Source organism: Coregonus clupeaformis, chromosome 24 (assembly GCF_020615455.1).
Source record: "Coregonus clupeaformis isolate EN_2021a chromosome 24, ASM2061545v1, whole genome shotgun sequence".
Lineage (NCBI taxonomy): Eukaryota > Metazoa > Chordata > Actinopteri > Salmoniformes > Salmonidae > Coregonus > Coregonus clupeaformis.
This window is the reverse complement of record NC_059215.1, coordinates 7,978,536-8,050,624: the sequence shown is the minus strand read 5'-3', so window position 1 is coordinate 8,050,624 and position 72,089 is coordinate 7,978,536. Positions and strand designations below refer to the sequence as shown.

General features: G+C 43.6%; 1 protein-coding gene across 1 annotated transcript; it reads left to right on the top strand.

Annotated features, from left to right (window-relative positions):
* The first annotated feature begins 14,007 nt into the window (after positions 1-14,007).
* On the top strand, positions 14,008-53,160 carry LOC123481790 (metabotropic glutamate receptor 4-like). Its single transcript, XM_045206800.1, has 5 exons — positions 14,008-14,053; positions 14,423-14,559; positions 15,800-16,735; positions 49,806-50,052; positions 52,187-53,160. The coding sequence occupies exons 1-5, from the start codon at positions 14,008-14,010 to the stop codon at positions 53,158-53,160; spliced, it is 2,340 nt and encodes a 779-aa protein (XP_045062735.1).
* Positions 53,161-72,089: the final 18,929 nt, after the last annotated feature.

Genomic DNA, 72,089 nt, shown 5'->3' with positions numbered 1-72,089 from the left:
ACTATATGATGCCAGTTTTCTTTACACGTTCGATAAGTGCAGGCTTTGACAGTGACAAAACTACAGTAGAGAAATAACCTCTGAGATAATGGAGATGGACTCTTCCTTCCTACAATAGCTGCAGGCAAGAAGCCCAGTCCACAGGCCTAGAATGCCACTAAATCTTTTCAAAATACAAAATGATATAGAGAGTTGACACTCTAAAAGACTTCTTTGATTTATCAAATGCCCATGGGAGCCTCTTGAAGAGGTAAAGTGTGCTAATGCCAGTCTATTTTCCATCAGATTCTTTAATTAATGACTTCTAAAGGTTACCGTTTTTTATCTGGCACTGGATAAACCTTTTTAATTCAAGCTCATATCTTTTAAATTACTCACACAGTACTTCATCAAAATTATATGAAAAGTGACTCGTATATGAATACAATTGGACTAGTTTTCTTTTCATGAGAAATGTATACAGTGGAGGCTGCAAGACATTCTCATGTCTCACCACAGATAACTTAAGTTTGCAAGCTGAGAATATTGGCTTTTGATCTGCTCTTCAGTGCTGACATCCTTTCACTTGTGGACATTGTCCCCTTGGAACGTATTCTCACTAGATATAGACACAGTGACCCTTTTACCACATGAAACGCCTTGTATTTCGAATCTCCTTTCAATATCTTAGCTTTCTCACCCACTAACCTTCACAGCTGAGATCTGAGACCTGACTTGCAAGCACACCTATGTGTATTGCTTTGAAGTCTTGGCATGTGTGATGTCAAGTGCCACCAAAGTGAGCTGCAACCATATTTCAAAGAGCTTGGGGGAATGTGCAATGGAGGGGAGGAGAGAGAGAAGGAAAGAGAAAGAGAGAGAGTTACTCTCTATGGCCTTCTCCATTTAGCCACAGCCACAATAATATGGGGCGGCTGTGGTTCTCTACTCTCGGCTCCCAACAGAAAATCACAGGATCCCCAGACCCCTCATTTGACACAGTGAGGAGTTTGAGAGGGGTTTGTGGGATGGCTCAGATCCAGGACCAAGCAGGCACACACAGAGAGGGAGAGGCAAGGAGAGGCAGGGAGAGGAAGGGGGAGGGAGGGAATGGAGGGAGAGGCAGGGAGAGGCAGGGGAGGCAGGAAGAGTGAAGGAGAGGCAGGGGGAGGGAGGCAGAGGCTGGGGGAGGGAGGCAGGGGAGGGAGGCAGAGGGAGGGAGAGGGAAGGAGAGGCAGGGGGAGGGAGGCAGAGGCTGGGGAGGGAGGCAGGGGAGGGAGGCAGAGGAAGGCAGAGGGAGGGAGAGGCAGGGAGAGGCAGTGGGAGGCAGGGAGAGGCAGGGAGAAGCAGGGAGAGGCAGGGAGAAGCAGGGAGAGGGAGGGAGAGGCAGGGGAGGGAGGGAGAGGCAGGGAGAAGCAGGGAGAGGGAGGGATTGGGGAGGCAGGGGGAGGGAGGGGCCTTACTGTGGTAATCAGGCTCCATGCTGTCATTAGCCAGCGCTCAGAGAGGGGACTTTGGGGGCAACGTCTAACAGAGCAACAAGCAGAACAAAAGAGTGTGAAATGACATGAGAATGGGCACAGACATGGCTGTCAGCCTCCATTTTACTCCAGTCATTAATAACAGTATGGTAGAAGACTCATGCCCCAGCAGCTACACCACAGTAAGCCCTTATGTACAGCAGTGTTCTTAATACACAGTATATGATGAAAAAAAATGAAAAAAACTGCTTTAATGAATAAACAGACTACTTCATTACAATGTCTCAGGTAATAAAAATAACAATAAAAAGACCATCATCGAATTACACACAATACCCCATAATGTATGTAAATCAAATCTAATTTATTTGTCACATGCTTCGTAAACAACAGATGTAGACTAACAGTGAAATGCTTACTTTAGTGTAGGCTTCAGTGCAGCCTTTGATATTATTGACCATAATCTGTTATTGGAAAAACATATGGTATGGCTTTACATCCTCTACCATAACATGGGTTGAGCGCTATCTATCCAATAGAACACTGTCTGTGTGTCTGTGATAAAGAGATGCTCAGCATTTTTAACACCAGTCGACCAAACAAGTCCTGTAGGCTCTAGTTTTATCTAATCTTGACTATTGCCCGGTGATATGGTCAAGTGCTGCAAAGAAAGACCAAGAACAGAGCGACACGTCTTGCCCTTCAGTGTACACAGAGGACTAATGTCAACAGTATGCATATCGGTCTCTCTTTGCTCAAAGTAGAGGAGGGATTGACTGCATCAATTCTTGTTTCTGTGAGAAATATTGTATTGGAAATTCCAAATTGTCTGTATAATCAACTTACTGTAGACTGAGTATACAAAGCGTTAAGTACACCTGCTCTTTCCATGACATAGACTGACCAGGGGTATCCAGGTGAAAGCTATGATCCCTTATTGATGTCACTTGTTAAATCAACTTCAATCAGTGTAGATGAAGGAGAGGAGACAGGTTAAATAATAATTTTTAAGCCTTGAGACAATTGAGACATGGATTGTGTGTGTGTGCCATTCAGAGGGTGAATGGGCAAGACAATAAATGTAAGTGCCTTTGAACGGGGTATTGTTCTAGGTGCCAGGTGCACCGGTTTGTGTCAAGAACTGCAACGCAGCTGGGTTTTTCATGCTCAACAGTTTCCTGTGTGTTTCAAGAATGGTCCAACCACCCAAAGGACATCCAGCCAACTTGATACAACTGTGGGAAGCATTGGAGTCAACATGGGCCAGCATCCCTGTGGAACGCTTTCGACACCTTCTAGAGTCCATGCCCAGATGAATTGAGGCTGTTCTGAGGGGGGGGGTGGAGTGCAACTCAATATTAGGGAGGTGTTCCTAATGTTTTGTATACTCAGTGTATACAAAAGTATGTGGACACCCCTTCAAAATAGTGGATTCGGCTATTTCATTCACACCGTTGCTGACAGATGTATAAAACCGAGCACACAGCCATGAAATCTCCATATTCAAACATTGGCAGTAGAATGGCCTTACTGAAGAGCTCAGTGACTTTCAACATGGCACAGACAGTTCGTCAGATTTCTTCCCTACTAGAGCTGCCCCGGTTAACTGTAAGTGCTGTTATTGTGAAGTGGAAACGTCTAGGAGCAACAACGGCACAGCCGCGAAGTGGTAGGCCACACAATCTCACAGAAAGCGTAGCACGCTAAAATTGTTTGTCCTCGGTTGTAACACTCACTAACAAGTTCCACTGAGATGCAGTGCCTTAGACCGCTGCGCCACTCAGGAGCGCCATCATAAAGCAAGGTCCATACAGAAATGGTTTCTAGAGATCGGTGTGGAAGACCTTGACTGGCCTGCACAGAGCCCTGATCTCAACCCAATCGAACACCTTTGGGATGAATTTGAACGCTGAACGCGAGCAAGACCTAATCACCCAACATCAGTGCCCTACCTCATTAATGCACTTGTGGCTGAATGGAAGCAAGTCCCTGCAGCAATGTTGAAACATTTAGTGGAAAGCCTTCCCAGAAGAGTGGTGGCAGATGTAGCAGAAAAGGGGGGGACCAACACTATATTAATGACCATGATTTTGGAATGAGATGTTTGACGAGCACTACATAACCTTTTGGTAATGTAGTGTACATACAGTGCCTTCGGAAAGTATTCAGACCCCTTGACTTTTTCCACATTTTGTTAGGTTACAGCCTTATTCTAAAATTGATTAAATCGTTTTTTCCCCCTCATCAATCTACACACAATACCCCATAATGACAAAGCAAAAACAGGATTTTTGAAATGTCTGCTAATTTATTAAAAATACAGAAATGAAATACCACATTTACATAAGTATTCAGACCCTTTACTCAGTACTTTGTTGAAGCACCTTTGGCAGCAATTACAGCCTCGAGTCTACTTGGGTATGACGCTACATGCTTGGCACACCTGTATTTGGGGAGTTTCTCCCATTCTTCTCTACAGATCATCTCAAGCTCTGTCAGTTTGGATGGGGAGCGTTGCTGCACAGCTATTTTCAGGTCTCTCCAGAGATGTTCGATCGGGTTCAAGTCCGGGATCTGGCTGGGCCACTCAAGGACATTCAAAGACTTGTCCCGATGCCACTCCTGCGTTGTCTTGGCTGTCTGCTTAGGGTCATTGTTCTGTTGGAAGGTGTACCTTCACCCCAGTCTGAGGTCCTTAGTGCTCTGGAGCAGGTTTTCATCAAGGATCTCTCTGTACTTTGCTCCGTTTATCTTTGCCTCGATCCTGACTAGTCACCCAGTCCCTGCCGCTGAAAAACATCCTTACAGCATGATGCTACCACCACCATGCTTCACCATGGGGATGGTGCCAGGTTTCCACTAGAAGTGACAATTGGCATTCAGGCCAAAGAGTTCAACCTTGGTTTCATCAGACCAAAGAATCTTGTTTCTCATGGTCTGAGAGTCTTTAGGTGCCTTTTGGCAAACTCCAAGCAGGCTGTCATGTGCCTTTTATTGAGGAGTGTTTGCCGTCTCGTCACTCTACCATAAAGGCCTGATTGGGGGAGTGCTGCAGAGATGGTTGTCCTTCTGGAAGGTTCTCCCATCTCCACAGAGGATCTCTAGAGCTCTGTCAGACTGACCATCGGGTTCCATTTGTGTTTAATACCTCCTTGACCAAGGACCTTCTCCATCGATTGCTCAGTTTGGCTGGGCGGACAGCTCTAGGAAGAGTCTTGGTTGTTCCAAAGTTCTTCCATTTAAGAATGATGGAGGCCACTGTTTTCTTGGGGACCTTCAAAGCTGCAGAAATGTTTTGGTACCCTTCCCCAGATCTGTGCCTCGACACAATCCTGTCTCTGAGCTCTATGGACAATTCCTTCGACCTCTTGGCTTGGTTTTTGCTCTGACATGCACTGTCAACTGTGGGACTTTATATAGACAGGTGTGTGCCATTCAAAATCATGTCCAATCAATTGAATTTACCACAGGTGGACTCCAATCATGTTGTAGAAACATCTCAAGGATGATCAATGGAAACATGATGCACCTGAGCTCAATTTTGAGTCTCATAGCAAAGGGTCTGAATACTTATGTAAATACTGTTTTTCAGTTTTATTTTTAATACATTTGCAAACCTTTATAAAAACCTGTTTTCACTTTGTCATTGTGGGGTATTGTGTGTAGATTGCTGAGGATTTTTATTTATTTAATCCATTTTAGAATAAGGCTGTAACGTAACAAAATGTGGAAAAGTCAAAGAGTCTGAATACTTACCGAAGGTACTGATATATATATATACACTACCAGTCAAAGGTTTGGACACACCTACTCATTCAAGGGTTTATCTTTATTTTTACTATTTTTTACATTGTGGAATAATAGTGAAGACATCAAAACATAGAATGACACATGGAATCATGTAGTAACCAAAAAAAGAATCTCAAATATAATTTATATTTGAGATTCTTCAAATAGCCACCCTTTGCCTTGATGACTGTCAAGTCCTCCTCTTGTTCACCATCCAAAGGACACAGGGACAACTCAAATTTCCGACTCAATCTTTTTTATTTTTAGTTTGCTTTCAGTTGATTGGTCTGTCCAGTAAAATAGCCAGTAAATTAGGTTGTAAACCTTTAAAGACAGAACAAAAAGTTACCATTTTAATTAAACATTTTAATGAACTTAAATTAGTTTGAACATTTAAATAAACATTCTAAATAACTTAAATGAATTAACCATTTAAGCCTTTTACCATTGGCATCTTTGGACTGAACCTGTGAGTCTTCTCTCTGAAGTTTGTTCTTCTGAATGACTGAGCCCCTCCATGCCTTCACAGGTACTCCAAATCAGTGAAAATGATTGATCAGGTGACAAGCAGCCGGTTTGCTGCTGCTGGTGCACTCTGGGAAGTGTAGTTCTTTGACTCACTCCTGAGATTCAGCTCAACACCTCCCACTTGAGCTCCTGTTTTTTTCAAATACAGAGAGGTCACACAAGCCCTTCACACCTCTGTTTGTTCTTCAATGGGAAGTAGAATGACAAGGCGTCTGACATCTCTATGAAGAATTGTGGCTGGGATTTTGGTTTGAAGCCTCTTCGTTCTTTTACCGTTTGCTCTTGTGGGCCCTTTTTTGCTGTTTGACTTTGTGATGTGAACAGGATAGCTGGGAAAAGTCTTCACAAGCACATCTCTTACGATGCCTTTGCTGTCAGCATTGACACCGACCACTCTATCCAGCTTGTAATGTCCTCTTAGGGCGTTTTGGTCAGCCAACCAGACCACATCTCCAACAGCAACATTTCGCTCTTTGGTGTGCCATTTGTTCCTTATGAACAGATTAGGTCCAGCCAATTGGCTCCACTTCTTCCAGAAATGGCTTAACTCTGCTTGAATATGTTTACGTCTTTTGTAAGGGTAGCCATCAAACTGGAAATCTCCAGGGTCTCCCTTTGGATTGGTACGTTCTAAAAGCAGAGAATTCGGGGTGATGTACTCTACACAGTCTTCTCTGCTTTGAGTTCTTGCATCGATGGGTCTCTCATTAGCAAGGTTGGCTGCCATGAAGAGAAAAGTTTGGAATTCTCCCCACGTGAAAACATCATCTCCACCAAGGTTGCTCAATGCCCGCTTCACTACTTTGACAGCTGCCTCTGCGGCACCATTCCTATGGGGAGAGTCTGCAGGGTGGATCTTCCATGACCATTCTGTACCATGCTTGGCAGCTGTGTCTTCAAGTTCAGACTTGTTTAGTTGGTTAAGGAATTTTTGAAGTGCGGGTTTGGCTCCCACAAAGTTAGTGCCAGGGTCTGACCAGAGTTTCCTGGGGTGTCCTCTCAGTGAAGTGAACCTTAGATAGGCTAGCAGGAATCCTTCAGATGACATGCCACTCACCACTTCAGTGTGTATGGCTCGGGAAGCCATGCAGCAGAAGACTATTCCCCATACTTTGAGTCTAGTTCTCTTCTTGACCTCATCTTTCACTTCATAAGGGCCGAACAGGTCCATGGTGGTGACTTCAAAAGGTGCAGCTGGGCCTGTTCGCTCTAGAGGCAGGTCAGCCATGATTTGTTGACACTGTTTTGCCTTGTTTTTCCTGCAGACCACACAGCTGTCAACCATTTTCTTGGCAAGTCTACGGCCTTTTATTACCCAGGCTTTCTTCCTCATCCGGAGAAGGGTTCCCGCCACTCCCTCGTGGTTTGCTTTGTGGGATTCTTGTGCCAGCAGTGTAGACACCCATGCTTCAAAGGGTAAAACTGGCACTGCTGTCTTATCTTCATTGAATGTCTGAATTCTGCCTCCACAAACTAGCAGCCCAGAGTTCACATCTTTGTACACTGTCAGTCTGCTTAGAGTTGTGTCTGAAAAATCTGTACCTTCTTGAGCTGCGAGGAAAATGTATTTGAATGCATCTTCATGTTCTTTGACAGTCAGCACAGCTTGCTTGGGTGATCTTACCTCCCTCTTTGCCTGTTTAGGGGCCCGGTCCTTCCTCTTCAGCCACTGCTTGGCTGCTAGACAAACCCAGGCAACGACTCTCACCAGTTTGGACAGGCTACTGAATCTTCTTACTTCCACAAGATCTGTTCATAAGGAATGAATGGCACACCAAAGAGCGAAATGTTGCTGTTGGAGATGTGGTCTGGTTGGCTGACCAAAACGCCCTAAGAGGACAGTACAAGCTGGATAGAGTGGTCGGTGTCAATGCTGACAGCAAAGGCATCGTAAGAGATGTGCTTGTGAAGACTTTTCCCAGCTATCCTGTTCACATCACAAAGTCAAACAGCAAAAAAGGGCCCACAAGAGCAAACGGTGATCTTTAACCCAGCCAGTGGGCTTCCTTCTAAGAAGAGTTGGGTTTACCACAGGTATTCCCTCTTGAGTTTCACTCTTTGGACTTTCCTGAGTGCCTTGTAGGTCTTCTTTCTGCTGACTACTTATTGCTTGAGCTCTTGTTAATGCACCTGAGAATGCCTTCCTCTGGAGCTTGTTTACACTCTCCCTGGCATGAGCTGCAACCTCTCCAGCTGATTTCATAGGCCATTGCTTCACTGGCCACTTTAGGAACTCTGGTCCATTTTGCCATGTAGAATTCTCCTTCAAATCTTCAGGAGCACCCCCTCTTGTTATGATGTCAGCTATGTTTAGATCCCCACGGATCCACCACCAGTCTTGCACTTGTCCAGCCTTCTGGATTTCACCCACTCTATTTGCAAAGAAGGTTTTGTACCCATAACTGACTCTTTGAATGGCTCCCAAGACCGTTTGACTGTCAAGCCGATGGAACCATCTCTCATTCTTCATTCAAGCATGCTTTTCCACATACTTCCTGATCCTGGCTGCGAAGACAGCACCACAGATCTCAGCTTTTACAGCTTCTCCCTTCTGATCCAGGAGTGTCAGCTTGGCTTTTGATTCAATTAATCAAACTTTAGTGCCTCGACTTGTCTCCCATCTTAAGTACATCACAGTTCCATAGGTTTTGTCACTTCCATCAGAGAATGTGATGCCCCAAGGTTTCCCTTCCCAGCCAGCTGGTGTGAGGCTCCTGTGGAATTTCACCTCTCCAAGCTGCACATATTCTTCAAAAAGCTGGATGGCTTCTTCTCTGAGGCTTTCTGAGAGAGGTTGGTCCCATGTTTCTTGGGTTAGTTTCCCACCCCTCCCTCTTGGAATGCTTTTCGAACAAGAATTGCTCCCTTCTGTTTGGCAGGTGTAACTAAGCCAATTGGGTCATACAGTCCAGCCACTTGGCTTAAGAGAGCCCTCCTAGTCAGTGGGTTAGGTGTCTCAGTTCTCACCTCCTCCTTGAGAAGATTTTATCCAACTCTCATCTTTTTTTCCTTTTGGAAAAGTTAACTGACGTTAACATGTAGAGCTTGTCTTCATCCATTTGGTAGCCGATACCCAAGGCTTTGTTGTCTTCGTCCCTCATTTGATTTGGAAGAATTAAGGTTTTACTTTGTGTCTTTGTTAGAACCTCCATCTCCATTCCTTGCCTCCCACTTTGCCCTGACCGGACTCATGGTTTGAGGAAGAACCAGCTTTCAAGATCTCTTCGACATTTGCTGTGATTTTGTCAAGTTTATTCAGGTCATTTTGGGAGGTTAAGAGGTCATCCACATAACTGTCCTCTTCAATGACTCTGCGCTCATCCTCCAAGTGAAGAAAGTTGGGCAGGCGTGCTGTTTCCCTCATAGCCAACTGAGCAATGCAACCAGCAGGTCTGTCCCCAATGTTGACTCTGGTTATTTGCATATTCACTTATCTCTTCATCTGGGCTGTCCCTCCAGAGGAACATGTGATGATGCATCTCACGCTCCTCCAGCCATACAGAGTTGTACATCTTTTTGATGTCTCCTAGAGATACATACGTCCCTTCTCTGAACCTCAGCAAGACAGCTCTTATAGGGTTGAGAACGTCTGGTCCCTTCAGAAGAAGATCATTCATACCCACGCCTTTGTATGTCTGGCTACTATTCCATACAATACGAACCGGTGTTGTCACCGAATGAGGGTTTGGTGCCACCAGGTGGCTTACGTACCACACTGGTCCGTTCCACTCGTCCATGATTTTGTTGGTGAGTTTTATGGCTGCGCCTCGCTTGACCATTTCATGGATCTGGGTAGCATATACGACTTTCCAGTCTGGCTCTCTGCTTAGTTGCTTTTCCATCCTTAAGAAACAAGCCTGGACTGCACTTTTGTTGTTCGGGAGAGAGGCTGGATCTACCATCCAAGGATACTTTGCATCCCAATGTGGAGCCGGTGTGTGAGCATCCCCCTTCTTGTAGGTGAGGCCTCCTTTAATGATCTCCAGTTCCCTCTCCTCTGCCAGGGTCATTTCTTTTCCTCCTGGTGGACAGTTTCCACATCGGCATCCTCCACATCTTGGCTCACATGCAGCTCCGATGCTGTCCCAGTGCCACCACTCAAGGAACTCACGGTCACTGGCAGCTGTAAATTTGGTCTGAGTCACATCCTCCTGCTGTAGCTGGGCTGTGTCAATTGTTGGACTTGTGATTTCTTGATATTTGACAGCTGCTGTCCTCATGGAGCGAGCAAAGTGTGTTTTGGACTCATATGCTGCAACCTCTACTTCTTCAAATAAGTCAGGATGTGCTCCACCCGCTGTTTTCCCCAATGGACCCTCCCACAAGACGAGGTCTCCCATGATTTTTACCCTCTGGGGAGCGAGTCTTCCCTCTCGGTGGCTAATGAGAAGTTCAACCTCTTCTGGCCTTTCCAATTCTGTAAGTTTGACTTCTGGGAAGAATTTTTCAACTTCTCAGGTTCAATTACTTGATGCACTCTGGCGATTTCATCCAAGCCGTAGCAGACCATTTCATTAGCTCTCTCTGTCCCTTTAGGTGTCTTGACTCTGACTTTGAGGAGATACCTTTGTGTGTTCACCTCCATGGTCATACCACCAACCCCATGCACAACTAAAGTTATCTTCTCATGTCTTAACCTCAGTCTTTCAGCAGCCTTATGGGTAATGTAGTTTGTGTCTGAAGCAAGGTCAATTAAAGTCCCAATCTTCTGCCCTGCGTTTGCCGTGACTTGCATCAACATCATGATGACAGGAAGTTCAGAGAGCCCATTTTTCTGCAGTAGCTCAGACTGGCCTGAAGCATCGAGTGTCACTGCGGTTTTGTTGGTGTTGGTGAAAGCCTTTCTGCATCGATCTGCCATTTCCTGGGAAAGTTCAGACAAGATCTCCTCTTGTTCCTCCGTTAGCTTGCTTTCACCTTTGCCGTCTTTTCCACTCTTTCTCTCTTCCCCTCTTTTGACTTCTCCTTTTGGGCAGAGGAAAAAATTGTGGTCTGGGGCACCACCTTGTTGCCATACCTGTTCTCCAGGACTCTGAACATGTCATCGGCAGTGGTGTAGGTTGAAAGTCTGAGGTCTTTTGAGATTTTGTCATCCACACTCTCCAGGAGTTGAATTTTCTTAACTTCAGTTGATCCAGATGGCTCTCCCTGCTTTTGCAGCCTGTCCCAGTCTTACCTCCATCTGTGATATTCTCTCTTGCTTCGCTTGAAGATAGGTAGAGAGATTGGCTTGATTCTCACTATTGGTGTGGATGTTGCCGGTTGGAGTAGTAGTTTCACTCCTGTGCCTTGCTCATTGATCATCCGTGCAGTGGCAAATTCAGGTCTCCTTAACTCAAGCCTGTAGTAGAATGCTCTTACGTCCTTGACTCTTCCATCTAATTCGTCCTTTAATTCTACAGGGATCCATCGCTCCCATGTTGACATTGCAGAGATGGCCTCTTTTATTCTCTTGTCCAAGAGAGCGAGGTGCACTTCATAGCCCTCTAAATTGGCACTTTCCACAGGTACATCAGCTGCTTTATCATTGGCTTTTTCTGCTTCCAGGATTGCCACAAGAAGTTCACTCCTTCCATACCTCGACCACAGGCTTGTTTGAACAATGTCTCTTATTTCCGCCAACTTTGTTTCACCTTAATTTACAGATCTATCAATGTCAGCCTCTTGCTGTTCATTAAGACCTGGTTCCTTATCCTCAGTCATGTCAACCTCCAGTCCAATCCTGTAGTCATCGTTGGCATCGAGCATCTTTCTGAAACAATCTGAAAGCTTAGCGAATTCCTCCTTTAACTCCACTTGAAGCATGCTGCTTGCTCCTCTTGAAATGAAGTTGGCTTGTCTGGTGAAGCTGCTTTTTGCAGTGGTCCTCTCCTTTTTGAGCTGCTGGACCGACTTCCCCAGGACATCTTCCGCCATCTTGACTTCCTCTGCGTCAACAGCTTATTTCTGGATCTGAAGCCGTTTATCCTCAGGGCCAGGCCGCTCCGCATGGTTTACAACTGTCAAGTCCTCCTCTTGTTCACCATCCAAAGGGACAACTCAAATTTCCGACTCAATCTTTTTTATTTTTAGTTTGCTTTCAGTTGATTGTCTGTCCAGTAAAATAGCCAGTAAATTAGGTTGTAAACCTTTAAAGACAGAACAAAAAGTTACCATTTTAATTAAACATTTTAATAAACTTAAATTAGTTTAAACATTTAAATAATAAACATTCTAAATAACTTAAATGAATTAACCATTTAAGCCTTTTTCCATTGGCGTCTTTGGACTGAACCTGTGAGTGAACTTGGAGTCTTCTCTCTGAAGTTTGTTCTTCTGAATGACTGAGCCCCTCCATGCCTTCACAGGTGCTCCAAATCAGTGAAAATGATTGATCAGGTGACAAGCAGCCGGTTTGCTGCTGCTGGTGCACTTTGGGAAGTATAGTTCTTTGACTCACTCCTGAGATTCAGCTCAACAATGACAGCTTTGCACACTATTGGTATTCTCTCAACGAGCTTCATGAGGTAGTCACCTGGAATGCATTTAAATTAACAGGTGTGCCTTCTTAAAAGTTAAATTGTGCATTTGAGCCAATCAGTTGTGTTGTGACAAGGTAGGGGGGGTGGGGGGGGGGGGTATACAGAAGATAGCAATATTTGGTAAAGGACTAAGTCCAATTTATGGCAAGAACAGCTCAAATAAGCAAAGAGAAACGAAAGTCCATCATTACTTTAAGACATGAACAGTTCAAGAACTTGTGCAGTCTCAACAACCATGAAGTGCTATGATGAAACTGGCTCTCATGAGGACCGCCACAGGAATGGAAGACCCAGAGTTACCTCTGATGCAGAGATAAGTTCATTAGTGTTACCAGCCTCAGAAATTGCAGCCCAAATAAATGCTTCACAGAGTTCAAGTCACAGACACATCTCAACATCAACTGTTCAGAGGGGACTGTGTGAATCAGGCCTTCATGGTTGAATTGCTGCAAAGAAACCACTACTGAAGGACACCAATAAGAAGAAGAGACCTGCTTGGGCCAAGAAACACGAGCAATGGACATTAGACCGGTGGGAATCTGTCCTTTGGTCTGGAGTCCAAATTGGAGATTTTTTGTTCCAACCGCCGTGTCTTTGTGAGACGCGGTGTGGGTGAACGGATGATCTCCGCATGTGTAGTTCCCACCGTAAAGCATGTAGGATGAGGTGTTATGGTGTGGGGGTGCTTTGCTGGTGACACTGTCTCTGTTTTATTTAGAATTCACTTAACCAGCATGGCTACCACAGCATTCTGCAGCGATATGCCATCCCATCTGGTTTGGGCTTAGTGGGACTATCATTTGTTTTCAACAGGACAATGACCCAACACACCTCCAGGCTGTGTAAGGGCTATTTTACCAAGAATGAGAGTGATGGAGTGCTGCATCAGATGACCTGGCCTCCACAATCCCCTGACCTCAACCCAATTGAGATGGTTTGGGATGAGTTGGACGGCAGAGTGAAGGAAAAGCAGCCAACAAGTGCTCAGCATATGTGGGAACTCCTTCACGGCTGTTTGAAAAGCATTCTAGGTGAAGCTGGTTGAAAGAATGGCAAGAGTGTGCAAAGCTGTCATAAAGGCAAAGTTGGCTATTTGAAGAATCTAAAATATATAATATATTTTGATTTGTTTAGCACTTTTTGGGTTACTACATGATTCCATTTGTGTTATTTCATAGTTTTGACGATAGTTTTGATGTCTTCACTATTATTCTACAATGTAGAAAACAGTAAAAATAAAGATAAAACCTTGAATGAGTAGGTGTGTCCAAACTTTTGACTGGTACTGTTTATATATTAAACAGCATGATCATTACACAGGTGCACCTTGTGCTGGGGACAATAAAAGGCCACTATAAAATGTGCAGTTCCGCGTCGTAATCAACTTCAGTGGGCAAATGCTCACCTTCGATGGCCACTGGCTCGCTGGAGAAGTGTTCTCTTCACGGATGAATCCCGGTTTCAACTGTACCAGGCAGATGGCAGACAGCGTGTATGGCGTCGTGTGGGAGAGCGGTTTGCTGATGTCAACGTTGTGAACAGAGTGCCCCATGGTGCCGTTGGGGTTATGAAATGGGCAGGCATAAGCTACGGACAAAGAACAGAATTGCATTTTATTGATGGCAATTTGAATGCTCAGAGATACCGTGACGAGATCCTGAGGCCCATTGTCGTGCCATTCATCCGCCGCCATCACCTCATGTTTCATCATGATAATGCACGGCCCCACGTCGCAAGGATTTCTGATCCACACCCGTACCTTTTTTTTAAGGTATCTGTGATCAACAGATGCATATCTGTATTCCCAGTGAAATCCATAGATTAGGGCCTAATTAATTTATTTCAATTGACTGATTTCCTTATATGAACTTTAACTCCGTTTTTAAATAATGTTTTGTTGCATGTTGCATTTATATTTTTGTTCAGTGATAGCCTGTGATTGCATAGAATGCTTCCAATACTTTATACTGTACATGTGTTGTGTTCTATGTTGTTATGTGTCTTGTATGTAGCATTCCGGCACCACACATGAGTTCTCTCTCAGTAAATAAACGTTATTTGATTTGAATTGAATACATATGGTGGATATTATTAACAAAAATGTCCCTTTTAATTATTCTGCAGGAATTGCTGGCACTCCAGTGATCTTCAATGTGAATGGAGATGCCCCTGGTCGCTATGAGATTTACCAGTACCAGATGAAACACAACACCACAGAGTATAAGATCATCGGCCACTGGGCAGACCAGCTTCATTTAGATGTATGGTTATTTATCCACTTGTTTATTGCATGGCACCCGTCAAGGTTTTCAGTAATGTGAATCTAAGTAAATACTGTATGCAGTTAGAAGTGTCTGTGAAGGTTAATACAGTACATCATATTTTTTGGTGATAAAAAGATGCACTGACTAAAAACATGTCATATTAAACCATGATATTAATGTATTTTTCATTACTGTATCCATAGCCTCAGTCCATGCTTTACCAACTAAGTTAAGTCATGCAGGACCTGGGACTTATCTATATGATAAAAAGACAGTAGATATCAGGGGCCTGCTGTGGGGTTACTGTTGCACACCAAATCATAGCTGTTGTGGAATGCAGGCTCAGGGATAACGGTATGAAGAAGACATATTCAGGAAACGCAAACAACCATGTTGCCATTCAGAGATTATTTACTGTGCTGATTCTGAATCTACCCCAGGCCATTTCAAGTAACCATCAGGCATCTGAAACATATGGTAATAAACTAAGTAATGGCAATAGGACAAGACTACGATGTGGTATTACATTATGTTAGCATTACCAATACATTTTAGTCATTTAGCAGACACTCTTATCCAGAGCGACTTACAGTTAGTGAGTGCATAAATTTTTCATACTGGCCCCCCGTGGGGAATCGAACCCACAACCCTGGCGTTGCAAGCACCATGCTCTACCAACTGAGCTACAGGAGGACCAGTATTACAGCATTTGCTTGTTCTTCTTAAATTAGGTGGAAAGTGCCTTTAAAGCAAGGCTTATGTGACTGAGAAGGGGACAGATATGTAGTTTCCTGCTGAGTTATAATTTACAAAAAATGCTGTATTCCATGCTTTAAGATAAGAACAGCTTTCAAAGCAATTACTTTGTGATTGAAAAATGGTGTAGTGGTCTTGTTAAATGCTGTTTACCATCCTTAAAAACAAATGTCTTTCATCCCACCATCCTTGTGTTTTTGGTTTTCATTCTAATCCACTAAAAAATTATTGAATTGTGCTCTCATGCATATGTAATATTCGTTTTTATTATGCAACAAGAAAAACAAGATAGTTGTGGCCACACAATTTGATCAGTGTTAATGACTCTAAACATTTTTATGCAAATGTTATTCTAAGTTTATCCAAATTTCATTTGGCTTATTCAAGGAAAACATGCATTAATAAAGTACACTTTTTATGACTGTTTAATGGTCACAGACAGATAGATAACTCCTCCTGTCCTTCACCTTCTTTCCGCCAGACTAAGGAGATGCAGTGGCCTGGTGGGACACTCCAGGTGCCCCAGTCTATCTGCAGCCAGCCCTGTTGTCCTGGGGAGAGGAAGAAAACAGTGAAGGGTGTCCCCTGCTGTTGGCACTGTGAGCGCTGTGATGGCTACCAGTACCAGGCCGACACCTACAGCTGTAAGATGTGCCGCTTTGACCTGCGGCCCAACAAGAACCACACGGCCTGTGAGGCCATCCCCATCGTCAAGCTGGAGTGGAGTTCCCCCTGGGCCGTCATCCCCGTCCTCATCGCTGTGCTGGGAATCATGGCCACCATGTTTGTGGTGGGCACCTTCATCCGCTACAACGACACGCCCATCGTGAAGGCATCAGGGCGCGAACTCAGCTATGTGCTGCTGACAGGCATCTTCCTGTGCTACGCCACCACCTTCCTCATGATCGCTGCCCCTGACGTTGGCATCTGCTCCCTGCGACGGATCTTCCTGGGTCTGGGGATGAGTATTAGCTATGCAGCGCTGCTCACTAAGACCAACCGTATCTATCGCATCTTTGAGCAGGGGAAGATGTCAGTGAGCGCCCCCAGGTTAATCTCTCCGGCCTCCCAGCTGGTCATCACCTTCAGCCTGATCTCAGTTCAGCTCCTGGGGGTGTGCATCTGGTTTGGTGTGGACCCGTCTCAGGCTATCATCGACTATGAGGACCAGCGCACGTCCAACCCGGACATGGCCCGTGGCGTGCTCAAATGTGACATCTCAGACCTTTCTCTGATCTGCCTGCTTGGTTTCAGCATGCTGCTCATGGTCACCTGTACGGTGTATGCCATCAAGACCCGGGGCGTGCCAGAGACCTTCAACGAGGCCAAGCCCATCGGCTTCACCATGTACACCACCTGTATCGTGTGGCTAGCCTTCATACCCATCTTCTTTGGGACCTCGCAGTCAACAGAAAAGGTAAATGTTTACTTTGACAATTGAACTCTTTAAATCATGCTATAAATTCAATAATGTAATTTTAAATATGTTTTGCTGTTGAATTTTTGTTATATTATGATAGGAACATTTTAATTCAAATCTTCAAAATGGTTTAAAACAATGATGTATGGAAGAATTGAGTCATCCTTGACAACTATTACTTATACTATTTCCTGTTTTGATGAATTTTCCAACGTTGTCCGATTGATCCCTCAAATCTAGTGTGTAAATGGTGAGCACCACGAGGACAAGACAATTAAATTCACTTGTGTGAGCCAAGGATTGTCTGACAGTTTTTCCATTTGGAATTACGCTTTGCTCCTGCAGTTTATTGTGAGAAAAATGGCCCACTTAAATTGCTCTTGTTGTTTAACGTCAGTATCTTATGTGCGTGGATGCCTCAGCTATTCATCATGTGATAAGATGATGCTGCTTTCTGTTCCACTCAGGGGATTACCGGGCATTGAGTGCTGACTTGTGCGGATAATTCATTTCACCCAAGTTTGTTTGGATTTGTTTTCTTTAATTGTGTTTCTTTGTATGTGTTTGATTTTGCTTCATAGTGACAGGGAATGCCAAGTAGTCAGTCAATCAGTACACTCTGATGTGCAACGAAATGAGAGATGCTCATCACAACAGATGCAATGAAAATCACTGCTTTTGATAACAAGTGTCTTATTGGGTAGAAATGCACTGTTTGTGGCATTGTCTTTCTACTGGAATTTTCGGACAGTGGCTTGTCATTTGATTTGGAACGTTGTATTTTCTGATGATGTGGATGAATAAGCCATCAAGAATGAGTTATCAACAACTAAAATGACAAGCATTTTTTTCTGAAACAGGCAGCTTTGAAATGTCGGCTACGTTGGATAATTGTCAGATATGGTTTGTCATGTTTTCCTACAGACACACTTTAAGTGACTGACTCACCAAGCCAAACGGGGGTAAATAAAACTATTTCTCCCAAACTTTCAGCACACATGTCTTCCAACATACAGTACCAGTCAAAAGTTTGGACACACCTACTCAGAATAATAGTGAAGACATCAAAACTATGAAATAACACATATGGAATCATGTAGTAACCAAAAGACTGTTAAACAAATCAAAATATATTTTATATTTGAGATTCTTCAAATAGCCACCCTTTGCCTTGATGACAGCTTTGCACACTCTTGGCATTCTCTAAACCAGCTTCATGAGGAATGCTTCTCCAACAGTCATGAAGGAATTCCCACATATGCTGAACACTTGTTGGCTGCTTTTCCTTCACTCTGCCGTCCAACACATCCCAAACCATCTCAATTGGGTTGAGGTCGGGTGATTGTGGAGGCCAGGTCACCTGATGCAGCACTCCATCACTCTCCTTCTTGGTAAAATAGCCCCTACACAGCCTGGAGGTGTGTTGGGTCATTGTCCTGTTGAAAAACAAATGATAGTCCCACTAAACCCAAACCAGATGGGATGGTGTATCGCTGCAGAATGCTGTGGTAGCCATGCTGGTTAAGTGTGCCTTGAATTCTAAATAAATCACCAACAGTGTCACTAGCAAAGCACCCCCACACCATAACACCTCCTCCTCCATGCTTCATGGTGGGAACCACACATGAGGAGATAATCCGTTCACCTACTCTGCGTCTCACAAAGACACGCCGGTTGGAACCAAAAATCTGAAATTTGGACTCATCAGACCAAAGGACAGATTTCCACCAGTCTAATGGCCATTGCTCATTTTTCTTGGCCCAAGCAGGTCTCTTCTTCTTATTGGTGTCCTTTAGTAGTGGTTTCTTTGCAGCAATTCGACCATGAAGGCCTGATTCACGCAGTCTCCTCTGAACAGTTGATGTTGTGATGTGTTTGTTACTTGAACTCTGTGAAGCATTTATTTGGGCTGCAATCTGAGGTGCAGTTAACTCTAATGAACTTATCCTCTGCAGCAGAGGTAACTCTGGGTCTTCCTTTCCTGTGGCGGTCCTCATGAGAGCCAGTTTCATCATAGCGCTTGATGGGTTTTGCGACTGCACTTGAAGAAACTTTCAAAGTTCTTGAAATGTTCCGTATTGACTGACCTTCATGTCTTAAAGTAATGATTGACTGTCGTTTCTCTTTGCTTATTTGAGCTGTTCTTGCCAAATAGGGCTATAATCTGTATACCACCCTCTACCTTGTGACAACACAACTGATTGGGCCAAACGCATTAAGAAGGAAGGAAATTCCACAATTTAACTTTTAAGAAGGCACACCTGTTAATTGAAATGCATTCCAGGTGACTACCTCATGAAACTGGTTGAGAGAATGCCAAGAGTGTGCAAATCTGTCATCAAGGCAAAGGGTGGCTACTTTGAAATATATTTTGATTTGTTTAACACTTTTTTGGTTACTACATGATTCCATATGAGTTATATCATAGTTTTGATGTCTTCACTGTTATTCTACAATGTAGAAAATAGTAAAAATAAAGAAAAACCCTGGAATGAGTAGGTGTGTCCAAACTTGACTGGTACTGTATGTCAGGTAGACATAAGTGTACAGAATATACTACACTTTGTTTGTATTGCATATTTGAAATATTTACCTGAATTCCTTACCACCCCAATAAATGTGTCACTACTGAAACATAGTGAACAAGTTGCAATAAAGGGAGATCCATGCACAGTAGTGATCATTTTGATTAACCTTCTATTACAGATCAATTTTAGAAAATGTATTTGCAGTCCAAATCAACAAAATAGTAAAAACATGATTTTTTACCTGATTTTCAAAACCTTTATTTAGAGAATTATAATCTCTATTGTTCTCTGTAAAATGTTCAATGTTGATTGTATGAATCTGAAACTTGTTGATTGAGTTACTTATGCATCTAATTATTTATGTTGTTAGATATTTAAATGATCACTTTATCCCCCTCAGTTTTAGTTTTATGTCCCTATATAAAAATAACAAAAAAGTTAAAACGATTGAGTGACAGGTTGGCGCTCAAAAAACTACACTGTGTTGCTGTGTGTAGGCAGCCTGGTCTCATAGACTAGACGTTACATAGTAAAAGTAAATCCAGGACACCCAAATTAGTATAATATTTTACGTTTGGTACATAAGACAGAAAGTAACTTAAAGGTGCAATAAGCCGAAATCATTCCAGCATTTCCTGGTTGCTAAAATTCAAATAGTTCAACTAATTTCAGTTGATGTCACAAAACAATCAGTCATTGTGTACAGAATCATTGTACCATCTAAACCACTGTGAAATATATTTTCCATAACCAAAAATATTGTATTTTCAGCTGGTGTACAAAACCGAAATTAAAAGATGCAAAAACTAAACTTAATATTGGGAAGCATAGAAATAGTGCATATCGAACAGATCTACCACTTATTAGGCTTGCTTTCGATGAGAATGACCTATAACTCAACATTTCTATGTGAATTTGGTCGGGTCGCCGAAAAGGTTATATATAAGACAAGAACATATTGTACACTTTGCAAATTCGTAACATATTTTATGAAAATGATGGACATTCTGAAATTAATACATACCATACATTTACATTTACTTCATTTAGCAGACGCTCTTATCCAGAGCGAATTACAAATTGGTGCATTCACCTTATAGCCAGTGGGATGACCACTTTACAATGTTTTTGTTTTTTGTTTTTTTTTGGGGGGGGGGTAAGGGGGGGTAGAAGGATTACTTCATCCTATCCCAGGTATTCCTTAAAGAGGTGGGGTTTCAAATGTCTCCGGAAGGTGGTGAGTGACTCCGCTGTCCTGGCGTCGTGAGGGAGCTTGTTCCACCATACGAAATGTAATATATCATACTAAATCCTGTGCCTCGGAAAGCCACTGGGCAGTTAGGTATGAATCCTTTGGGTTTCCAAAAAAAAGCAGGGAAAAAAGCGTTCTCATCTCGCCTACACCTGTAATATTAGATTTGGATTTAAAAGGGTGGTGTCAAGTTTACCTTGGAATATGCTTCACTCTTAGCTATAGCGGTAAAAAGTGTTAGTGTTATTTGCCTTAGCCTATTTAGCTAGCTTGAACCAGCTAATCTGCCACGATGGATATCAGAAACAAATGAGAAGGAGAGCGATGAGCAGTAAGTTAGCAGCAGCATCAGACCACTGAGTCTGCCACCAAGTCCAACAGCGATGGTGCTCCCGAGCTCCAGCTAGCTCCGTGTGCAGAGCCTACCCACCCTTCCACAAGCGCCGCTATAATGGCTCCACAGCCGCCTCCACCTCCGACTGTTCCTGATGTTAAGTTGCGTCAATTCGAATCTGGTATAAGGAACAAAAGAGGTGAACACACGTCTTTTAAGATGTACTAGTATTTTAATTAATGCAAACACTTGAGTGGTAAATATGATGTTCGTATATACGGGCCCACTGAAAAACCACGCAGGGCAGACAGAGAACTGAGCTATTGTTATAAGTTCTTCTTTAAATACTCTGACAGAGATAGTTCCCGCTCCCTGCTGGGCCTGTCAGAATAGAGGCTGGGTGTGGTTTAAACTTACCCAACCTATCGTTGGCGCTCAGGCTGGTCCCAGCCCCTTGGCGCTTCACTGTTGCCGGTCATTAGTTGTTATCTTTACAACTTGTCTCGAGTCAGCAACCTCAGACATAGTTTGTTCTTCTTCATTGTAGCAGTACACATGTCCTTGAGCAGTTTAATAAAGAGGCAGTGTGTGTGTGTGTGTGTGTGTGAGTCACAAGTCTGTCTCTGCCTACCCCCTAACGGTTCCTCACATTAATCACAGCTTGTTATGTTAAACAATCTATATCAGTACAGCACAAACCTATTATGTTTAATCATTAATGTATTCTTTCTAAGCTAGGCATCACATCTAGTTATAAGAAAATTATAACTAGATGTGATTTCAGGGAGATTTAGGATTCCCCCTTTTGACACCCACTAGGGTGTCACTCATTAAAATACAATACAAACTAAAATAATCACACTTTTATTAATAGGCAATAATGATAATAAAAAGGCCTTCAGTCCTTCCATCTACACCTAACTTGTACTAGGTTGGCTACCAGCCACCCAGGAACTTCAAACCTTCACCTAAGGAAAGACAAACATTCACAATAGTTAAAATGGATTTATAAAACATAAAAACACAAACAGGGAATTTTGATTCCCCCTTTAGACACCCACTAGGGTGTTACTCCACCACCTCACCAATAGCAAACCAAGGGTCATCCTCAGTCAGCTTCATCTCAGTGTCTGCATCTCCTTCTTGAGCCCCTAGGAGGGGCATCATACCAGCCGTATGCACGACATCTGTAACAGACTTTCTCAAACAAGGAATTACACAGGCATCACAGCACATTAATATTAGAAACACAACTACTAGGGTCAGAAATCCAGTAACCACCAGTGCAGCATACTTACCAAACCACTCCCCCAACCAGGAGAACAGTCCGTTTCCCTCCATTCCAGCCATGCTCTTCATTTCAGCTGATAGTTTATCTAAACCAACTAGGGCTTTAGAGATACTCCCGTCAGGACTGGTATTGTTAGGGATAAACGTACAACAATGGCTTACCATTCTATAGACACCACTCCTTTCTGCCTGATCTAGAGCCAACCTCTTTTTACTAAGTCATAAGAGTGAGATGGTGGATAATTGTTCAAAGATCCCTTTTGTTGCATCCCTAGTCTAGCCAATAAATCGTTGTTGGCCGTAATAGATATAATTAATCCAATCCACAATTTTGTTTGTCACCCACCTAAAGAACGTGGTAGTAAACCCTTCCCCTAATTGTTTCATAGCTCGGTATCCATCCGATACCCCCCTTGGTATCCCAATCGCATCCATCTAAATAGGGCTATTCTCCTTCTTGTTAAAACTCCTCCTACATCTGTTTAATCCTTGGTTCCTGGTGACTAATTCTAACTAGCTGAACCAGTAGAACCAGGGCGCACATATCTAGCCACCCTTTTGGAATTCTCTGCCTTATACTGCCTTTACTGGCACACGCCCACCACACATCGGTTACAGGGGCTGTAAGTTTCAGAATTCTCTCCTGTGCTTCCGAACTTAAGTCCGTCACATTACTACTCTCCAATTGATAATTGGTGAGGTCTTTGTTTCTCTTTACCCCCCATCTGGATGTTCAGTCACCCTCGGTCTCATATCCCCATCCCCAAGTGTTTTTAAACACTTGAGTCTAGGAACATTCCGCCGTGGGGGCCGAACACGAATATAATGGGATTTCATAATCCCAAATTGCTTATTGACATGTACCCCACCCGTTGGCTACGTCCCTAACCCTTATTCTGAATCTGACAGTCTGCCCTTCTCTGACTCCCATTTTGTAGGCCACTCGTCCTTGGCGGTCAGTATGTCGGGTCGCTTCTCTTCTCTTTTACTTCTTAACAATGGTAAGGGCATAGCGTAATTGGTGGTGGATCTTGTCATATCAAGACCATTGCCGAGACTATGATGCAACTCAAGTTATCCATATTCCCAAAAACCGCCAACCCTCTCCTGTCCTCAGTCTTTCTGCTTGGTACTACCCCATACTCACACCCTGAGAACACACTACAGTGATGATAGGTCGGGGTAGGAGATCTTCGTTAACAGAGGTGATCCCCAGACCCTATTGGTCCAGTTCTTCTCTCTAACTCTGCATGTGTTTAGTGGTGCTTGCATGTGTTCTTACCTTTTTGCAGTGGGTAACGTGGACCCAGGTTGCTCTTTCTGCTATTCTAATAGCAAAGGCAGTGACCAATATAACCTGATAGGGTCCTTCCCAACAGGCCTGCTTCCAGTTTTTCTTCTTTAGGGACTGGATGCTCACCAGTCACCTGGTTAGATAGAGTGGGTCACCTTCTCATTTAGTTCACCTGTGGGGCACAAAACCTCTTACATACAGGTGTGGTTAATAAACTATCTTCACACGTGTTCAGCTCTCAATTTCTAATTCTGACTGCATTCCTTTTTTTAAAAGTATTTTGACCTCTCCTTCGTATATATTTATTATTCAATCCTACCATCTACTATCATCCCCCTTTTGACACATGATTCTGCTCATGTGTCAATATTACCACCTACCTAAACAATCACTTAGGTAATATTGGTAATTTATCATCCAATTGCCATCCCTTATTTATTTTTTTAGACTGTCCCTTGCTTCTTTATTGCTCCTCCCACTTCCTTTGTCTTTTATGGCGGCTAAATTCGACTTGCATTCAGTTCAGAATCAATAGTAATCCAATCAATCAATCCCTTATCTTGTAAAAACACTCATGTTTAGTTCAAACTCCGTTCTACCCCGGCTCTCCCGGGCTTGACCTGAAGACTGATGGTTGGACATGACAGGTCCATACTTAAATCTTTCAAACCTAACACAAACCCCCTAAATTTAACATAACAACCCTTTATAACCATCATACTAGGTGTGTTGTTTTTTATTTGAAAAACCCAATTTGAAAAACAACAACCACAAATAGCCAGGCCCCACTTAATTTGGTAGCTCACTTTTATGACCTAAATACTGCCTAACTTCACTACTGCTCCCCCTAGCCCTGGGCAACATTCCAATGAGATAAGCTAATCTCTTTCTCCTGGTTATACATTTTGTTAACCTTCAATTACCATCAGTAATCTAAAGATGGTAGTACACACAAAACATGATACAGATATCCCCAGTCCTAACCCATCAATAATTGTTTGTATCAATCTAATTCCTCATAACTAATCCATAAAACCACTCAAATTTCCTCGAGTATACAATTATTATTTAATTGATTACCCTAAATCTGCTACATGTGATCTCATCTCAAATGATCCATTATCAATTATTTGATCAACCCCCTAGGAAAATCTGTCTCCCCTTCTATTGTTCCTGTCCCCCCTGTAAATGTCATATTTCATTCATTAGCCAATTCAATCACATACTCCGTGTAAGTAAGACATTATATTTTATCCCAGGCATCCCCTTAACATAATGCTATAGGAGACTTCCATCAATCCTGGAAGACACTATATAATACCACGTTTCATTAAGTTCACTACACCTTCTAATATAACCCTATAACCCCTTTCTATTAATTTAATCCTCTCAACCTGTTGTATTGAGGTTATAAAATATAAACCTATTGTTTAATAACTTCATAACGCAGAAAAACGGTTTATTTAATCCATCATCCTAATAGTAAAAACGATATCCCATTGTTCACGTAACGAAACCAAATTATCGTTTTAGAATTCACAAATTATTTTCATACACCACTGGTGTTACGCAACCTATCGAATAAAGTAATAACAATTAGAATTTATCAAAGCACTGCCTTCCAGTCAAGTATTTAGACTACTTGAAATCTTACAGCTCAATCTAACTCGCTGGACTGTCTCTATATATTTTTTTAAATAATCCTTTGTCCTCAACTCAATTGTCACAGCTCTATCGCCATTTCAGTTCGCTATTCAATTTCTTTCACTGTTCTCTCTGATTAGGCCCTAATTAATAAAACAAAACTTGCTATAAGCATACATTTAATTATATTCCTATCATTTAAACTATGAACTGTCTCTCACCCCTTCTCCCCGCTCCTTCCTACACAACGGGGGAGGCGCGGGGACCTGCCCTAATCATCTTCCTTCTTAGGAAATAATGTCATTCGTACTTGTAACATATTTTCATAGACCTTTCTAGAATACTTCTAAAGCTATCTAATTCAACTTTTCACATTTCTCAATCTACGTCATAATCTAGGTCCATAGCCCCAATGCGAAAGCTTTACCCACTGTCCCTACCTGGGTTCGAACCCGGGACCCTCTACATACATCGCCAGTCACTCTACAATGATTCTTTCAAAGCAACTACTTCCAGTTCATAGAGCAAGTGACGTCACCAAATGAAAATCGCACTAGCTCTCACCTCATTCAGCAACACAAAAACTCTCTCTCCCTTCACCCATTCCCTACTGAATAAGTGAGTCTTTCTATTTAACCCCAACCACGCTACAAATCTTCCATTCAACATCAACAAACCAAATACTCAGTAGTATCCGGTTACCACCCATACCAGCCGTTGAATTCACTCATACACACAGATTTCACCTTATGCCATTGAAATGCCCAACAAAACATAATAGTTCAATGGAAACCTCTATTGGCTCTCTACTATTTACATACATTACTTCTATAACCACATTAGTTATGGTCCGATTACCCATCAAACCTTATCACATGATCAAACAACGGCACAACCTTAAACTCATATGGGGCGGCAGGTAGCCCAGTAACCAAGAGCACTGTGCCAGCAACCGAGAGGTCGCCGGTTCCAATCCCCGAGCCGACCAGGCGAAAAATCTGCCGATGTGCCCCCGAGCAAGGCACCCAACCCCAATTGCTCCTGCAAGTCGCTCTGGACAAGAGCGTCTTCTAAATGACCGCAAATGTAAATATTCTCTACTTTCTCACCCATGACGTACGTCTACGTTTGGGTGAGCAAGTTCATGCGTATATATCGTTAGAAATGTATAGGTACCTCTCAAATAATCGCTTCGTGGTGTTTTTAGCCAATTCTTAATTGACACAAATCACTTCTTCAAACTTTTTACACGTGGAACCAAAAAATAGACTGTCATTTCCCGGACATTGCCCTTTCCTTTAGCTCTGCAGTCACGATGGTTATGACCTGTTTTGTTACAGTATTTACACGGGGCCTCACACTCTCTGGCAAAATGTCCCTCCTTGTTACAGTTGAAGCATCGACCTCCCCCGCTGTATTCTTCACTTTTCCCTGCCTTTACCCGCTATTTCCCCAAGAGTGGCCATTAGGTACTCTGCTCCTTTCTGCTCTTTCTTGGCTCTGTCCTGTCTGTTATTCTGCTCATGATGGATTGCATGTCTCTCTGAGGCTATTACACAATTCAGTTATTTTCCCAACATACTCTCCGTGATCGGCCCATGGCAAATGTGTCCTCTGGGCATCCCCTGAAACCCATTGCCCTCTAACGGCAGCCCAAACCTTACTATTCCTGTTTTGGGTGGGTCATTCCTTCTACCGCTCTGGCCACGTCCTCTGTGTTCATGGCCTGTCTGCTAAATGGCATATTATTATTATTATTACTGTATACATCTAAGGTTGCTGAGGCCCCTTTCATTCCCCGCCAATAGATTAGGCAAAGCTATCAGTGGGTACTGGCCCCCTCCTACTCTCTCTCTCTCTCACTGCTTCACCATGCCCTTCTCCCATATCTATATAGTGCCCTCTAGGAAGGGAGTTTGCTCTACTTCCTTGTTTCCTTTCCTCGCTCAAGTCTCGTATGGTTCTCTCCATCTCCTGCAGCTGTTCCGCGCCTCTTCTTACTTCCTCTTCCAATATTTTCAGTTCCTTATTTCTTTCTTCTCTCTCTCTCTGTCCTCCCTTTCCTGATTCTTCAGTTCTGTTTGGGTCAAACCCCCATCAAGCATCAGGCTTCCCCTGTCGCCGTCACCCGTCAGGCTCATACGACTTTCTTCTTCCTGTAATCTGGACATGTTCTCAACCCCGTCTCGTATAGCTCTTGCTGCTTCTAGCAGTGCCCCTACCTCCTGTCTCCGATCGCCCAGATCGCAAACCCTCACCCATTTTTCTCCCTCTTCCTCTTCTGGTCGCTTATGATATTCGACTTTCCCCACAATGTCAAGCGTTGGAGCCATCAGCTTTGGTGCCTCGTATGAGGGTGGTGACGTAGGCAGTTCTGGGTATAATCTGGGTGGGGGTGGTGCCGTAGGAAATCTAATTCCCTCTGTCTTGTCCAGCTTTCCTCCATTGTTCTGTTTTTCTTCCCATATTTTCTTAAGTTTTCCCAACACTGCTAGTCCTATTCTTTCCTTCAGCCTTGCTTTTTCCATTGCTTCCTTGATTTTACCTCTTCTGGGTTCTCCTTCTTTCTTCCATTCTTCCTCAGTTTTCTGGGTTTTCCGCTTCAACGATTCCAGTATTTTCCCTGGCTCGCTTCCCACAGGCACTCCATCGGGGGATGGTATCCAACCATCCTCTATCCATTCCTTATAGAGTTTCTCTCCTCGCCTGCTCCATTCCTTCCCGTCCTTTCCTCCATTAGTTTCAAGTGTGGATTTTAGAACCTTCAATATTCTTTCCGCTTCTCCACTGGTAGTCATGTTTTTTGTTTTAATTTGCAATATTCGTCCATTATTTAATTATTTAAAGTACGTCTATCTATTTATTTAAATACAATTATTCCCAACTAATTAGTTAAAGTCGGTGCATATTTATATTTCAACGATAAACCAAATTATTTCAGTCTAATTATTTTACCAGTATTTTGCAGGGTCAAACATCAAACGTTAAATTAAATAATCAACCAAATTGCTTCAACTTAATTATTTAAAACCAGTATTATGCTATGTCAAACATCAAACGTTAAATCAAATAATAAACCAAATTGCTTCAACATAATTATTTAAAACCAGTATTCTTACAGTGCCACTGTCATGTGAATTTCTATCTCTAATTCAACCTAAGCTTGAATCATTACCAGAGGTTGTAAGGCTCTGGTTTTAATCATCAATGATTCAAGGTCCATAACCACGGAGAAGGATTTTTTGTATGTTTATTCATGGAGAGAGCTCTGGCGCTAAAAACACATACATACTGTTTTTATACTTCTTGACAAACAAAGGCACTATGCTCCTCCCACCTTTGTACCGCCCCCTCTGTTAGTGGGTTGACACTACATGATAATTCTAACATTTATACTGTATTTGGGGTAAAATCCTTTAGTCATTATTCTTAAAATCCAAATTAATCTAACAATCCACCCCTTTGACTAAATATTCCCACATTCAGGATAAATGTATTTTACAAGCATGACTAATCTCAGAGATCACATCAGAACCAATAAACATTTCATCCAATTGCGGTCTTTCAGGGTCCAAATCCTCGTCATCCACCAAGCCTGGAGGATCGTTTTTCACATTCCCCTGGTCAGAGTCCGGAGTCAGTCCATCTCTCATCATTGTTTAGATACTGCATTTCACCAACGCCTGACTCACCAATCCTCGGACACAGGGAACAAGACAACAACCACATAATACAAGAATACCCATACAAACACTGATCGCTCCTAAGATGGTGGCTGCTAGGGTTTTCCATTTACCAAATATTTCATCAAACAACCCTATCCACAATGTACTAACTTCTGAGTTCAGTTCATCCTTCACTTAGTGCAGTTAATTCTGCAAGAGCTCTGGTGACTGTCCCATCCAGTGTGGTGTTGTTAGGGATAAATGTGCAACAATGGCTTATCTTTCTATAGACACCGGCCCTTTCTGCCTGATCTAGAACCAACCTCTACTAAGTTATGAGCGGGATGGCGGATAATCGCTCAGAGATCCCCTTTACTGCATCTCTAGTCTGGTCAATAAATCGTTGTTGGTTGTAATAGATATAATTTATCCAATCCACATTTTTGTTTATTGTCACCCACCAGAAAAAATGTTGTAGTAAAACTCTCCCATATTTGATTCATAGCTTTGTATTCGTCTGGAACACCCCTGGGGATGCCTATACCATCTATCCAAATTGGGCTATTTCCTTCCTGACTTATTTCTTTTTCTCCTAATTATTCTTCCTGTCACTGGTCTTTGATGACCAATTCTTACAGGTTGGACCAACAATACTGGTGCACAAGTACCCACCCATCCCTCTGGTAATGTCTGCCGAATGCTCCCTTTGTTAGTGCATGCCCACCACACATCAGTCAGAGGGATGGTTAGGTTCCTAATTATTTTTTTCCTTCCTTCCTTATCTAAATCAGTCACATTAATTATCTCCTTACAGCCATCAAAATCACCCAAGTTACGGGTGCCATTTCTATGTCTGTAACACTGGTATTCGCCAGGAGTTAAAGTGAATCTAGGTGGGCTGGCCGAGTATGTCAATTTTGCCAGCCCAATCCCTGTGCAATTGGGCTCTTTTTGATTGGACCCCAGGTCTAATACACAGGGAAACATTGCCTTTGGCATTGGGGCGGTCAACATTGTTGGTCGCCCAATGGAGCATGCATAACAATTGGTCTCCCCCAAGGCCCTAGCGGTGTATTTCATCCACTTTAACCAGAGATTCTCATCAGGGACCCCCTCCACTTCCCCATGGTTCCATTCTTGGAGGAGAAAATCTTTAATAGTGGACGGGTTAGACAAATTGACTCCGTCATCCCTTGACTGATTTACTCGGTCTATTGCCATTAATGGATTAATGACAGTACCTGCTCCCTCTATATCTTTTGACTCCATCAAATGTAATCTTAGACAAGTATCCCGTCCGTATACGTCCGCGCAAGCCCAGTAAGTTATTTTCATGTCCTCTTTAGTGACTTTTACTATCGTTACTACCATTTCCGTGGGGATGTCGTTATACCTTCTTATCCTCCATCTGGACGTCCAGCCCCCCCCGTCTCATATCTCCGTCCCCCAGTATGTCTAAATACCTGAGAACAGGAACAATCTGCCAAGGGAGCTGAACATAAATACAACGGGATCTTATAATCCCATGTTGCTTGCTTATCCGCTCTGATAAGATCTCTAATCCTAATTTTGAATCTTACTCCCCACCCCTCTCTGACTCCTATTTTGTAGATCACTCGCCCTTGACGGTCAGTATGTTGGGTCGCTTCCCTTTTATTTCTTAATAATGGTAAGGCCATAGCGTAATTGGTGCGAGGTGGTGGTGGATCTTGACCTACCACGACTATTGTCGAGACTATGATGCAGCTCAGGGTCACTCATATTCCCAAAAACTGCCAACCCTCTCCTGTCTTGAGTCCTTCTGCTCGGTACCACCCCATACTCACACCCTAGGAACACACTACAGTGATGATAGGTCTGGGTAGGAGATCTTCGTTGACAGAGGTGACCCCCGGACCCTGTGGCCCAGTTCCGCTCGTCAACTCTGCGTGTGCTAAGCGGTGCTTGTATGTGGTCCTACCTTCTTGCAGTGGGTAACATGGACCCAGGTTCCTCTCTCTGCTATTCTAATGGCCAAGGTGGTGACCAACATAACCTGATAGGGCCCTTCCCAACAGGCCTGCTTCCAGTTTTCCTTCTAGTGACTGGATGCTCACCAGTCACCTGGTTAGATAGTGGGTCACCTTCTCCTTTAGTTCACCTGTGGGGCACAAAACCTCTGACATACGGGTGTGGTTAATAAACTATCTTCACACATGTTCAGATTAATCTAACAATTTCTGACTGCATTCTCTTTTTAGACTGTATCTAAAAAAATGTTTTTTTTAAAAAGTATTTTGTCCTCTCCTTCGTATATTATTTAATACAATTAGCCTCTTCCCCCCTCTTGACACATAGTTCTGCTTATGTGTCAATTTTTTCCACCTTCCTAAACATTCCCTTAGGTTATTTATCAACCAATTGCCATGCCTTTCATTTTTTAGATTGTTTTTTGCTTCTTTATTGCTCCTCCCACTTCCTTTGTCTTTATGGCGGCTAAATTCGACTTTCATTCAGTTCAGAATCAATTAGTAATCCAACAAACAATCTCTTATCTTGTAAAAACACTTATGTTTAGTTCAACCTCTGTTCTACCCCGGCTCTCCCGGGCTTGACCTGAAGACTGATTGTTGGACATGACAAGTCCATTTTTAGGTCACCTAAGTATTCTGCCTAGCAACAAAGAATAAAAACCTCTATGTTCGTGATTAACCCAGTTATCTCTAATAGCCCACCAAAAAAAAAAACATCATCTTTAAACCACGACCAATGTCATATCCCTCTTTACTCTCTACCATTTGGGTAACATCCCTGATATATTTATGAAAAGCTAAGACTGTTTGGGAAGAGAGCAACAACATAACCTGTTCTTCCTCCTCAGAGTTCCAAATGATTTTACCATGGGCTGCCATTGCCTTCCCATAGATAAGATCTCTTAATTTACCCGTATGCAGTACATAATGAGTACCCAAGCTTTACAGCAGTCTATCCTTACCAAAAAGCTCATCATTCTTCATCTAATTTTTTTTTTCTAGTCCTTATCTACCTGATCCTATTGCTAAATCAATGATCTAGGCAATAGTTGTCTCGCCTTAGATTGTACATTCCTCTGATTACTGCAGCTTATTCCATTAATTTAGTTTCAAATATCACCCAATAAACCGTTCCATCCCACAGCATAGTAAACACCACCTATGAACTGTTGAAAATTCCCTAAATTCAACATAACAACCCTTTATAAACATCATGCTGGGTGTGTTTTTTATTTATTTGAAAAACCCAATTGAAAAATAACAATCAAAAATAGTTAGGCTCAACTTAATTTGGTAGCTCCCTTTATGACCTAAATACTGCCTAACTTCATAAAATCCCTCAAAATTCCTCGAGTATACAATGATTATTTAATTGATTACTCTAAATCTGCTACATGTGATCTCATTTCAAATGATCCATTATCAATTATTTGATCCACCCCCTAGTAAAATCGCTCTCCCCTTCTATTCTGGAGTTCTACCTCTCCCAGCTATTTCCCCTAGTGGCCATTAAATACTCTGCTCTCGTCTGTTCCTTTTCTTACTCTGTTAGTCTCTGCTTTTCAAGCTCCAAAAACTGTTGTCTCTGTCTCTCAGCCTGCTTGTTTTTCAAACCTAAACAGTTTCCTTCTCTCTTTTTATTTTATTCTCTCCCTCTCTAACTTCCTCTGTCTCTCTAAGTCTGTCTCTGCCTCTCCTTTTTCCCGCCAACCAGAGCCACAAATCATTCTCCTTGTCCTCAACTCAACCCTCACAGCTCTATCGCTACTTCCCTCCTACCATTACTGAATCAATGATAATACATTTACATTCTAGTCACCCAGCAGACGCTCCTATCCAGAGCGACCTAGTGAATACATTTTTTTTTTTTTTTTTACTGGCCTCCCCCCGTGGGAATCGAACCCATAACCCTGGCGTTGCAAACACCATGCTCTATCAACTGAGCTCCATCCCTGCCGGCCATTTTCCCCCCTACCCTGGACGACGCTGGGCCAATTGTGCGCCGCCCATGTGTCTCCCGGTCGCTGCCGGCTGCGACAGAGCCTGGATCCAAACCAGGATCTCTAGTGACAAAGTTAGCCCTGCGATGCAGTGCCTTAGACCACTGCGCCACTCAGGATAATAATAACTGCAATACCTATCAATAATAATTATAATAACTATTACGAATTATATTGTCCTTTTTCTGATGTTATAATTGTAGTCTATTCCATCACTTTAGTTTAAAATATAAAGTTATTTATAACAAATCCAGAACCCACCACAGGCTGGCGCTATTCCCCCAGCACAACAGCCAATGCCACTTGCTTCCCTGTAACGAAAATAAATTATCGTTTTAAAATTTTCCAACTATTTGTATTTTCCCGCTAACCCCTTTCAGTTCGCTATTCAATATCTTTAACAGTTCTCTCTGATTCGGCCCCAATCAATAAAACAAATGCTTGATATCGTTGATCAGCATACATGACATTCCTACCATCTGAACTTATTTACTGTCTCTCACCCCCCCTCTCCTGCTCCTTCCTACATTATGGGGGAGGCGCGGGAAACTTCCCTACAATCTTCCTTCTTAGGAAATAATGTCATTCGTACTTATAACATATTTTCATAGACATATCTAGAATATTACTAAAGCTATCTAATGCAACTTTTAATACACGTAAAAAAACTCTCTCTCCACCCATTCTCTATTGAATAAGTGCATCTTCCTAGTTACCCCATAACCACGCCTCAAATCTTTTATTCAGCATTTAACCAACCAAATACTAAGTAGTATCCGGTTATCATTCATACCCGACGTTGAATTCCCTCATACACACATATTTCACCTTATGCCATTCAAATGCCCAACACGACAGAATAGTTCAATGCAACTCTCTATTGGTTTTTCAAGTCGCTCCGGATCAGAGCGTCTGCCAACTGACCAAAAATGCAAATATTCTCTACTTTCTCACTCATTACGTACGTCTACGTTTGAGTGCGAAAGTTCATACACATGCATCGTTGGACTTTATAGGTACCTCTCAAATAATCGCTTTGTGGTGTTTTTAGCCAATTCTTAATTGACACGAATCATTTTTTCAAACATTTTACCCGTTGAACCAAAAATTGACTGTCCTCCTCCTTTTCTTTACCCATGCAGTCACGATGGTTAAATATTCCTTTGTTACCGTTAAAGCACTTTCGCGCTTAAAAAAAACACACTCGCTGTCTCCAGCCCCTCCTTTCGCTGTTTTTTTTTTCAAATTCATTTGATATGCATCTGCCTACTAACTTTTTTACTTCGAGATGCCCAATAAATTCATACCTCTTCTCCCAAATGGATCCATAACACATATTTATTCGATCTCCTTAGAAGTTTTATTTCCCACGGTGGAGAAATAAAAATCCCCCCTTTAGTAATATTTCCCAGAATTATTATTCTAGGAGCTATTATTTTAGTGCGTCTTTTGAGCCAACGTATGATCTGTTTTTGTAATTAACCATTTAAAATTATTTAACCCCTAACCCAGAGTTTTTCATTTAAAACTCCGGTTTCATGAAAGGGGTCGATAACCATTTTTTCTCACGCGACTTCTTTTTTTAGCTCCTTCCTTGAAATAACTATCACGTCTCCCGATGGATTAAGTCTCACACATATACGACCTTATACAATAATTTGCTACAAAGTTCTAGCAAATCCCGAGTCGTATACGCTACTCCCGACTCATCTATCTCACACGATGATAATTATCTCCCTGTTTATACTGTTACACTGCATCTCGTACAATGACAATATTAACTAGTTTACATTTGTGATTGCAATTCACTCCATGTCATTTCGGACTAGTTTATTTTTGTAATAGCTATTTACCTAGGATCAATTGCGGACCCTCCCTGTTTCGTAAATAATTATTACTTCCTTTGACTTTGGTAACTATTCTCTGCCCTTTCACAATAATAAAATTATTCTTATACAAGTTCAAATCATTTCACCAAAATCCATGACTAAAAATTACTGACCTCTTCCTTGCAGTTTGGATTTTAAATGCTTTTTCAAACTTGTTAACGTCTTTATCGTTCATAAAGAGTAATCACCGGCCTGTTTATAACCTTAACGTCGAAGGCCAGGACTCATTCACGGATGCTATCACCCGCCCGTGCACGGGTTTCGGTGTCTTCAGAACGATAAAGATGTATTTAAGCTCCGCTCAGAAGGACCAATCTGTCATGTGAATTTCTATCTCTAATTCAACCTAAGCTTGAATCATTACCAGAGGTTGTAAGGCTCTGGTTTTAATCATCAATGATTCAAGGTCCATAACCACGGAGAAGGATTTTTTGTATGTTTATTCATGGAGAGAGCTCTGGCGCTAAAAACACATACATACTGTTTTTATACTTCTTGACAAACAAAGGCACTATGCTCCTCCCACCTTTGTACCGCCCCCTCTGTTAGTGGGTTGACACTACATGATAATTCTAACATTTATACTGTATTTGGGGTAAAATCCTTTAGTCATTATTCTTAAAATCCAAATTAATCTAACAGCCACACATCAAATGATAAATCAAAAAGAATAACCCAAATTATTTCAATTATTTAACCAATGGTTGTTATGTCAAATCAAACGATAAACCATATTACTTCAATTTAATTATTTGAAACCAGTATTTGTTATGTCAAACATCAAACGTTACAGTTCAGTTATATCAGTTCAAACGTTACAGTTTATTCATACTAGTTATTCATTACTTTTACCTTTATGTTCCCAATTTACTATTACTCCTTCCAAACTCGCCTACTATTCCTATCTACCAAATACTCCGCCGAACCTAGCCGTACCCTCGTAGTTACGGACCTTGCCGGTCGCCAGTATTTATCAAAAATTTCCCAAACCTAGCCGTACCCTCGTAGTTACGGACCTTGCTGGTGTAATTCCTCGAACCTAGCCGTACCCACGTAGTTACGAACCTTGCCGATACCAATTACTAATTCAATTATTCCCTATATCCTCGAACCTAGCCGTACCCTCGTAGTTACGGACCTTGCCGAGAGATTTCAGTATTTTCCCCGAATCTAGCCGTACCCTCGTAGTTACGGACCTTGCCGGTAGAACAATACTCTATGGTACCATGGTTTAACATCACATTCACCACAGGTTTGCATGTCACAATATGGTGCTTATCTACTCATAATAATTCGCATAATAATTCATAATTTAGTTCACTTACATCAAACAGGTGTTTCACAAAATTGATTTGGATAAAGCCAATGTGCAGAACTTTAGTTATATAGCAATAGGTGTCTGCTTACCTGTTTTTAGTTGTCCGGACTCTTTGTGAAACACACCGTCCAACGACAGCGATGTCCAATCGGCCGAACAATTCCCAGGGAAGTCCCTCTACCAGATCACGTCGGCGGTCACCAATTGTTAAGTTGCGTCAATTCGAATCTGGTATAAGGAACAAAAGAGGTGAACACACGTCTTTTAAGATATACTAGTATTTTAATTAATGCAAACACTTGAGTGGTAAATATGATGTTCGTATATATGGGCCCACTGAAAAACCACGCAGGGCAGACAGAGAACTGAGCTATTGTTATAAGTTCTTCTTTAAATACTCTGACAGAGATAGTTCCCGCTCCCTGCTGGGCCTGTCAGAATAGAGGCTGGGTGTGGTTTAAACTTACCCAACCTATCGTTGGCGCTCAGGCTGGTCCCAGCCCCTTGGCGCTTCACTGTTGCCGGTCATTAGTTGTTATCTTTACAACTTGTCTCGAGTCAGCAACCTCAGACATAGTTTGTTCTTCTTCATTGTAGCAGTACACATGTCCTTGAGCAGTTTAATAAAGAGGCAGTGTGTGTGTGTGTGAGTCACAAGTCTATCTCAGCCTACCCCCTAACGGTTCCTCACATTAATCACAGCTTGTTATGTTAAACAATCTATATCAGTACAGCACAAACCTATTATGTTTAATCATTAATGTATTCTTTCTAAGCTAGGCATCATATCTAGTTATAAGAAAATAGAGCCCCAAACTGATGATCTTGGAACAGAGGAGCCAGCCCAGGTTAGCCTAGAATCCTACCCTAGCTACAGGTTTTCTGTCCAAAAATGTTAATTTAATAGCAACAGGTTGATAGGAAGAGAGTGGCTGGAATACTCGGTAACTGCAGATGCGGCATTATGTTTTCCATGTCGAAAGTTCTGTGTTGGGTCCAATGCTAACGCAGACAAGGCCTTCACCCAAGCTGGGTATTCTAACTGGAAGCATGCTATTGATAGTACTAAAGCAGTGTTTCCCAACACCAGTCCTCCAATACCCCAAAGAGTACACATTTGTATTGTAGCCCGGGACAAGCACACCTGATTCAACTTGTCAACTAATCATCAGGCCCTCAAAGAGTTGAATCAGGTGTACTTGTCTGGGGCTACAACAAAAATGTGTGCTGTTGGGGGTACTGGAGGACTGGAGTTGGGAAACACCATACTAAAGGATTTGCTAGGCACCCATCAAGCGAAGAGCATTTGAAATGCACTGCACTGTGGTAAGAAAAACTAGTTTGAAGTGCTATGGGAACATTGGTGTCAACACTTGTTAATGATGGGCAGCTGGCAAGAAATCGCATGTATGTGTCGGCGATTGTGGACATTATTGGGTTCCTTGTTTCAAACCAGCAACCACTGAGGGGGACAGGGGAGCAGTGGACTTTTTTCTGTCTATGATGGAATATACTCTCCGAAAAGACAAGGAAGGTGTTTAGCACCATACCCCACAATGCCATATACACGTCACATGATATTCAAAATGAAATCATAGTGCTCATGAGTGAGATTGTCACTGAGGAAATAGTTAAAGAAATCGGAGAATTTTGGTACACACTGAAGGTAGACGGGACCAAGAATCCTACTGGATCTGAAAATATATCCATTGTCAATCGTCTCCTGGATGAAAACAATAACGGTCGCGAGCGGTTGCTGCCAATGGCAACTACAAAATACTGTGATTCTTTATCACTTTCAAACCTTGTTCTTACTGAGCTAACAAAGGTTGGCCTTGGCACAGAAAATATACTTAGTCAATGTTAGTGCCATGTCAGATAAAAAGGGGGGCATGCAGAAAATATTGCAGGACAAAGTAAACAGAGAAATGCCATATGTTCATTGTTTCAACCACCAGCTTCACATAGTGGTCGTTCACGCAATGTCATCTGAGAATGCACTGGAGGAATTTTGTGACTCACTCTACAAGTTCTTAAAGAAACTAACAGTGGCTGCCCTGTACACTGGAGAAACCTTGAAAAGGCTACTGGATCAAAGGTGGACTGGACACCTGGCTACTGTGTCAGTGGTTGTTAAAAGTTGTGACAGCATTTTGAAGTTCCTCTCTGACATCGAATGCACGCTATCCTTCAACACAGAAGTAAGATTCGAGACTACAGGGCTGCTGAAGGCGGTGACGGACACTGGCTTTAAGTTTACAGCCACCATGGTGCACAGAATTCTCAGTCTTCTCGATCCTCCAAGCAACTTACTCCAGGCAAAAGCAACAGATCTTTACACTGGAGTAAAAGTGGTCCTCAGTGAGTTGGAGTGTGTCAAGAAGCTGAGGTGTGACAGCTAGTTCGAAGCCATTTGGGCACCACCAGCTCCAAGCAAACGACGACATTATGTAAGTAAAAATCATCAGCAATACGTGGTGGATAGTACAGTAGCCAGCAGGACAGAGGTTAAGAGACTGAGTGTAAAAGACTGTTCTTCAGCACGTTGGATCTGTCATTGGTGAAATGTCAGAATGATTCAGCGAATGCAACAGCCAACTGGTGGATGCCCTGTGTACCCTTGACCCAGAGAGCCATTACTTTCTAGATGTGAAAAAGGTGAAGCCATTGCTGGATCTAAGCAAAACAGATGGAAACAGAGTTTAGATTCGCTCGACAGTTTTTGCAGACTGAAATCACCCGCTCTGGCTCCAATGAGGACAAATGGACCCCACTTGATATCATGCAGCGATTCTCTGGGCCTCTCTCCGCTATGCCGAACGTGCTTACTGCACTGAAACATGGACTGACTTTTGGGGCGTCCACAGCTACATGCGAGAACTCATTTTCCACTTTGACAAACGTGTTCATTCAGCACAGAAGAAGCATGCTACACCAGAGGAAAGCTCAACTAATCCAACAGGCCTTTGAGGGGGATGTTGAAGAAGATTCCGGGGAGAATGGAATTATCGATTTCTCAGGAAGTTTAACAGAGCATCAAGGAAGCTGCAACTCTTTTGAAAAGGTAAGATTGAAACAATCTATCGGGTTGGTTTTTATCAAAATCTTGCTTTAGTGTGTAGGGCCCTGTCCATGGTGCTGATAGAGCGCATCGAGATTTCGTACCATTGAACCTGTCACTTCTTGGTCAAAAGCATTTTTTGTGTTTATTGTGGTATAGCGTAATATAAGCAGAATTCAATATAATTCCAATGCAAGAACCCAAATGACGCCCCTGGGTATAGCTACATATGTTTCATCATAGAAATAGATAGGCTACACTATGGTTTTCTTGGAAGCCTATTGATTTTCATTAGTGTAAATGGAACTGTACGTATTGGAAACTAGTTTATGGTAGGTTGGCATTGATTAATTGATTACGTCGGTCGAATTTGATTCACAGAAGTGTATTGTGCCATATCACAACGTGTTGCTGAACTCATGAGCGGGCGGAATGATGTTCCATGTTTGAAGTGGGCCTATTTATTTATGTTTTGGTTATTTGGATCTCCATTCGCCTTTTGTTTACTATTAATGTAACTAGCCTAAATATAGATTGTGTCGCATTCGCAGTTGTGTCGGTATTCTAAGCCAAATTGCTATTCAGTATTTTTGTTTGCATGCATGAATGACTAGGCTACTACTTTCAGCATTTAGTTTGCATTATTTTGGTAAGACAGCTGTGTGGGTGTATCTGATCTCCATCACCTAGGACTTGACATACAGTGGGGAGAACAAGTATTTGATACACTGCCGATTTTGGTCTTGGCCATTGTGGAGAGGTTGGAGTCTGTTTGATTGAGTGTGTGGACAGGTGTCTTTTATACAGGTAACGAGTTCAAACAGGTGCAGTTAATACAGGTAATGAGTGGAGAACAGGAGGGCTTCTTAAATAAAAATTGACAGGTCTGAGAGAGCCGGAATTCTTACTGGTTGGTAGGTGATCAAATACTTATGTCATGCAATAAAATGCAAATTAATTACTTAAAATCATACAATGTGATTTTCTGGACCTCGACATGCTTTGTAAGTAGGAAAACCTGCAAAATCGGCAGTGTATCAAATACTTGTTCTCCCCACTGTAGGTTAATCAAATCTAATTTTTTTGTCAATTTTTGCTCAATCTTATATGATTTCTCAAACAGCTGTAACTGTATATGCATTCGTAAATCAGGTCCTTTCTTGAGTTGGGCTCTGGGATGTAACAACCGTTGAGCATCTGAGCTTATGGTTGATTGTAGAGGAAAGAGGTTGAGTGTGTTAGAGTATGTGTGTGTGTGTGTGTGTGTATCCCACATCTGTTGCAAGGGGGTAAGGATGTTAGGGAGAATATAGGATGAACCACAATAATTGTTTGCTAAAAAAATAATTGCTTGACAAAAATGTAATGTAATACAATGGCAACCCGGGTTAGAGGTAATAATCCTTCGCATGAACTGCCAACATTATTACGCATATTAATTGATAATGATGGAAATTAAGATATATGCAAGATATTTGAATAGATATGTATTTTTAATAGCTATACAGTGGGGAGAACAAGTATTTGATACACTGCCGATTTTGCAGGTTTTCCTACTTACAAAGCATGTAGAGGTCTGTAATTTTTTATCATAGGTACACTTCAACTGTGAGAGACGGAATCTAAAACAAAAATCCAGAAAATCACATTGTATGATTTTTAAGTAATTAATTTGCATTTTATTGCATGACATAAGTATTTGATCACCTACCAACCAGTAAGAATTCCGGCTCTCACAGACCTGTTAGTTTTTCTTTAAGAAGCCCTCCTGTTCTCCACTCATTACCTGTATTAACTGCACCTGTTTGAACTCGTTACCTGTATAAAAGACACCTGTCCACACACTCAATCAAACAGACTCCAACCTCTCCACAATGGCCAAGACCAGAGAGCTGTGTAAGGACATCAGGGATTAAATTGTAGACCTGCACAAGGCTGGGATGGGCTACAGGACAATAGGCAAGCAGCTTGGTGAGAAGGCAACAACTGTTGGCGCAATTATTAGAAAATGGAAGAAGTTCAAGATGACGGTCAATCACCCTCGTTCTGGGGCTCCATGCAAGATCTCACCTCGTGGGGCATCAATGATCATGAGGAAGGTGAGGAATCAGCCCAGAACTACACGGAAGGACCTGGTCAATGACCTGAAGAGAGCTGGGACCACAGTCTCAAAGAAAACCATTAGTAACACATTACGCCGTCATGGATTAAAATCCTGCAGCGCACGCAAGGTCCCCCTGCTCAAGCCAGCGCATGTCCAGGCCCGTCTGAAGTTTGCCAATGACCATCTGGATGATCCAGAGGAGGAATGGGAGAAGGTCATGTGGTCTGATGAGACAAAAATAGAGCTTTTTGGTCTAAACTCCACTTGCCGTGTTTGGAGGAAGAAGAAGGATGAGTACAACCCCAAGAACACCATCCCAACCGTGAAGCATGGAGATGGAAACATCATTCTTTGGGTATACTTTTCTGCAAAGGGGACAGGACGACTGCACCGTATTGAGGGGAGGATGGATGTGGCCATGTATCGCGAGATCTTGGCCAACAACCTCCTTCCCTCAGTAAGAGCATTGAAGATGGGTCGTGGCTGGGTCTTCCAGCATGACAACGACCCGAAACACACAGCCAGGGCAACTAAGGAGTGGCTCCGTAAGAAGCATCTCAAGGTCCTGGAGTGGCCTAGCCAGTCTCCAGACCTGAACCCAATAGAAAATCTTTGGAGGGAGCTGAAAGTCCGTATTGCCCAGCGACAGCCCCGAAACCTGAAGGATCTGGAGAAGGTCTGTATGGAGGAGTGGGCCAAAATCCCTGCTGCAGTGTGTGCAAACCTGGTCAAGACCTACAGGAAACATATGATCTCTGTAAATGCAACAAAGGTTTCTGTACCAAATATTAAGTTCTGCTTTTCTGATGTATCAAATACTTATGTCATGCAATAAAATGCAAATTAATTACTTTAAAATCATACAATGTGATTTTCTGGATTTTTGTTTTAGATTCTGTATCTCACAGTGGAAGTGTACCTATGATAAAAATTACAGACCTCTACATGCTTTGTAAGTAGGAAAACCTGCAAAATTGGCAGTGTATCAAATACTTGTTCTCCCCACTGTATATATATATATTGAGGTGAGAGCATTGGAAATGCTTTTGGCGGTTGACCTGCTTCTGTTTTGTGGGTGGCACTGTGTGCTGTTTTCGAAGGATGGGTCCTGGCCTCTCGGGGGGCCTAGGGATCCAGGGGGACGGGGTGGTATGCCGATCACTGGGATGACAACCCAACTTGGGATGGGGAGGGGCTTTAGCGGGGGGAATAGTGGAGAACAATTGGAGGGTTACCTAGTAGCAATGCAAATATCATGGTACAGCTACACTACCATTCAAAAGTTTGGAGTCACTTAGACATTTCGTTGTTTTCGAAAGAAAGCAATAACATCAAATTGATCAGAAATACAGTGTAGACATTGTTCATGTTGTAAATGGCTATTGTAGCTGGAAGTGGCTGATTTTTAATGGAATATCTACATAGGCGTACAGAGGCCCATTATCAGCAACCATCAGTCCTGTGTTCCAATGGCACGTTGTGTTTGCTAATCCAAGTTTATCATTGTAAAAGGCTAATCTATCATTAGAAAACCCTTTTGCCATTATGTTAGCACAGCTGAAAACTGTTGTGCTGATTAAAGAAGCAATAAAACTGGCCTTCTTGAGCCTAGTTGAGTATCTGGAGCATCAGCAATTGTGGGTTCGATTACAGGCTCAAAATGGCAAGAAACAAATTAATTTCTTCTGAAACTCGTCAGTCTGTTCTTGTTCTGAGAAATGAAGGCTATTCCATGCGAGAAATGTACAAGAAACTGAAGATCTCGTACAATGCTGTACCTCTCATTTTCAGTTATTTGAAAAGGAAATAATCTCCCAAATATCACTATTTCTAAAACAAGCCATAGAAAGTTGGTTGCAATTTCAATTTAATCCTCCGGAAATGACAGAACAAATAATGCAACAAATATTGTGGTTAAACTCAAATATACTAATTGATAAAAAACCATTATTTTTTGAAAAAAATGTTTAAAAAAGGTATAGTCTTTGTAAATGATATCATAGGTAGGACTGGTGGAGTTTTGTCGCACATGCAGCTAACAAAAACATATGGAAATGTCTACTCTACCCAAAATTATAACCAAATAATTGCAGCATTACCGCAAAAATGGAAGAGGAAAGTGGAAGGGGGAAAAAGTAAGGAACTTGTCTGTCGGCCCTGCATTAAAGAACATCATTGGTTAAAGAAAATTGTGATAAATAAAAAAGTATACCAGTTTCATTTAAGGACCAAAGGATTGACAGCCGTCCCATATAGATTGCAAAATAGTTGGGAAGAGATTTTTGACGTACCGATTCCATGGCATAGTGTTTATGAACTGATACGCAAAACGACGCTGGATTCAAAACTTAGAATTTCTCATCTTGCTACCAACATTATTATGATTTATTATTAATAGAATGTTATTTATATGGGGGATACAATCTTCCCAGCTCTGCAGATTTTGCTGCGATGAGACAGAATCATTAGATCATTTGTTTTGGTACTGTCCATTTGTAGCTTGTTTTTGGTCACAGGTCCAGGAATGGCTGAAGGATTGCAATATTTACCTGGAGCTAACCCTGCAGATAACACTACTGGTTGATCTGAAAAGTCATAGTCAATCGATCAATAATATAATAATACTTATTTCCCTCATTAAAATGCAAATCAATTTATAACATTTTTGACATGCGTTTTCTGGATTTTTTTTTTGTTATTCTGTCTCTCACTGTTCAAATAAACCTACCATTAAAATTATAGACGGATCATTTGTTTGTCAGTGGGCAAACATACAAAATCAGCAGGGGATCAAATACTTTTTTCCCTCACTGTATATGTTGTGAAATTGTTAGATACTACTTGTTAGATATTACTGCACTGTCTGAGTTAGAAGCACAAGCATTTCGCTACACCCGCTATAACATCTGCTAAACACGTGTATGTGACAAATACAATCTGATTTGATTTGAAGATTTGGCATGGGTCCTCAGAACCTCAAAAGGTTCTACAGCTCCACCATCGAGAGCATCTTGACTCGTTGCATCACTGCCTGGTATGGCAACAGCTCGGCCTACGACCGCAAGGCACTACAGAGGGTAGTGCGTACGGCCCAGTACATCACTGGGTCCAAGCTTCCTGCCATCCAGGACCTCTATACCAGGCGTTGTCAGAGGAAGGCCCTACAAATTGTCAAAGACTCCAGCCACCCTAGTCATAGACTGGTCTCTCTGCTATAGCACGGCAAGCGCCAAGTCTAGGTCCAAGAGGCTTCTAAACAGCTTCTGCCCCCAAGCCATAAGACTCCTGAACATCTAATCAAATGGCTACCCAGACTATTTGCATTTTTTTGTATGATTTGTTTTGGTATTCTTTCTTAAAACTGCATTGTTGGTTAAGGGCTTGTAAGTAAGCATTTCACTGTAAGGTCTACTACACCTGTTGTATTCGGTGCATGTGACAAATAAAATGTGATTTGATTTGATTTTGATTTGATAATGTTCTTTCAAGGCTGTAAAATGGATTCTGCACTTTTTTTCTAAATAATAAAAAGGGAAGCACTGCAGCAAAGAGGTGTGAATATAGTACATTCTGTACTGTACCGTAGAAACAGATGATAAACGCTAATTGAAGCACAAAACAGCCTTAAAATATATTCCTTACTTCAAAGGGAGCTTATGCTGATTTCCAACCACTGCAAACGACAATAAGTAATGACTAACATCTTGAGCATTTTCACTGCAAAAAAAACAAAACAGCCAATGGCAAATACAGAAATCAGAAATCCGGTCATGACTCCAGCCCCTTTGATGTTGCAGAGGACAAAGTGTATACATGGGGATGGATGGAATGGAAAACACTATCTATCTACAAACGCAGAAATAACCATTCCTGGTTTAAGTTAATCTTATGAATGGATTAATGTTTCCACATTGTTATCTGTTTGGAGGCGCTGTGTGATATTAAGGACCCAGTTACATTCCTGACAGATGGGAAAATGCAGAGGCAGGATCCTGTCAGAGGAAGGGCTGTAGATTGACAGGTGTGTAATCGTGGTGGCTCGGAGGGAGGGCCTGTTTCATGAGGCAATGACTGGCCCCATCTCACTAAATGGTCCCTGGCACTGTCTGCCCTCAGTGATAAAGACGCTAGCATGCAGAGGGCCAGGGATGGAGGCCTTCGGATGGCACTGTAGCTGCAGTCAGGTGCAGGTAGTCTGCAGGAGGCACGGCTAGAGACAGTCTATAATGTTTGATTGATCCAACCCAAGCCAGGTCTGGCAATTCCATACAAATATGCATAATTTGATCATCAGAAATGATAAGGCTTTTGTTTGGAAGATATTACTTTCAGGATAATAGGGTGCTCATATTCTGGCCACTTACACCTATACACAAGGTAAATGTAGTTACCTTTTGCACATCAGACTGTGGAATGAAACGGAATGCAGGGGGTGAAATAGCAGCTGGATGGAGGGAGCACAGATTTTATAATTCCTGCTCCTTTAGGAGAGACATGATGGCTTCGCCTGGTGGAGTCGGTCTCTCGAGCACCATTTTCCTGCTGTGGCAATGAGGCACATTGGCGATTATATCAGTTTGTCAAGGCAAATTTATCTGTCCCAGGACAGGGGTCCTGGCCCCACTCACAGAGGGACTCCACTCTGTACTCCGGAGGGGCAGCAATGTGCCGGGCTCACCCAAGGCCATGTGAAATCTTCTGAGCAGATTACATACTCCCCCTCAGTACCCCTGTATCTCCCCCTTCAAGGAAAGCCCATCGATGCTTGCAGTGTGATCAAATAATACAATGTCACTCTCATTTCTCTCAGGCATCCTTCTCAACTGACGTTTATTTAGCGGCTTCTATATACACAACACTTAAAGAAAAATATATAATGTCTCCGCTGATTTAATCATAAGTCATAGGTACCATATGGCAGGCTGCACTAACTCATTAGATGTAAGTATTTCAGCATCCAGACTGAAGATAGAGGTGCATAAAACGTAGTGCCAAAGCAGAACTATAACTAATGCACGTCATCTGTTGACATTCTCATGACAGACAACCTCTTGGGTTATTCCCTGTTGCCATAACACAAAGTTACTCATGATGTCTGGAAATGCAATATCAGTCTACACCTCAGGCAAATCTGTTAGGGATGTGGCTGGGAGCTGTGTTTGCAATTTACACCCTTCTCCCTTTGTTCATCAGTCCCAGAATAGCTCAGCAACCCTGTCCCAAAGGGAGACAGAATTATGTTCTGGATAAGAGCGTCTGCTAAATGACTAAAATGTAAATGTAAATGTAAAAATAAGTTGTAAATGAAAATATTTTTACAGTTTTGCAGGAGGATTACCCTGATGTTCACCACAGAGAGTAAATGTATATGACAATCTTCCAATCTTCTCTCTTTTTGCAGTTACAGTGTTTTTTGATTAATGTATTTATTTTCTACTGCTGTAGTAAATCAGCCCATACTGTCTAACAACTCAACCAGATTATCTATGTGAGCAGACATGTAGACACATTTAATCCCATTGAGAATATGATATCATTTATATGGGAAAAGCACTCTGAGGCACACACTTAGGCATTGTATTGATGTTCTCAAGATGTCTCTCCCTGATCCTTGCCTGCAGCCATGTTTTCTGTGCACAGTTGTGAGTCCCAGCTGCCTTTACACTGAGTCGACTCCAACCGGCCCGGGCCCTGAGTGCAACTTCAAACTGTAACCAGTGCCTGCAACCTGGTTGTCAGTCAACCTACCAGGGTATTTACAAACAGCACTGGAATTAAATCATGCTACCACATGTACAATGAAGCCGGAGGGGATGGCTGCCGTTTTATGGACTCTTAACCAACTGTGCTATTTTGTTTGTTTTTGCCGCATTGTTTGTAACTTATTTTGTACATAATGTTGCTGCTACTGTCTCTTATGACCGAAAAGAGCTTCTGGACATCAGAACAGCGATTAATCACCTTGAACTGGACGAATAATTTTCTTTAATGAGTCGGACAAGCAGGATTTGCTCCAGACACCTGACAGGGCCCTCATCCCCGTCATTCGCAGTAGAAAGAAAAGAGATATCGCGGAAGGAGATCGGGGTGCCTGGTAAGGAGCCGGTGAAGAGTGGCTAATCTGCCTTTGCCATCGATACTATTGGCCAACTTACAATCGCTTGATAATAAAGTGGACAAACTACAAGCACGTATATCCTACCAACAGGACATTCAAAACTGTAATATCTTATGTTTCACTGAGTCGTGGCTGAACGAAGACATGAACAACATACAGCTGGCGGGTTATACACTGTATCGGCAGGATAGAACAGCATCCTCTGGTAAAACAAGGGGTGGCGGTCTATGTATATTTGTAAACAACAGCTGGTGCACGATATCTAAGGAAGTCTCGAGGTTTTGCTCGCCTGAGGTAGAGTATCTCATGATAAGCTCTAGACCACACTATCTACCAAGAGAGGTTTCAACTATATTCTACGTAGCTGTCTATTTACCACCACAAACCGATGCTGGCACTAAGACCGCACTCAATGAACTGTATACGGCCATAAGCAAACAGGAAAACGCTCATCCAGAGGCGCACTCCTATTGGCCGGGGACTTTAATGCAGGGAAACTTAAATCCGTTTTACCTCATTTCTACCAGCATGTTAAACGTGCAACCAGAGGGGAAAAAAACTCTAGACCACCTTTACTCCACACACAGAGACGCATCAGAACAGCTCTCCCTCGCCCTCCATTTGGCAAATCTGACCATAATTCTATCCTCCTGATTCCTGTTTACAAGCTAAAACTAAAGCCGGAAGCACCAGTGACTCGATCAATAAAAAAGTGGTCAGATGATGCTAAGCTAAAGGGCTGTTTTGCTAGCACGGACTTGGATATGTTCCGGGATTCTTCCGATGGCATTGAGGAGTACACCACATCAGTCACTGGCTTCATCAATAAGTGCATCAATGATGTCGTCCCCACAGGGACTGTACGTACATACCCCAACCAGAAGCCATGGATTACAGGCAACATCCGCACTGAGCTAAAGGGTAGAGCTGCCGCTTTCAAGGAGCGGGACTCTAACCCGGAAGCTTATAAGAAATCCCGCTATGCCCTCCGACGAACCATCAAATAGGCAAAGATTCAATACAGGACTAAGATCGAATCGTACTACACCGGCTCCGACGCTCGTCGGATGTGGCAGGGCTTGCAAACTATTACAGACTACAAAGGGAAGCACAGCCGCGAGCTGCCCAGTGATGCAAGCCTACCAGACGAGCTAAATTACTTCTATGCTCACTTCGAGGCAAGTAACACTGAAACATGCATGAGAGCATCAGCTGTTCCGGACGACTGTCGGGTCACACTCTCCGTAGCCGATGTGAGTAAGACCTTTTAAACAGGTCAACATTCACAAGGCCGCAGGGCCAGATGGATTACCAGGACGTGTACGCTTAGCATGCGCTGACCAACTGGCAAGTGTCTTCACTGACATTTTCAACCTCTCCCTGTCTGAGTCTGTAATACCAACATGTTTCAAGCAGACCACCTTAGTCCCTGTGCCCAAGAATACTAAGGCAACCTGCCTAAATGACTACCGACCTGTAGCACTCATGTCTGTAGCCATGAAGTGCTTTGAAACACCATTATCCCAGGGTAGGTAACAACACATCCGCCACGCTGATCCTCAACACGGGGGCCCCTCAGGGGTGCGTGCTCAGTCCCCTCCTGTACTCCCTGTTCACTCATGACTGCATGGCCAGGCACGACTCCAACACCATCATTAAGTTTGTCGATGACACAACAGTGGTAGGCCTGATCACCGACAACAACGAGACAGCCTATAGGGAGGAGGTCCGAGACCTGGCCGTGTGGTGCCAGGAGAACAACCTCTCCCTCAACATGATCAAGACAAAGGAGATGATTGTGGACTACATGAAAAAGAAAAGGAACGACCACGCCCCCATTCTCATCGACGGGCTGTAGTGGAGCAGGTTGAGAGCTTCAAGTTCCTTGGTGTCCACATCCCCAACAAACTAACATGGTCCAAGCACACCAAGACAGTCGTGAAGAGGGCACAACAAAACCTATTCCCCCTCAGGAGACTGAAAATATTTGGCATGGGTCCTCAGATCCGCAAAAGGTTCTACAGCTGCACCATCAAGAGCATCCTGACTGGTTGCATCACTGCCTGGTATGGCAACTGCTCGGCCTCCGACTACAAGGCACTACAGAGGGTAATGCGTACGGCCCAATACATCACTGGGGCCAAGCTTCCTAACATCCAGGATCTCTATACCAGGCGGTGTCAGAGGAAGGCCCTAAAAATTGTCAAAGACTCTTGTTGTATGGTGGTATCAAACATTTTGTATTGTAGATATGTAGTGGTGTAATAATGTTATATGTTGTACTGTTTTATCTTTTGTTTTATAAGTAATGTAAGTGGTTTAATATGTTTGGACCCCAGAAAGAGTAGCTGCTGCCTTGGCAGCAGCTAATGGGGATCCCTAATAAATACAAATACAAATAAAAATACAAACTAGGTAATGTACTTTCACAAAGTCAAAGGTCAATGCTGTCACAAGGATCTTGAGAACCCTCTCCTTAGCCACTTGAACAGCACCATCTATTTCTTGTTGTGTAACAATGTTTCCTTTTCTCTCCATCTTGCTCATCTCCTTCACAGATGTACATCCAGACCACGACTTTGACCATCTCTGTGAGCCTGAGTGCCTCTGTGTCTCTGGGGATGCTCTACATGCCAAAGGTCTACGTGGTCCTCTTCCACCCGGAGCAGAACGTGCCCAAGCGCAAGCGCAGTCTCAAGGCTGTAGTCACTGCAGCCACCATGTCCAACAAGTTCCCCACCAAGGGCGGCCTCCGGCCCAACGGAGAGGCCAAGTCTGAGCTGTGTGAAAGCCTGGAGACGCAAGGTTAGCAGCGAAGGCCTCAGGGTTAGGGATGGAGTGAGGGGAAATGGAGATCAGGGGGAAGAGAGGAAATAGGAACACAAGTTTAGTTTTTATAACACTCGGTCCTTGAGTTTATGCCTTAAAGTCAGTGAGTAATTTCGAGGGGAATGTATCGGGCTAGAAAAATGAAAAGCAATGTCCTTGCCTTATGTAAACTTAATTGATGCCATTGTTATTCTGCCCCTCAACAGCTTTGTGAAATGAGCTGGTGTTATTTTCAGGATGTAGGGAATTGGGAGTGAAAATTTTTTCACGCTGGTGCTCTGAAACGTGGCACTGTCTGCAAGCAGGACAGGGTGAGATGGATCGATAGAAAAGGATTCACATTCAGGTATCATACTGCAGAGATGGCCAGGCTTATTAACTCTCCAGCCTCCATTGGTGCAATAGGAGGCAGGATTATTGCTCTAGCACTTCAGCCCCATCCTACAGTAGCACAGCTGCCGTGGTCGGAATGAGCAAAATCGATAAATGTAAAAACATGTATTCCAAATCATGGGAAAATAAGTTGATTTATGGATAGTCACGCTCATTCATCCATAAAGAATGACGTTTCCCTTTATCTAATGCATCATCAGTCAATATTCCCATTACCTTTGGAGAACCAAAACCAATGTTGAGAACATGTTCTGAATCCTCTATCATAGTGCTATTTCAAATATGCAGTTGCACTTCCTCTGAATGTGTAGGAGACAGGAGATGAAACTCTCAATATGGGGTTTGTCAAAGAGACTGCTACAAGGAGATGACAAGAGGTAGAAAAAATGGCATGCCATTTAGGAATGGAAAAAATGTTTATAGCACCCATGGGAAATGCTCCCCCAATTTCACAGTTTGACACCTATACCATGACCCCTCTAGCCCGAGTCGGAGGACTAACAGCTGCTCTTTGTACTTGTGTGTCAGACTGTGACGAGGGAGGAGAGTCCTGTGAGGGACTTTAGACGCTCAGGTAACGGATGGAGAGCCTGAGCATCAGCTTGCCTCTCACTCTGTATGACTGACCACTTCTCCCCCCATTTACTTTGTGCTAATATTCAGTTGGATCCCATGCCTGCCTAAGATATGTACTGTATGCACAAAAACTCACCCACGGCTATAGCAGCTTGGATTGTGTCAGACAGTTCTCACTCTCACATGCACACCCTTGACCCACAGACGTTGATGTCGGTAGACAATGTTGGCGTGTTGTACTGCAAATGGCCTGGGAATGTGGTAACAGCCTGATGACCGCTGATGTAGGGAGACGACACCACTGTGGGATGAATGTGGGGGATAGCCACGCATCCCCTGTAATTTCTTTCCCACGTTGACAAACTGAAGAATTTGCTGTAATGGGACGTAGAACAACAATAAGATTGGGGAGAAGGGGAATGACAGATGTGTCTGCCAGCTCCAATTCTTTCAGGACCATCTATTTTTTTAAATCTTGGCCTCGCAGAGCATGAATATTTAAATAAGGTTAATTTATCAATGCTGCTCTGGTAGAGGTTCAGGGTGGAATGGAGAGTGTGCCCCCCCACACCATCCTTCTCCACCACTACACTTCCCTTCCCTCCAGTACCGTTGCCCCCCACACCCTCCCTCTCCCCCACAACACATCCCTCCCTCCATTACCGTTGCCCCCCACACCCTCCCTCTCCCCCACTACACATCCCTTCCCTCCAGTAACGTTGCCCCCACACCCTCCCTCTCCCCCACTACACTTCCCTTCCCTCCAGTACCGTTGCCCCCCACACCCCCTCTCCCCCACTACACATCCCTTCCTTCCAGTACCGTTGCCCCCCACACCCTCCTTCTTCCCCACTACACATCCCTTCCCTCCAGTAACGTTGCCCCCACACCCTCCCTCTCCCCCACTACACTTCCCTTCCCTCCAGTACCGTTGCCCCCCACACCCCCTCTCCCCCACTACACATCCCTTCCTTCCAGTACCGTTGCCTCCCGCACCCTCCTTCTTCCCCACTACACATCCCTTCCCTCCAGTACCATTGCCCACACACCCTCCCTCTCCCCCCACTACACATCCCTTCCCTCCAGTACCGTTGCCCCCCACACCCTCCCTCTCCCCCCACTACACATCCCTTCCCTCCAGTACCGTTGCCCCCCACACCCTCCCTTTCCCCCCACTACACATCCCACCCTCCAGTACCATTGCCCCCCACACCCTCCCTCTCCCCCCACTACACATCCCTTCCCTCCAGTAATGTTGCCCCCCACACCCTCCCTCTCCCCCACTACACATCCCTTCCCTCCAGTACCGTTGCCCCCCACACCCCCCACACCCCCTCTCCCCCAATACACATCCCTTCCCTCCAGTACCGTTGCCCCCCCACACCCTCCTTCTTCCCCACTATACATCCCTTCCCTCCAGTACCATTGCCCCCCACACCCCCCTCTCCCCCCACAACACATCCCTCCCTCCAGTACTGTTGCCCACACACCCTCCCTCTCCCCCCACTACACATCCCTTCCCTCCAGTACTGTTGCCCCCCCACACCCCCTCTCCCCCACTACACATCCCTTCCCTCCAGTACCGTTGCCCCCCACACCCCCCACACCCCCTCTCCCCCACTACACATCCCTTCCTTCCAGTACCGTTGCCCCCCACACCCTCCTTCTTCCCCACTACACATCCCTTCCCTCCAGTACCATTGCCTCCCACACCCTCCCTCTCCCCCCACTACACATCCCTTCCCTCCAGTACCGTTGCCCCCCACACCCTCCCTCTCCCCCCACTACATATTCCTTCCCTCCAGTACCGTTGCCCCCACACCCTCCCTCTCCCCCTACTACACATCCCTTCCCTCCAGTACCGTTGCCCCCCCACACCCTCCCTCTCCCCCCCACTACACATCCCTTCCCTCCAGTAACGTTGCCCCCACACCTTCCCTCTCCCCCACTACACATCCCTTCCCTCCAGTACCGTTGCCCCCCACACCCTCCTTTTTCCCCACTACACATCCCCCCCTCCAGTACCGTTTCCCCCCACACCCTCCTTCTTCCCCACTATACATCCCTTCCCTCCAGTACCATTGCCCCCCACACCCTCCCTCTCCCCCACTATAAAACCCTTCCCTCCAGTACCATTGCCCCCCACACCCTCCCTCTCCCCCACTACACATCCCTTCCCTCCAGTACCATTGCCCCCCACACCCTCCCTCTCCCCCACTACACATCCCTCCCTCCAGTACCATTGCCCCCACACCCTCCTTCTTCCCCACTATACATCCCTTCCCTCCAGTACCATTGCCCCCCACACCCTCCCTCTCCCCACTACACATCCCTACCCTCCAGTACCGTTGCCCCCCATACTCTCCCTCTCCCCCACTACACATCCCTTCCCTCCAGTACCATTGCCCCTCACACCCTCCCTCTCCCCCACTACACATCCCTTCCCTCCAGTACCATTGCCCCCTACACCCTCCTTCTTCCCCACTACACATCCCTTCCCTCCAGTACCATTGCCCCTCACACCCTCCCTCTCTCCCCACTACACATCCCTTCCCTCCAGTACTGTTGCCCCCCACACCCTCCCTCTCCCCCCACAACACATCCCTTCCCTCCAGTACCATTGCCCCCCACACCCTCCTTCTTCCCCACTATACATCCCTTACCTCCAGTACCGTTGCCCCCCACACCCTCCCTCTCCCCCCACTACACATCCCTTCCCTCCAGTACCGTTGCCCCCCATACCCTCCCTCTCCCCCACTACACATCCCTTCCCTCCAGTACCGTTGTCCCCCACACCCTCCCTCTCCCCCCACTACACATCCCTTCCCTCCAGTACCGTTGCCCCCCATACCCTCCCTCTCCCCCACTACACATCCCTTCCCTCCAGTACCGTTGTCCCCCACACCCTCCCTCTCCCCCACTACACATCCCTTACCTCCAGTACCGTTGCCCCCCACCCCCTCCCTCTCCCCCCACTACACATCCCTTCCCTCCAGTACCGTTGCCCCCCATACCCTCCCTCTCCCCCACTACACATCCCTTCCCTCCAGTACCGTTGTCCCCCACACCCTCCCTCTCCCCCACTACACATCCCTTCCCTCCAGTACTGTTGCCCCCCACACCCTCCCTCTCCCCCCACTACACATCCCACCCTCCAGTACATTTGCCCCCCACCCAAGCTGTCTGCAGTCGCCGCTCGCTTTATCTACTCTGACTCACCCAATCAGCGAGTGCTGTTGTGGACAAGATTGACAGATATGTGTGGTATTTACACTGCAGAACAAGCAAGCTGATGACGGTTTTATTTAGAGAGGACATACCATATCGGTCGATTTAGGCCACAACTTGATAAAATAAGTAAACATTTTGTACAGTGTCTCTCACATCTGGTAATTGTGTGAGATCTACATTCACCATGTACTGCATAGTTACATAATGTAGTATTTTGCTCAATGTTATCACAATTCCCCAAGATGTCTCTATGCTTTTCCTAAATGTTTTCATTTCTATCGACATGGTGCCACTGTTGCATGCTTTGCTTGGTGCACAGAGAAAGATCTGAGATCTGCATGTAGTTACGGAGCCTTGCATTTGAATGAGTACTATTGCATCACATACTACCCTATACTGTATGTAAAACAAGGCTGGCTCCAGGCATAAGTGACATAAGCAGCTTTTTTCTTGGAACTCAGTATGGGTCTCAACTTACTGTTGAGAGTTAGAATAGAAGAATACACAAGGTGCAAGTTAGACATTTTGTTGTGCACCAGCAATTTTTCTCCTGTTATGTCAGTCACTGACAGTACTCAATTAGCCATGTCAGCTAACAATTTTTAGATTGGTAAATTAGTCTACCCAGCTTTCTAAACTTGTAGTAATCATGCCCGAATACCGATCGGTCACGCAGGGCACGTGCCCAGGATCCCTGACCTCCAGGAGGCCCCATTGATTTTGTTAGTCAATCTCACTCAGATATCATTTACATGGCATAAGTCATGGCAAAATCTCGCTAAGGGCCCCCACAAGGCTAGAGCCGGCCCTGACGTAAAACAAACTGCAAGGGATACTTTACCTTGAAATAGTCTGCATTTATAGGTCAAGCTGCAATTACTGGTTAAATATGTAATTATTGAGTCACTTTCAGAACAGTATACAGTGGGGAAAAAAAGTATTTAGTCAGCCACCAATTGTGCAAGTTCTCCCACTTTAAAAGATGAGAGAGGCCTGTAATTTTCATCATAGGCACACGTCAACTATGACAGACAAATTGAGAAAAGAAATCCAGAAAATCACATTGTAGGATTTTTAATGAATTTATTTGCAAATTATGGTGGAAAATAAGTATTTGGTCACCTACAAACAAGCAAGATTTCTGGCTCTCACAGACCTGTAACTTCTTCTTTAAGAGGCTCCTCTGTCCTCCACTCGTTACCTGTATTAATGGCACCTGTTTGAACTTGTTATCAGTATAAAAGACACCTGTCCACAACCTCAAACAGTCACACTCCAAACTCCACTATGGCCAAGACCAAAGAGCTGTCAAAGGACACCAGAAACAAAATTGTAGACCTGCACCAGGCTGGGAAGACTGAATCTGCAATAGGTAAGCAGCTTGGTTTGAAGAAATCAACTGTGGGAGCAATTATTAGGAAATGGAAGACATACAAGACCACTGATAATCTCCCTCGATCTGGGGCTCCACGCAAGATCTCACCCCGTGGGGTCAAAATGATCATAAGAACGGTGAGCAAAAATCCCAGAACCACACGGGGGGACCTAGTGAATGACCTGCAGAGAGCTGGGACCAAAGTAACAAAGCCTACCATCAGTAACACACTACGCCACCAGGGACTCAAATCCTGCAGTGCCAGACGTGCTTAAGCCAGTCTGTTTTAGCTGCTTAAGCCAGCTGCTTAAGCCAGTACATGTCCAGGCCCGTCTGAAGTTTGCTAGAGTGCATTTGGATGATTTAGAAGAGGATTGGGAGAATGTCATATGGTCAGATGAAACCAAAATAGAACTTTTTGGTAAAATCTCAACTCGTCGTGTTTGGAGGACAAAGAATGCTGAGTTGCATCCAAAGAACACCATACCTACTGTGAAGCATGGGGGTGGAAACATCATGCTTTGGGGCTGTTTTTCTGCAAAGGGACCAGGACAACTGATCCGTGTAAAGGAAAGAATGAATGGGGCCATGTATCGTGAGATTTTGAGTGAAAACCTCCTTCCATCAGCAAGGGCATTGAAGATGAAACGTGGCTGGGTCTTTCAGCATGACAATGATCCCAAACACACCGCCCGGGCAACGAAGGAGTGGCTTCGTAAGAAGCATTTCAAGGTCCTGGAGTGGCTTAGCCAGTCTCCAGATCTCAACCCCATAGAAAATCTTTGGAGGGAGTTGAAAGTCTGTGTTGCCCAGCGACAGACCCAAAACATCACTGCTCTAGAGGAGATCTGCATGGAGGAATGGGCCAAAACACCAGCAACAGTGTGTGAAAACCTTGTGAAGACTTACAGAAAACGTTTGACCTGTGTCATTGCCAACAAAGGGTATATAACAAAGTATTGAGAAACTTTTGTTATTGACCAAATACTTATTTTCCACCATAATTTGCAAATACATTCATTAAAAATCCTACAATGTGATTTTCTGGAAAAAAATTCTCATTTTGTCTGTCATAGTTGACGTGTACCTATGATGAAAATTACAGGCCTCTCTCATCTTTTTAAGTGGGAGAACTTGCACAATTGGTGGCTGACTAAATACTTTTTTTCCCCACTGTATATCCATGTGGAGACATCTCACTGGGCACAGACATCAATTCAATGTCTATTCCACGTTGGTTCAACGTAATTTAATTGAAATGCAGTGGAAACAATGTTGATTCAACCAGTGTGTGCCCAATGGGATGTTACAACAGCATCCTGATAAGGAATTCAATATTAGTTTTGAGAGTCAGTTACTAGCTGCAGCCACATCTGTACCCTGCTCTGCCCTACTTTCCAGCAGATCAAGGAGGTCTGCAATTAGATGCAATTTACATTTGGCAACACATTTCCTAGGAAGTGAAATCATTCTTGTAATACTAACCACAAAACATAAAAAATGCTACTCACTGCTTGCTATGCATATTAATTAATATCTTACCCCACTGTTGGTTCCACCTGTACTCCCTGGTGACACTTGGGTCTAATGAAGTCATGCATAAATAGAACCTGTGCCAGCAATCACCTTAATGGACTGGAAGATAAGCCCCTGACAGATGGTTAAATGAGCCTTTATTGAATTGCCCATATCTTCACCCACATCTTTTCCTTTCACTTTTCTTTCTCTCTCTTCCTCTCTCACGACTCTATTCACAGCATTGGCCTCCAAGCAGACATACATCAGCTACAGTAACCATGCCATCTAAGAGACAGACAGTGGAGCCCCGGCTTGGAAGCATAGCAAGGACCTGCCCGTGGAGTGAACGAACACCAAAAACTGGAGCACCAAGATGCAAGAGCAGTGGCAAAGGTGGAGAAATGAGAATAATCACTCAACATACAGAACTGATGTCACTGTTTTCAAGAGGACAAGGCAAGGCAAGGCTATTGAATGCCAAACAAAAGCAGTGGGGGGTGGGGAAGTGGGGATGTCAGGCAGATATGACGGTGATGTCTCCCCTCCCCATGTTCCTTGTGACATGTCAGATACACCAGGCAGTCACGTTTCCAAATTAAGTCAGAGCCAACGACTTCAAGTCAGTGTTTTCCTTCTGGAGTTTATAGAACAGCATTTCTCTTCTGGTGTTTTATCTGAAGCTGACTAACACCCTCTTCTGTAAGAGAGAACTTTGTGTGCAGCAGTGTTGTGTCTCTCTCTACAAGTGGTAATGTGCAATTATTTGCTTCCCCTTCTTCTCTGACCTTTCCAATGCGGGTGAAATGCTGAACATAATATCCATTTTGTCAATAAGGCAAAGCTGTCAAAGCTGTCTAATTTCTAAATAGTAGATGAAAAAGTGTGTTGTTGCTGTGGGTTAAGTCTTTGTTCAAGCCCAAAATAAATAAAATATTAATCCTCAGGCTCTGTAACATTAACATTATGGTGTCATAATTTTAATGAAGGTCATAGTTGTGAAACAGAGCAACCTTTCCAACATTTAACATGTCTGAATATTCAGTGTTACAGCATGGGTCCAGTAAGTGTTTCCTTAACATTTTGTATGGATGGATTTTCACAGATGATGGCGATATCATAGCTGACACCATCTTTACAGCCTTGTGTACAGTCATAGAGCATGCCTGTGGGAGCATAATGTGTCCTGTGCTGTGTTGTCAAAATCTATTAAATGCAACATGTGTGAGGATTGTGGTTCAACAGTCACAGTGGCGTTATCATGTTTTGACTATTACACACGTGGTACCTTTTGCAGATGAATGCAGGTTAGAATACATGAAAAAGCCATAAGAACTGGCTAAAAAGTAAAAGCCTTGTATGTTCAACACCGCCTACTTTTCAGTGAAATACAGCTTCAAGACTACAGCCCATAGACAGCCATGCACTGCCTCACTGTATTCATGCTGGCATTATCACGTGAGAAGATCATTTCATGGTCAGTTCCATCTCAACATGATGAATTTGGAATCTGTACCAGAAATGTCTAACATATACAGTGGGGAAAAAAGGATTTAGTCAGCCACCAATTGTGCAAGTTCTCCCACTTAAAAAGATGAGAGAGGCCTGTAATTTTTATCATAGGTACACGTCAACTATGACAGACAAAACGAGAAAAAATGTTCCAGAAAATCACATTGTAGGATTTTTAATGAATTTATTTGCAAATTATGGTGGAAAATAAGTATTTGGTCAATAACAAAAGTTTCTCAATACTTTGTTATATACCCTTTGTTGGCAATGACACAGGTCAAACGTTTTCTGTAAGTCTTCACAAGGTTTTCACACACTGTTGCTGGTATTTTGGCCCATTCTTCCATGCAGATCTCCTCTAGAGCAGTGATGTTTTGGGGCTGTCGCTGGGAACACAGACTTTCAACTCCCCTCCAAAGATTTTCTATGGGGTTGAGATCTGGAGACTGGCTAGGCCACTCCAGGACCTTGAAATGCTTCTTACGAAGCCACTCCTTCGTTGCCCGGGCGGTGTGTTTGGGATCATTGTCATGCTGAAAGACCCAGCCACGTTTCATCTTCAATGCCCTTGCTGATGGAAGGAGGTTTTCACTCAAAATCTCACGATACATGGCCCCATTCATTCTTTCCTTTACACGGATCAGTTGTCCTGGTCCCTTTGCAGAAAAACAGCCCCAAAGCATGATGTTTCCACCCCCATGCTTCACAGTAGGTATGGTGTTCTTTGGATGCAACTCAGCATTCTTTGTCCTCCAAACACGACGAGTTGAGATTTTACCAAAAAGTTCTATTTTGGTTTCATCTGACCATATGACATTCTCCCAATCCTCTTCTGGATCATCCAAATGCACTCTAGCAAACTTCAGACAGGCCTGGACATGTACTGGCTTAAGCAGGGGGACACGTCTGGCACTGCAGGATCCCTGGCGGCGTAGTGTGTTACTGATGGTAGGCTTTGTTACTTTGGTCCCAGCTCTCTGCAGGTCATTCACTAGGTCCCCCTGTGTGGTTCTGGGATTTTTGCTCACCGTTCTTGTGATCATTTTGACCCCACGGGGTGAGATCTTGCGTGGAGCCCCAGATCGAGGGAGATTATCAGTGGTCTTGTATGTCTTCCATTTCCTAATAATTGCTCCCACAGTTGATTTCTTCAAACCAAGCTGCTTACCTATTGCAGATTCAGTCTTCCCAGCCTGGTGCAGGTCTACAATTTTGTTTCTGGTGTCCTTTGACAGCTCTTTGGTCTTGGCCATAGTGGAGTTTGGAGTGTGACTGTTTGAGGTTGTGGACAGGTGTCTTTTATACTGATAACAAGTTCAAACAGGTGCCATTAATACAGGTAACGAGTGGAGGACAGAGGAGCCTCTTAAAGAAGAAGTTACAGGTCTGTGAGAGCCAGAAATCTTGCTTGTTTGTAGGTGACCAAATACTTATTTCCCACCATAATTTGCAAATAAATTCATAAAAATCCTACAATGTGATTTTCTGGACATTTTTTTCTCAATATGTCTGTCATAGTTGACGTGTACCTATGATGAAAATTACAGGCCTCTCTCATCTTTTTAAGTGGGAGAACTTGCACAATTGGTGGCTGACTAAATACTTTTTTCCCCACTGTAGCTAGCTATTGCCGATATATTATTTAATGGTACAAAACACTCTTTGGAGCATCAGTACTCCACCTAGTGTGCACCATCCTTGGTTACGTTATTGACTCTTTTGCCATGCACCTGTGATTTCAGTAAAAGTGCTTGTTCCCTTGATGTTGTTCAGAGAGAGGAAGTCCCTCCACATCCACGTGAGGGAATTGCCTTTAAAACCCCTAAGGTCAATGTCTGTGCCCGTGTGGAAATCAAATTAGCATAATAAAAAAATTCCCATATTAATCTGTCAGTTTAAGCTAGTCATGTCAGTTTTTTGCATTGGATGCATCTCAATCCTCCACATCCGTCTATGTAACACTTCTGCATCTGCTGTGAAAGGTGACAGAGCTAGAGCGGTGTTTGTCAGACCATGAGACATCCCGAAAATCGTTCTTCTCACAAAATCGTCTGTAGCGCTGTTCTCCGTTTTGAAATAACAGGTGCAGTCGTGGTTAAATGTTTTGAGAATGACACAAATATTAATTTTCACAAAGTCTGCTGCCTCAGTTTTTATGATGGCAATTTGCATATACTCCAGAATGTTATGAAGAGTGATCAGATGAATTGCAATTAATTGCAAAGTCCCTCTTTGCCATGAAAATGAACTTAATCCCCCAAAAACATTTCCGCTGCATTTCAGCCCTGCCACAAAAGGACCAGCTGACATCATGTCAGTGATTCTCTCGTTAACACAGGTGAGAGTGTTGACGAGGACAAGGCTGGAGATCACTCTGTCATGCTGATTGAGTTAGAATAACAGACTGGAAGCTTTAAAAGGAGGGTGGTGCTTGAAATCATTGTTCTTCCTCTGTTAACCATGGTTACCTGCAAGGAAACACGTGCCGTCATCATTGCTTTGCACAAAAAGGGCTTCACAGGCATGGATATTGCTGCTGGTAAGATTGCACCTAAATCAACCATTTATCGGATCATCAAGAACTTCAAGGAGAGAGGTTCAATTGTTGTGAAGAAGGCTTCAGGGCGCCCAAGAAAGTCCAGCAAGCGTCAGGACCGTCTCCTAAAGTTGATTCAGCTGCGGGATTGGGGCACCACCAGTGCAGAGCTTGCTCAGGAATGGCAGCAGGCAGGTGTGAGTGCATTTGCACGCATAGTGAGGCGAAGACTTTTGGAGGATGGCCTAGTGTCAAGAAGGGCAGCGAGGAAGCCACTTCTCTCCAGGAAAAACATCAGGGACAGACTGATATTCTGCAAAAGGTACAGGGATTGGACTGCTGAGGACTGAGATAAAGTCATTTTCTCTGATGAATCCCCTTTCCGATTGTTTGGGTCATCCGGAAAAAAGCTTTTCCGGAGAAGACGAGGTGAGCGCTACCATCAGTCCTGTGTCATGCCAACTGTAAAGCATCCTGAGACCATTCATGTGTGGGGTTGCTTCTCAGCCAAGGGAGTGGGCTCACTCACAATTTTGCCTAAGAACACAGCCTCGAATAAAGATTGGTACCAACACATCCTCCGAGAGAAACTTCTCCCAACCATTCAAGAACAGTTTGGTGACGAACAATGCCTTTTCCAGCATGATGGAGCACCTTGCCATAATGCAAAAGTGATAACTAAGTGGCTCAGAACAAAACATCGACATTTTGTGTCCATGGCCAGGAAACTCCCCAGACCTTAATCCCATTGAGAACTTGTGGTCAATCCTCAAGAGGCAGGTGGACAAACAAAAACCCACAAATTTTGACAAACTCCAAGCATTGATTATGCAAGAATGGGCTGCCATCAGTCAGGATGTGGCCCAGAAGTTAATTGACAGCATGCCAGGGCGGATTGCAGAGGTCTTGAAAAAGAAGGGTCAACAACCCAAACATTGACTCTTTGCATAAACTTTATGTAATTGTCAATAAAAGTATTTGACACTTATGGAATGCTTGTAATTATACTTCAGTATACCATAGTAACATCTGACAAAAATATCTAAAAACATTGAAGCAGCAAACGTTGTGAAGACCAATACTTGTGTCATTCTCAAAACTTTTGACCACAACTGTACGTCGGTGGTTTTGCTCTATGACCCGCACAAGCGACCCCCTGTATCGTCTGAAGTCAGTACAGCCGATCTGCCAGCTTCTGTCTGTAGTGTCTGAACAGTTCGGGCTATAAACTAATAAACTGTGTAAAGTTGAGACTCTCACAAACACATAAATGTCAGTTGTGTTTCTCTAGGATGCACACAGGCCTCACAAGACTCGTCTGAAGGTCCCCCGGTACCAGTTGAAAAAATGTATATACAGAGCATTCAGAACGTTTTCAGACCCCTTGACTTTTTCCACATTTTGTTACGTTACAGCCTTATTCTAAAATGGTTTAAATAAACATTTTTCCTCCTCAATCTACACACAATACCCCATAATTACAAAGCAAAAACAGGTTTTTAGACATTTTAGCAAATGTATTAAACATAAAAAACAGAAATACCTTATTTACATAAGTATTCAGACCCTTTGCTATTAAACTCGAAATTGAGCTCAGGTGCGTCCTGTTTCCATTGATCATCCTTGAGATGTTTCTACAACTTGATTGGAGTCCACCTGTGGTAAATTCAATTGATTGGATATGATTTGGAAAGGCACACACCTGTCTAGAACACAATGGCCTCCATCATTCTTAAATGGAAGAAGTTTGGAACCCCCAACACTCTTCCTAGAGCTGGCCGCCCTGCCAAACTGAGCATTCAGGGGAGAAGGGCCTTGGTCAGGGAGGTGACCAAGAACCCGATGGTCACTCTGAAAGAGCTCCAGAGTTCCTCTGTGGAGATGGGAGAACCTTCCAGAAGGACAAACATCTCTGCAGCACTCCACCAATCAGGCCTTATGGTAGAGTGGCCAGATTATCTGGTCTGATGAAACCAAGATGTATTCTTTGGCCTGAATGCCAAGCGTCACGTTTGGAGGAAACCTGGCACCAACCCTACGGTGAAGCATGGTGGTGGCAGCATTATGCTGTGGGGATATTTTCAGCAGCAGGGACTGGGAGACTAGTCAGGATAGAGGGAAAGATGAACGGAGCAGAGTACAGAGATATCCTTAATGGTAACCTGCTCCAGAGTGCTCAGGACCTCAGACTTGGGGTGAAGGTTCACCTTCCAACAGGACAACGACCCTAAGCACACAGCCAAGATAAGTCTCTGAATATCCTTGAGTGGCCCAGCCAGAGGCCGGACTTGAACCCGATCTAGCATCTCTGAAGAGACCTGAAAATAGCTGTTCAGCGATGCTCCCCATCCAACCTGACAGAGCTTGAGAAAATCTGCAGAGAAAAATGGGAGAAACTCCCCAAATACAGGTGTGCCAAGAAGATTTTAGGCTGTAATCGCTGGCAAAGGTGCTTCGACAAAGTACTGGGTAAAGGGTCTGAATACTTATGTAATTGTGATATTTCAGTTTCTTATTTGTAATACATTTGCAAACATTTCTAAAAACATGTTTTTGCTTTGTCATTATGGGGTATTGTGTGTAGATTGATGAGGGGGAAAAAACAATTTAATACATTTCAGAATACGGCTGTAAAAGGTACTCCTGAGTGGCGCAGTGGTCTAAGGCACTGCATCTCAGTGCTAACTGTGCCACTAGAGATCCTGGTTCGAATCCAGGCTCTGTCGCAGCCGGCCGCGACCGGGAGACTCATGGGCGGCGCACAATTGGCCCAGGGTAGGGGAGGGAATGGCCGGCAGGGATGTAGCTCAGTTGATAGAGCATGGCGTTTGCAACGCCAGGGTTGTGGGTTCGATTCCCACGGGGGGCCAGTATAAAAAAAAAAAGATTTATTCACTAACTGTAAGTCGCTCTGGATAAGAGCGTCTGCTAAATGACTAAAATGTAATGTAACAAAATGTGGAAAAAGTCAAGGGGTCTGAATACTTTCCGAATGCACTGTATGGAGACTGTTTAGTGACAAAAATAAGGGGTTAAGAGTAAGCCTATACAAGTCTCTCATCTCATCTGTACTGTGTCCAGGCTTCAATGTTGTTAGTCATACTCTATTGTTATTCTAATTTCATAATTCCGGAAAACACGCCAGCATTAATGTTACCACATCAAAGCTAGTCAGTAAATATAGTATGAAATAGATTGGCAAGATTCTGTACCACAGAAATTCTTCACAAATCATATTAATGTCTGTGGTACAGAATCTTGCCAATCTATTCCATACTATATTTACTGACTAGCTTTGATGTGGTAACATTAATGCTGACGCTTTTTTTTGGAGAAATGATTATATAAGCTCCATAAGGAAAACCACTGTAGAAGAAGTTTATAAATAAGACTGGACAGAAAGGACAACCCTGTCTGTTTAATTTATGATTCCCAACTCGCTGCTTCAACAAAGATCCCAGATGTTGCAGCAAAATTAAATGTTTTTATTTTTCATTGTTTAAGATAAAGTCTTGTGGGATTGTTTGTGTTTGTGAATATGATGATTTACTGGTTTTTGCCTCCCCTTTATCTCCTTTGTTCCAACACTTTGTCTGTGTTGCAAAATAGAGTGCTGACTGAACTAAATGGCAAGTTAATGTACGTTATTAAAAATTAATTGATAATGTCTGCTTTATGTACTGACCTATTAAAAAATAAGAACTAAAAAAGAAAAATTACAGTGCCTGGATATTTATGAATTATCAATAGAAAACATGAAAATGTGTTGAGCATGTTAATTTTTATACAAGATATTTCTAATAAAATACTGTTTTGCAAAACAAAATGTTGCTTCTTATTGTAGAGGTCAGAATATGACATGTTAATGATGACATTATCTCCGGGGAAACCACAAGAACTGCAACGCTGCTGGATTTTTCATGCTCAACAGTTTCCTGTGTGTATCAAGAATAGTGCACCACCCAAAGGACATCCAGCCAACTTGACACGACTGTGGGGAGCATTGGAGTGAACATGGGTCAGCATCCCTGTGCAACGCTTTCGACACCTTGTAGAGTTCATGCCCCGATGAATTGAGGCTGTTCTGAGGGCAAAACACATTATAGCACAGATTCTTAAATTAGCAATTTTTTACATGGATTTTGTAAGTGAATAATCACGTTAGTGATGACAGCAGAATAAAGAGATCCGTTTCACCAGCTCTGCTATTTTATACCATTGTTCTTAGTGCATAATTAGTCATGATAATTGCTTGTGAGGCAGAGACAAATTAGCACAATGTAGATCATCTTAAATTAGTGCTATAAGAATCTGATCCCTCACCTACCCAGTCTTGTTCTTAATGAACTGTATGATGTTCCAATCCTAAATGGTCCTTTACATCTGCAGATCACAATGTGTATGGTGATAACTATTCATCTTGACCATAAAAGGTAAGGAAAATAATAGATATGATAAAGAGATCAATGGAACACAGACAATGGGGCACCCATTCAAAATATCTGTCTAACAAAGTGGATATTTGTTATTTTCATCATGATGTATGTCTTCTAACAGGCACACAATTTGGTTACTAAAATACGATTTGGACATATTTGGCTGTTTTCGCTGCATAATATGTAGAAGTTGTCATTTTCAGGATTATAAAAAAATTATAGGAAATGATCACTCCCGTTTGTGTACGCTGGTAACATAGCTAGTCATAGAAATGGGCGGTGATAGTTGGAGTCTTTTTTAAGTGTAATGCAGTTGATTGGTAACGATGACATGAACAAGTATTGGGGTTGACATACGTACCAGCATTATACTCTGATTTTTACCCCAACATAGTGTGAAATACACATACTGTATAAACAATAGCCAAAATGTAGTCACATTTTGATGGGTGGCATTGAGGAGATTCTGGATCTACCCCCACGGGGGGGCATGTGTGCCGTTTCCATAGTGTTTTCATTGTTTTGGTCTAGTTCTATTTATCTCTTTACCACTTGCATAGCCTTAGAATAGAGAAAGTTCTCATTCCGCACTGTCAAAGAACAGGTAAGGCAAATGTTGTTCTGTTCTAACTGTGAGTAATGACATGCCACGTACAGGGCCTTCAGAAAGTATTCATACCCCTTGAATTATTCCACATTTTGCTATGTTACAGCCTGAATTCAAAATTGATTCAATAAATAACAAATCTCACCCATCTACACACAATACCCCATAATGACAGTGAAAACATGTTTTTAGAAATGTTAGCACATTTAGTGAAAATGAAATACAGAAATATTGAGTTTACATAAGTATTCACACCCCTGAGTCAATACATGTTAGAATCATCTTTGGTAGCGATTACAGGTGTGAGTCTGTCTGGGTAAGTCTCTAAGAACTTTGCACACCTGGATTGCACAATATTTGCAGATTATTCTTTTTAAAATTCTTCAAGCTCTGTCAAGTTGGTTGTTGATCATTGCTAGACAGCCATTTTCAAGTCTTGCCATAGATTTTCAAGCCGATTTAAGTCAAAACTGAAACTAGGCCACACAGGAACATTCAATGTTGTCTTGGTAAGCAACTCTAGTGTATATTTGTGTTTTAGGCTATTGTCCTGCTGAAAGGTGAATTTGTCTCCCAGTGTCTGTTGGACTGAACCAGGTTTTCCTCTAGGATTTTGCCTGTGCTTAGCTCTATTCTGTTTCTTTTTATTTAAAAAAAACTCCCTAGTCCTTGCCGATGACAAGCATACCCATAACATGATGCAGCCACCACCTTGCTTGAAAATATGAAGAGTGGTACTCAGTGATGTGTTGTGTTGGATTTGCCCCAAACATAACACTTTGTATTCGGGATATAAAGTTAATTTCTTTACCACATTTTTTGCAGTTTTACTTTCTTGCCTTATTGCAAACAGGATGCATGTTTTGGAATATGTTTTATTCTGTACAGGCTTCCTTCTTTTCACTCTGTCATTTAGGTTAGTATTGTGGAGTAACTTCAATGTTGTTGATCCGTCCTCAGTTTTCTCCTATCACAGCTATTCAACTCTGTAACCGTTTTAAAGTCACCATTGGCCTCATTGTAAAATCCCTGAGCGGTTTCCTTCCTCTCCAGCAACATAGTTAAGAAGGATGCCTGTAGCTTTGTAGAGACTGGGGGTATTGATACACCATCCAAAGGGTAATGAATAACCTAACCATGCTAAAATGAATATTCAATGTCTGCTTGTTTTATTTTTACCCATCTACCAATACAAAACCTCCCTGGTCTTTGTGGTTCAATCTGAGTTTGAAATTCACTGCTCTACTGAGGGACCTTGCAGATAATTGTATGTGTGGGGTACAGAGATGAGGTAGTCATTCAAAAATCATGTTAAACACTACTATTGCACACAGAGTGAGTCCATGAAACATAATATTGTCACGACTTCCTCCGAAGCTGCCTCCTCTCCTTGTTCGGGCAGGCTTCGGCATTCGTCGTCACGGTCTTCTAGCCACTGCCGCTCCTCATCTCATCATTCCATTTGTTTTGTCTTGTTTATTACACACACCTGGTTTCAATTCCCCTCATCAGTACCTGTATAAGTGTTCCCTCTGCCCCCTTGTCTTTGTGTGTGATGGTTTATTGTGGAGGTTAGTTTAACGCGGTGGATCGCTTGTATTTTGTATCGCCGGGATATTCACCCGTGTGCCTTGTTGTTTCCAGTGCGCTGTATATTTCCACACTGGAGTGTTTGACGCATTGCTGCGTACCGCTGTGTCAACGGAATAAACCTGTTATTCTGTGATTTACCCTCCTGCGCCTGACTCCTTCAAATCTCATCACCACAAATATATGACTTGTTAAGCACATTTTTACTCCTGAACTTATTTAGGTTTGCCATAACAAAGGGGTTGAATACTTATTGACTCAAGACATTTTAGCTTTTCATTTTTAATTCATTTGTACACATTTCTAAAAGCATAATTCCACTTTGGCATTATGGGGTATTGTGTGTATGCCAGTGAAAAAAAATCTAAATTTTAATCAATTTTAAATTCAGGCTGTAACACAAAGTGGAAAAAGTCAAGGGGTGTGAATACTTTCTGAAGGCACTGTAACTGTCAGAGAGCAACACACATTGTAGTTGATCTGTTATGTTGTGGTATGTCAGATGTAAACCTATCTAACATTGAAACAAAACTAATCTGAATTTATGTTGTGTACATTTTCATATGACATATAGAATTTGTCAAACATTTATCCGTCATTTTATATTTGTTGTATCCTTGTTGGTATTAAAGGAACATATAGGGAATTTTACTAGTGCATGTGAAAGATGCTGCCTTGGGGGAAAAGTCCTTGGTGGTGGATTTAGAAAGATTGGATTTCCACATTCAAATCAGACAGCATATCCCATCCAGGCAATCGTATGGCCTTGGGCCAAACCTGAGCATCTGCAACATACCAATACATTCAACGCTCATAATATTCTACATCGTCATCTCCACTGTTGAATCATAAAACCCATGTGGTGTGCCAGAGGAAACGTTGTCAGGGGGATTGCAAGGAAGATGAATGGAAGTTACCATCTGCCAGAGATAGAAAACTGAAAAGTACAAGGGATTGAGGTGGATTTATTGATAGACTGTAGAGCTCCTCAAGGCTAAGGGGCTTTGCTACATGGTGAATGCTAAGTGATCTTTTGACATCCGTCCAGAAACTGCATAGCACAACATGAATAATTATTCTAATGTTTTATTACCATAACAAATATCACTGAAATTTAAGGATGGTGTAATTGAATGTACACTGAAATAATGGTCCCGTAAACATATGTTAACACATATTGTTAACATGTATTGTGACATATAAGAGACATACTGTATATGTAATAAACATTCAAACACTATGTGTCACACATACTGTGTGAACATATAAGGTAACATATATTATGACATATAAGGGGCATTGTAACGGGGCATTGTGAGGGGCATTGTGAGTCAGGAAGCGGTACAGAAGGTGAGTTTAATAATAATAAACATGAAGATAATACAAAACAGGAAAGTGTACTGAACGTAACCAAAACCAATACAGCCTGATTACTGTGGCTACAGAGAGCTATATGAAGGGAAATTAATCAGGGTGGTGGTGAGGTCCAGGTGTGCGTAACGACGGGGAGCAGTTGTGCACAAGGATGGTTGCCAGGTGTGCGCAATGTGGGTTACCAGGACCGGTGGTTAGTAGACCGGCAACGTTGAGCCCCGGAGGGAGGGAGTAGGATTAGGCGTGACAGTACCCACCCCCCCTGATGTGCGGCTCTGGCTGCAGGACGACGCTGGCCAGAAGGGTGATGAGTGGGCTGGTCCTGACGGCGGAGATGGAAATCCCGGATGATGTTAGGGTCCAGGATGTCCGCCACCGGGACCCAAGAGTGCTCCTCAGGACCGTACCCCTCCCAGTCCACCAGATACTGGAGCCAACCCCCACAACGTCGGGAGTCCAGGAGGGACTTGACGGCATAGGTGGGAGTCCCATCGATGTCCAGGGGAGGTGGAGGGGTGTCACGGGGGACGGCACCAGTCAGGAGACCAGGAACCACCGGCCTAAGAAGGGAGACATATAAAATGGGTGAGATCCAGTAGTTGGTGGGGAGTTGTAAGCGATAAGTTACCTCATTAACCCTCCGGAGGACCTTGAAGGACCCCACAAACTGGGGGCTCAGCTTCCGGCAGGGCAGGCGGAGCGGGAGTTTCCTGGTGGAGAGCCAGACGCAATCACCAGGATGGAACACAGGAGCCTCACAGCAGTGGCGATCCGCCTGCTCCTTCTGGCGGCAGACGACGCACTGGAGCCTCACGTGGGCAGAGTTCCAAAACTCATCTGTGAGTCGAAACCACTCGTCCACCGCAGGGGCTTCGGTCTGGCTTGGGGTCCAAAGGGCCAGGGCCAGCTGATACCCGAGGACGCACTGGAATGGAGTCAGCCTGGTGAAGGAGTGACGAATTGAGTTCTGGGCGTACTCCGCCCAGGGAAGGAACCAGGCCCACTCCCCCTGCCGGTCCCGGCAGTGACTCCTAAGGAACCTCCCCAGCTCCTGGTTGGTCCTCTCCACCTGCCCAGTAGACTTAGACCAGTACTCGGATATGAGGCTGGCCGTGGCCCCCAGCTTCTCCATGAAAGCTTTCCATACAAATCAAATCAAATAGATAAGTAAAGCATAACAAATCATTAAAGAGCAACAGTAAAATAAGAGTAGCGAGGCTTTATACTGGAGGTACCGGTACAATGCAAATAGTCTGGGTAGCCATTTGATTAGCTGTTCGGGAGTCTTATGGCTTGGGGGTAGAAGCTGTTAAGAAGCCTTTTGGACCTAGACTTGGTGCTCCGGTACCGCTTGCTGTGCGGTAGCAGAGAGAACTGTCTATGACTAGGGTGGCTGGAGTCTTTGACAATTTTTAGGGCCTTCCTCTGACACCGCCTGGTATAGAGGTCCTGGATGGCAGGAAGCTTGGCCCCAGTGATGTACTGGGCCGTACGCACTACCCTCTGTAGTGCCTTGCAGTCGGAGGCCGAGCAGTTGCCATACCAGGCAGTGATGCAACCAGTCAGGATGCTCTCGATGGTGCAGCTATAGAACTTTGAGGATCTGAGGACCCATGCCAAATCTTTTCAGTCTCCTGAGGGGGATTAGGCTTTGTCGTGCCCTCTTCACGACTGTCTTGGTGTGTTTGGACCATGATAGTTTGTTGGTGATGTGGACACCAAGGAACTTGAATCTCTCAACCTGCTCCACTAGAGCCCTGTCGATGAGAATGGAGGCGTGCTCGGTCCTCTTCTTTTTCCTGTAGTCCACAATCATCTACTTTGTCTTGATCACGTTGAGGGAGAGGTTGTTATCCTGGCACCACACCGGCCAGGTCTTTGACCTCCTCCCTATAGGCTGTCTCATCATTGTCGTGAGACAAAGTGCCATGACAGGTGAATTGTGGGCCACGGTCAGAGACAATGTTTTCCGGAAGGCCATAGTGCGGGAAGACCTTCTGGAACACTGCCTCAGCAACCTGGAGAGCGGTAGGGAGACCGGAGAAAGGGATAAAATGGCAGGATTTAGAGAATCTGTCCACGTCAACCATAATAGTGGTGAAACCGTCAGACAGAGGGATATCAGTAACGAAATCTGTAGACAGATGGGACCAAGGCCGCTGAGGCAGGAGAAGAGGAAGGAGGTACCCTGCTGGAGCGTGCCAGGGAGAATTTGTTTGGGCACATACGGAGCATGAATTGACATAGCGGGCGACGTCCTGTGCCAAGGTGGGCCACCAGCACTTTGCGGAGATGGATTGAATAGTGTGGGTGATACCTGGGTGTCCAGTGGCGAGGGATGTATGTGCGCAGGTCAACAGCCGATCCCTCACCTCCGTGGGGATGTTGATGCGCTCAGGAGGGCAGGTAGCAGGTTCCCTCTCCAGAGCCTGGTCGATGTCCACATCTACATCCCAAAACACGGGGCCAACGATATGGGAGGACGGAATGATGGGCTGGGGGGCACTCACAGGACTCTCAACCGACGTGGAACCACAAGGTAAGTGAAAGCAGGTCTTCCGACATCCGGGTGCCCATGCAGTGATTTTCATACTCGACCAGGAGATTGTGGGGTCATGACGTTGGAGCCACAGGATTACTTTGTGTAAGGGAGCAGTGATGATGAGGAAGGGAATGCTTTCTTGGTGCAAGTGTCCCATGGTGAGGGTGAGTGGTGCTGTGATGTGCGTGATAGTGCCAGATCCCAATGATCGTTTATCCAAGGTTTGGAACGGAAAAAGAGAGGAGAGCAGGTATGTGGTGATGTTCAGGGAGCAGACGAAGGCCTGGTTGATAAAATTCCCTGCTGCACCGGAGTCCACTAGAGCC

Coding starts and splice junctions, on each gene's coding strand:
- LOC123481790 (XM_045206800.1), top strand. CDS start 14,008: ATGATAATGCACGGCCCCACGTCGCAAGGATTTCTGATCCACACCC. Junction 14,560..15,799: donor CAGACCAGCTTCATTTAGAT/GTATGGTTATTT, acceptor TCTTTCCGCCAG/ACTAAGGAGATGCAGTGGCC. Junction 16,736..49,805: donor CCTCGCAGTCAACAGAAAAG/GTAAATGTTTAC, acceptor TCTCCTTCACAG/ATGTACATCCAGACCACGAC.